Source organism: Homalodisca vitripennis, chromosome 5, assembly GCF_021130785.1.
Source record: "Homalodisca vitripennis isolate AUS2020 chromosome 5, UT_GWSS_2.1, whole genome shotgun sequence".
NCBI classification, from domain to species: domain Eukaryota; kingdom Metazoa; phylum Arthropoda; class Insecta; order Hemiptera; family Cicadellidae; genus Homalodisca; species Homalodisca vitripennis.
In genome coordinates this window covers 66917076-66985647 of record NC_060211.1, presented here as the reverse complement: position 1 = coordinate 66985647, position 68572 = coordinate 66917076, and the positions used below count along the sequence as shown (strand labels likewise).

General features: G+C 32.0%; 1 protein-coding gene across 1 annotated transcript; it reads right to left on the bottom strand.

The window, feature by feature from the left end:
* Positions 1-30273: 30273 nt before the first annotated feature.
* LOC124363862 (parafibromin-like) lies at positions 30274-40554 on the bottom strand. Its single transcript, XM_046819125.1, has 11 exons — positions 40424-40554; positions 36766-36868; positions 36029-36291; positions 35260-35473; positions 34800-34864; positions 34528-34655; positions 34021-34169; positions 33296-33420; positions 31996-32225; positions 31162-31303; positions 30274-30304 (listed from the first exon to the last, which is right to left on the bottom strand). Exons 1-11 carry the CDS (start codon positions 40552-40554, stop codon positions 30274-30276), a joined length of 1581 nt encoding a protein of 526 aa, XP_046675081.1.
* Between the last annotated feature and the right edge of the window lie 28018 nt (positions 40555-68572).

The window sequence follows — 68572 nt, the reverse complement described above, 5'->3', positions numbered from 1 at the left end:
AAAAGCGATATATGGTAAAAGAAGATCTAAATTATTACACAATTTAATAAAAAATCTAACGATACCAAGTTTTAAAAATTGGTTGTGAAATAAGGGAGATAGTTTGTTTTTTAAAACCAATTAGGCCTACTGTTTTTTAAAACCAATTACTGTTTTTTAAAACCAATTACCAAACAATATCCGCCTTTATTATATGACTGAATGTGGGCTGCAACAATCAGCTGTTTTGATTTTAGCTGCTCTAATCAGGTGATTTTAACATAACATTGCTGAACTGTGGTCATAATATTCTTAATTATTTCTAAACAAAGTTTCTTTTGATTGAGACATCAGAAAAAAAACACTCTAATACATGTTGATTACCTAGACCAAAAATTAAAAATGTCTTTGTAGTTATTATATGTCTATTTAATATTTTGTTTTTAAATGGAAGACCTCAGACCTACTATTGGCTTGTAAATTTATACGGAGTTTGTAGATATGCTATTGATTACGGTGTTAAACGTAGATGCTTAAATGTACCAGTAAAGATTGCTATTTGTTGCAGTTGTTAAGTTTGTTCTAACCGAGATTTGAAGATTTTGTTCTACCCGGAAAATAAAACATTAAAAAACATAAAAGTTTACTGTATACAAAATGAAATATTATGTATATTTGTATAGTATTTTTTTATTATTAATGAAGTAATATTTATGCTTCTATACATCTGTTTACTACCTAGTTTACAAATCAGTTATAAAAATTACAACGAATTGAAAATTAGAGTGTAACAAAATTCTCTACACTTTCCGATATAAATAGCCTTAAAATAAAAGTACAGCTAAGCTGAAGTGTAATTTTAAATTTTACCTTTTTATAGACGCTTTATTAAAGACTTCACTGAGATTTCACTCTTATTTTTACAATATTGTAAAAATGTTCATTCTTAAGTTTGACACTTCCAGATACATGGGGTTAGAAGTGCACGTCTGACTAATGTAACACACAATAGTGAAATATTCTTTAACTGCATACAAAAAGACGATGATTTTTAGTTTTTTTCTATACATCATTACCGTGTTCTACTTTATCTTTTCTCTTTACTCGTGTAAAATTATCCGTTACCTAGAGAGTATAATATGCCACACCTTGGGCCTGTACACTCAAACATTGTTTGATTTCTTCTTATATTTTTTAGGAAATTTCATCAAACAAATTCACTATACATAATAAGTTATGTATTAATATAGGAATAACAACTGAGAATAACATCGATATTATTACTCAACCACTCGATACGGCCACATCAGTTTGAAAAGTAGGGTCGGTAGTGCACGGACGGGTTTCGTCAGCTTCGTCAAAATTATGTGTGGACCTACAGTCCTACAATCGATATTTGCAGGTTGATTTCACTCTGTATATTTCATATTTGGTAGACGGCCAATATATAACGAGCAACGATGTTAAGGCAAAAACAACGAGTTTCAAGTTTTTAAATGTTTACTAGCTGATACCCGCCCCTTCGTACGGATTTTTTTTAGAATAACTGGTACGTCATAGACATCTCCTTCATGTCTTTAAAAAAATGGCATACTACTGATGAAATAAATTATGGTCATTGGAAAATATTCCAATTTTAATTTCAATGCGACATTCCATGATTTTTTGAACTGATGTTCTAAAGTAATTAAAAACCACGATCCCTCCTTTCCTAAAGTACTGTAGGTAATAACAGATTTATGATCCACATTTGAAAATAGGGTTACTCATAAAAGGAGCAACAAAACATATATGTGGGAATACTTTACACGTAATAGTTGATATCACTTAATATGAAAGTCCTAATATGAATTCTATTATTCATTCTCGTAATATTACACTAATTATCATCGATACCGTTAGAAAAAGTAATATAATCGAGGGTATAATCCTTTACCAGAGGGATATATCTGCTAGAAGTAAGATGGACAGAAGTCGACCAAACATTTTTTTACATTAACTAGTTAGGAAGAAACCTTTGCGGATTAATATACTTCATCCTTAGCTACCAATGCCTCATCCATAAGTTTTTTATCACAGTGTTAAGTTCATAAACTAATAATGTATCTTCAAGTTGTAGCCTCATGTGAAATGTATTTGATGTTTCTATATATTCCTTTAATCATGAAACATAGTTAGGCATGATTCTATAGAGGATATTTTACACGTAAGCAATAGTAATACTTATGGGCGTAACCTTGAGATATTTTTGTAAGTACCATTCTACGGATTTTTGTGTAGTGTTAAGTCTATGTAGCTGTTCCATTGTGCAGATGATTCAATGTACGCCTAATAGTGCATAAGATAAAAAATTATAATCTAGTTTCTTACTGCAGATGGTTACGAGTAATTATTTAAGGGCAGGTACTGAAAAATTATTTCTGTAATAAATGACAAGTCAAAAACTGTAATTTTCATACTTCATCTGTTTCATTCTATGAAACCTAATTTTGAAATGTAATTAAAATTAAATATGAAACAAAAATGCCGCAGAGAAAAATTCTATACTGTGTGACAGTGAACTATTTTGCCTAAAATACAAGCCTAAATTGTTTACAAAATTATTTGTTGTAATTGTTTTTTAAATTTGAGTTAATTACACTAAAAGAAGAAGATTCCATTTCCGTGAAGCTATTAAATGAAATAAACACTTTAATTATGGATTCATATACAAATAACGTAGTTTTAATTATATGTAGAAACATGTTTCATTGAGTTTTCACGATTGGGTTAAGCTTGAACTGTTAATGATCAGTGAATACCCTTAACTAGACTATGAGTAGACTAGATCTTTCATTGGTATGGACGCCCAGTACTCAATACCTGTACAATAAAAATGACACAGCAAAGATACTAGACTAATTGTGTATAAAAACCATAATTACATTTTACCTTCCGTAATATTCCAAAAATCGACTCAGAATCGACGAGAATTTTATGTTTTTTTAATGATATATTTAGCAGTGCGTTAATTAAATTTACAAACATATTAACTGAAAGAATAAACTGAAATAGAATAAATGAAGGATATGATTTAATTTATTATTTTAATAGGTGATATATAGAACAAATTAAGAAAGCAAAGTCATGAGTGAAAATTATTACACAAATATGACAATGCGTATGAGAGGGAGGAGTGCTAAGGTCTATTAGCCTTGTTAGTCGGAGCATTATTATGTAATATTAAGTCTATGGTAATTTTTAAGAGAAAGTAGCCATATTTGATTATTATATTATTTAATCGTTCATCGGAAATTGCAAAACAATCGTAGATAGTAGCTTATAAGTGGCAGCGTCACAAAAATCCAGATAACAACTATTATATTTATGATTGAATTGAATATGTAAAAGATAAATATCCTTTTTGCTGGTTGAATGCTAGGGGGTGCTAATTCAGTGACTGAGCTATGTCCATGCGCTGAATAAGCACCCCCTTGGAACAGGGGGGTGTTAATTCAGGGCCTCAACCATGTTCATGCGCGCTGATTTAGCACCCCCTTGTAGTTGGGGGGTGCTAATTCCGTGCCTGGTCCGTGTCCGTGCGCTGAATTAGCACCCCCCCTGCCGTGACGTCAGAGCCCGAGGGGGTGCTTATTCCAGGGGGTGCTAAAGCAGCGTCCCCAAATTGGCAAGTAATATAAAATTAAAAGTTTAAACCTGTTCGTGAGATACCCGCAATATATATTACTTATGTACTTTATTAACCGGTTTGATTTTAAAAGTATGATTAACTTATATTACAAATTTGAGTTGACTATTAAACATTTTATTTATAAAATGTCAGGAATATCGTAGGCAATTTCGAGTTTAGGCTATTTTTATAAAGATTCAGGATTAAAAATTGCAATAATACAGATAACTTTAAAATAAAAAAGTAAAAATTAGCAGTTTTGCAAACTAAAGCCTATCATGTGCATCACGTAAACAAACGTAACAGCAGGTAGCCCGGGCTGCGTTGCGTGCGTCGGAGCGCGAGGGTCGCCAAATACTCAGGACTCTTGAGTTTCCGGACAAACTATAAGGGAATGTGTCTTAGAGCACAAAACTAGGAGAGAGGCCAGCATGTAACTTCCTAAAACTAAAAATTGGTTATCCTACTACACAGACACTTTTGAGATTTATTTTTCTATACGTTTTCATTTAGGAGGCATTCATTGTAGAGTTCTAGCTATTACCATCATTTACGTTAGGGATGCCAATAAGTGTTTAAGGATAACTGAACGGAATAAGTTATGGTTCTTAGCCTTAATTAATATAATAATACATTAAGAATCAGTACGTTTTCCTAAAAGATGTTACATTGTATTCCCTAAACATCTTCAAATGGGTTGATGATTACAGGAGAGAATACAAAACAATAGTGCATCCAATTATATAATTTTAAAATATAAATAAACCTATGACAATACTTGTACTAAATTCAAGAAACTAAATATTATAGTATACTATACTATATTCATTGTAGAGTTCTAGCTATTGCCATCATTTACGTTAGGGATGCCAATAAATGTTTAAGGATAACTGAACGGAATAAGTTATGGTTCTTAGCCTTAATGAATATAATAATACATTAAGAATCAGTACGTTTCCCTAAAATATGTTACATTGTTGTCCCTAAACATCTTCAAATGGGTTGCTAATTACAGGAGAGAGTACAAAATAATAGTAAATCCAATTATATAATTTTAAAATATAAATAAACCGATGTCAATACTTGTACTAAATTCAAGGAATTAAATATTATAAACAATTAAAATGGTAGCTAATTATTCAGTTGAATGTTTACCATAGTCAGGAAGCAATTGCCATATGTAGCCTATACAAAATTTATGAAACTACCTATTCCTTAAACTGTTTAAAAATGGTTTAAGCTTTAGGCTCGTTGTTTCTGAAAGGTCCTATGTTTAAATCTTAAAATTTTAAAACGAATTTTATAACTTTAATATTCAAACATATTTCGTAATGTACATAATTTTAAAGGCCTTTGCATTCTTAAGATGTTGGTGAAGAAAACAATACTTACTTCTAAATTACATTAAAATACAAAACCAATATTTAATACATATTATTGTGAGGCCTTTCGATATCCAAGATACCTTCATCAGACACATCACAAAATGATGAAGGTATCTTGGATATCGAAAGGCCTCACAATAATATTGGTTTTGTATTTTAATGTAATTTAACAGTGACCAATATAAGCTCCATCTACAGCATACTTACTTCTATTCGTTTAGAAATCGCGGTAACAAGTGTATAGAAAAAAGCGTTAGTTAGTTTTGTTGCTATGCCTGTGATATTAAATTAAATATAACGAAACAAAATAATTTTCTTTGATACTTCATGTAACAAACTTTCTAATAATACCATGCTACGCTGTAATTTTTAAATTTGTGTTACAAATGTAAAATAAAACCTTTTTTGATAGTATAATAATGACAAAAAACCAAATATTTAACAATAAGGTGAGGCTTTACCACTTTCAAGTAAAGGCCGCACACTACTCAATAACTGTAACATTGATAAATAACTACACAATCGTTATTATTCTTCTATTTTTAACAAAAGATTAACTCGTATACATGATACACTGTACTACAGACCTTTCGGTTGGCATTGTATGTAACCTAAGATTGTACACCCAGTATGTTACTTATTATAACTTCGGGCTATTTGCAGATATAAACTCATACTTTTATTTCAAATAAATGATTTATAAATACCTATACATGTTCAACTAGTATTTTTACAATATTTTATATATAACAAATAATTATTTTTTACATATGAAGTGTATTTTTGAACTACCAAAAACCACAATAAAACATTTAATCAAATAATTGCCCAAAATACCAATCCGTAGGAGAGGTGGGGGTAAATCAAGCCATAATAAGCCGTCATCAGAACCTGAGTAGGGGAATATTTGGCTAGAGACCTTAAAAAGATAAATGCCTGAGGATAGTTTGGCACAAACATGGTCAATGTTCCATGTTAAACCACGATCAAGGTGTATTCCAAGGAATTTCGAGCTGTAGACTTCTACTATAGAATCTGCTATAATGATGGCAGGGCCACACTCAGAGTCTACAGGCTGCAGAGCAAAGTTGATGACATTGGTTTTGGATGTGTTTGTTTTGAGACTGAGGCTGTTGAAGTGTTGTCCACAATTGTTGATTTCAAAGAGATTTTGTATTCACGCTGATACAGAGAATCGTGTCATTAGCATACTGCACGACTTTTCCGTGCAATAATTCCGACCCAATGTCGTTGACATACATCAGAAAAAAATCGGACTGAGAATTGACCCTTAGGGGACCCCATAGCTCAATTGAATTGGTTTTGAAAGATGACCTGAAATTTGGACAACTTGAGTTCTGTCGCTTAGAAAATGATCTAAGCAACAGGTGTCGAAACGTCTCGGATGCCATGAGATTCCAGTTTTCCAAGCATAGTTTTGTGGTAAACACAGTCGAATGCTTTAAACAAGTCGACAAACATACCTAGGGTGGTATTATAATTTTTTAAACCCTCAATTTTAATTTTAGGTTATTATCTTGAAATATTTTATTCTGCATCTTCTTTTGTGAAAATAAAGTCTAAACACGAAATGCCTGCGTCATTTCTGACGTATCTTATAAATAAAGGATTTATGATTCCAAATAAACTTTTAATATAAATTACTCAGACTTTTAAAAGAAAACACGTTAGTAAAGCAAATAAATAATATATATTACAAAATTCCAAAACGATAACGATATTACGAAAATGATACCATATTGTTAATGATAAATAAAAACCGTACCATATTTTAAATTTTATGTTAAAGTTTAGTCGTATAGATTACAAAATGTCTTTGCTAAATTAACCGTACTCTAACCTCGTTTTCAAATTTTACTCAGAAGATATATAAGTTAGCTTATCTTTAAAAAAGATATTCAGCAATGGTCGTATATTCAAGCATTTTCATAACGAACATGATGTGGAAGAGTGCAATGGTCAGTTGTTTGCTCAATAGAACAAATGAAATGCCTCCATAGACTTTAGCAGAAAAGCAAATATTATGTCAATCCCGTTAAAGTTATTTTCTTTTGTAATACATATTACTTTATAGCTTTAGTTAATAGATGTCTATTAAAATAAAGTCTACGTATGTGATACTATACAGAAGTTAATCATTGACCCTGTTATTTATAAAGTACGCCAGGAATGTTAGTCTTCATTATTCGTCATCGGCACAGGCTGGACGTCTGACAGTGTGTGGGGGTTTAAGTGCAAAGGCCGCCTTTCAATCCTCAGTGCCTCTTGAGGTGGTGATCAAAGTGAAGTTATAATTACAGAATGTAATACAGTTGCAATTATTTATTGGTTTTGCAACTGTATTACATTCTGTAATTATAACTTCACTTTGATCACCACCTCAAGAGGCACTGAGGATTGAAAGGCGGCCTTTGCACTTAAACCCCCACACACTGTCAGACGTCCAGCCTGTGCCGATGACGAATAATGAAGACTAACATTCCTGGCGTACTTTATAAATAACAGGGTCAAATACGATTTCAACACATATTTTCATAATGTAATGCTTTTTTTAATAGACATTACAAACGAGATTTTAGTTTCTTATCATAAGTTTCCTACACTTCTATATAAACTTCAACTCTAGTAATCTCCTAGAAATCCGGTGATTTCCACGCCTTACAGTGTGAAGTGCGTTACAGCACTTCCACATTAGTAGTTTCTGATACAACTTAAATAAAATAAAACTTCATTCAGATCCCATTGATAATATTTAAATTACCAACCAAATTATTAAATCATAATAGTAATAACGCAAAGAAAATCATAAAACTTATCAAAATCTTACAAATAATGAATTTTTAATAGTTTCCGTACAACACTTTACGAACTTTTAGAACAAATATTGTCACGTTACATAAAAACAAGTTCAAAAAATAGCAAAGTGTTTGAAATCTCATAGACTGCATCTCATTTAGTATAATTTGTTTGATGTAAGATAAATTCATGTTAACTAATGAAATGATTAACTATGTACGGGTTTTTGTTCTCTTAGTGATACAGGGAGTGAGTACAAATTTGCAAACAGGTTTAATGTCCTATGCATGCTGTTAGCGCAAGTGCTTTCAACATTATATGAAACTCTTACTCTACACACAAGTTTTGAATCTATTTGTTACCTAAAGGGGCGGACAGATGTGTAGCAGGAGAGTAGAAAATTTGTTTTGAGTTGGTCTGGTGAACTTGTTACAAATATGCTTGCCAATTATTGCACCGATGAAATGTACTGACCAAGCTATCCGGTCGATAAGGCGCTGCTGTGTGTATTGAAGAGGTATATAATTATATGAACGGATGAAACTTTACCGTAAATTGGTGTTGAGGCGGGACGCCTTATAAGAGATTAGATGACGGTCGATTTAAGTTTGTATTTCGGCTATTAGGTAATTGGTGTTAATCTTATCAGTGAGAAAGCGCGTATTCTTGCCATTATCATATACTTCCGGTCTTAGGTAGTAGCGTTTTATAAAAACCCTGCATACATTGGTTAAAGGATAATATATAACTCATTACCAACCCATAAATACTACTCTTAAGTTTTATGTAATACCAATAAAAAGTAACAATTCTTGAAATTTAATTAAATAAGTTAAAAAAATAACTTGTTAAACTTTATATGTTATTATATAACCAATTATTTGTTAAAGTTTTTAATAAAAATAAATAGATAAAACGTCAAATTAGACTCTCTTTAGAAAACATTTCTAATGATTAGAACAACATGTATTAGTTTTGCTAGGGCCAACATTGTTAAGATTTCTAAGAATTAATTATAACAACAAGACACTGTTACCTGCTGCAGATGTGTTTATGGTGTTGTCGGCAAGGATTAGGACTTAGGGTTCGGGAAATTTCCAGGCGTCAGTGGTCTGTTTAGGGTCGTGGTCAATCGATCGGTGACCGTTCTCCTAAAACTATGGTGTGATTAAATACTGTATAACACAGGGCAGACTCGATGCTAGTATGAGAAACAAAAAACTATTTAGTTGTGGATTCGACTATTTTGTATTATTTGGTTATTACATGACTATAAAATAACTTTTGTATTTTCTGGTTTTGAAACGTTGTAGCACTGTGAATCCGATAACGTTAAACACTTGGGACGTTTAATCATAGCACATAATTTGAACTGATCTTTTAAAATTTAGAATCCACTGTTAATAATGTTAATAAACCTTAAACATGAAAACTTGAACACGAACGTAAACCTTTACCTTAACATGTAAATAAACTTTGTTAATAAACCTGTTAATAACCTTATACAGTTAAAAAGCTAATAACCAGTTCATTAGATTAGTGCAGCTCCCAGTTAGGTTATTCTTTCGAAGAATAAACTACCTTGAAAGAATAACCTATACAGAAACTGCGCTAACCTAACGAATTGTGTTAGCATTACTCAATCAACTATGTGTTACTAGCTCAGTATTTATCGAGTAGTTTTATTGTAATGCACGGGTTTCCATTGTTTGTTTTTTCAATGGTAAACATGGTGGAATTAATAAATATAATAAATAAATAGATTAAATGTTTAAAAGTATAACAAGTATGTATTTACTCATCGTGTTGATAAAATGTTTTTCTGGTGTCAAAAGTGCTTTAAATGTTCTCAATCTAAATCAAATTTAAGTAAACGACGGAGCTACACGTGTCTTATGTCTATGAGATAGGACCAGGCCTACCGACACAGTGACCTGGCCTCATCGCGCGGGTCGACTACTAATATAAAATAGTCGAATACCCAATATAATTAAAATTTAATGCTATTTTAATTTATCTGTTTTTATATTTAATTTTATTAGGCTATTCTGAAAATTACTTAATGTAATTAACTATTACATATTATTGTTGACGCTATTTTGCAGTGTTATACTGTCTGACAATAAAGAATTTCTGATTTCTGATTCTAAAATTATACATTCCAAAACAATACTCTGATTACAATTTTCTCAGGTAATGAATTTTGAAAGTTGCAGTTTGGTTAGGAATCACTAAATCCCAGTAGCTATTTCGTTATTATCGTTATAAAAATGGAAGTTATTGTTTGTAAATTATTTGGTTCACACTTCTGTGCACAGACTAATAAACTTATTTTAATGTAATGTCTTTGTTGTAGCTCTACTGATTCGTTTGTGGTCTTTTTTCATACTTGGGAATGTATAATATTTGATTCGAGAGTAGTTATTTACTTCTTTACATGTCCATTTAAGATTCAATTTCTACACAGCCCGAAGCAACACCGGGACATACATTTTGTATTTTAAACACTAAGTGAGTGCATATACTGTAGAAGTTTTAGTATTATTCAAACTGTTATGGCTTTATGCAATTTTAGTAAATAAAGTGTTCGCACCTAAAACATGATCCTCATCATTTCGTTATAAATGGTGACATGAACGTAAACATTTAATCATAAAGTTTATCAAAATACATCAGATCTACTTCAATAACTAAAAATATGTAATATTTTAAAGTTTAATGATAATATTTGTAATTAAATTTTACCCAATTCTGAATTAATCGGCTATCCATAAGCGTAGCTACCTACGCATGTCAGAGAGACATTGACTTCTCTAATAAAACAGAGTTGCGTCATTCACCTATTGTACTACATTGATGAATATTCCAATTAGAACCTGTGAGGATTGTCCTGGACCACTGTTAGACATCCTTTAGGGCCTATATCAACTATCTCCTGGCTGAGTTACTTGTCTTGTATTGTTGTACTCGTTTGTGTAGGCTATTCCAAACAATTAATGACTCAAGAGTTTGTCATCGTATTTTGAAAATTATGTTGGAGGTTTTATTATATGATTTCGAAAAAAAGAATATATATATTGACTTAGTGCGATTTAAACTATGCCAGCAAACACAGATGTTGATGGCCTGGGTAAATATTAGGTCAGCGATAACGTTGTTGATATTGAATATTTTAAAGGCTTCTTTCATCAGAAACAAATACATTCTTACTAACTTTTAACGTTTAATCATTGTACTGTGATTCCCAAATACACAGGCCGAGTAATATATCAGCACTTGATTTCTTTACGAATTTCTGAAATTTCCTGTCACACACCAATTTCTTTATATCGTCACTGGTTCTGAGTTATAAAACAAATTTAATAGTATATTGCGTCTAAGTTTTATTTTTTATAAATTTTAATTTTCTCAAATACCTATGATAGTGAGAGTTTGCTGGGAAATCACACACACCAGATGATTAGACCTCTACTTGTCTTAACCATAACAAGGTATTATTCGATTCCAACACTATATAATGTTTTTGGACTCTTTTATAGTTATAGGTTACAAAATGTATAACAATGGTAAATTAATTATTACACTTGAAGAATTGCAGCATATTTTAATATTAAGAATAATAACAGTGCAATTTGATAATATATAGGCCTAAACATTTTTATAAGTAACATAAGTACAAAATTGTATGTAGGCAAAAGTTTAACAAATAAGGTGACATAATCATGTACAAAAAGTTTAATTGATATTTAATTGTCTTACATATATTTTTAATTATTAATATGTTACCTATAAGGTACCAAAGGGCATTTATTTCAAAATATATGAGTTACAACTTCAATCATGGAATAAACTCGACTGATCAAATTTATCTTATCTATAGTAGCCTACTAAGTTATTTATCACGTTGAAAAATAAACTCAGGTTATCAGAAGTTGTGAGGGTAGGACCTGTAACGGTGTGAGGGTGCTTATAGATGTTAAAATTGTATATTTATAATAAACATGCTGAATCTAAGTCTGCCCACCTTCAAAGACTCATAACATAACCAGTACAACAGTATAATACTGCCTCTACAATATTGTTTATGACTGGACGTGACATAGCTATTGACGACCGATCACGTCCTGAGAAACTTTCCACTCAACACTCTTTTGTTTTGTCACTGCTCCTCACTGTATCACAGGTTACTGGCGCCGGTATTTTGGGCTTCCCTGAGACACAGAGTGTGGGTCTGCTAAAGACACCGCATAATGATGACGGGATTCCCGTTGACAGTTTTAATACTTAGGTGTCTGCGCCGAGCGCCGAATGCCCTGAGCGCTGAAGTCATAAATTAACATGTCAAGGGAACCACTGCAGTTGTCGGCTATACACCAGTGTCAAGAACCAAACCTCTTCCTTCTGTTTTTAAGATAATAAAGTAATAATGGTTAATCTAAAAATATGTATTTTTACGTTTATACAGTAGAATATAGTACTGTTTAATGGTTTAGGGAATTTAAAGCAAATGTTTAAAGTTCAAACATTTAACTCATAAATCTTTTTTTCTGTGAAAAACTTTATCACATAATTAAAATAGGTGCAACACGTCTATAGAAGTTCATACCTTCTATGTATATAGATTAATTACTTATTTTATTTCAAAGACAATTATATAAGAAAATGTATTTGGTGTTTAAATCTCTTAATAATTTTGTAAGATAAAAAATACATAGTTTGTGTAAAAATCTGTTATAAATCTAAAACATTTAAATTATCCGTTCTCTAGATCTTACAGATAATCAGACAGGATGGCAATAATTACTCCTTTACAGATTTAGTGATTCTTTACTTTAGTCATGTGAATAACTTTAGTCATGTAAAAGTAAACTTTAGCTAAATATTAACTTTTGTTTAAATCGAAACGTTATACTTGTTTAAACATTAAATATTAAAATATAGGCTTCAAAATATTTTCACGTATAGGCTATTCTTCTTTAACAAATGACAGTATTTCTTTTTATATTTGATTCATTTAACATCGTTGTTATTACAAAATGAAATACAATCATAAAAATTTACAATCACATTAGATATGACGCAAATGTCTGACTTTACCAATTGATAATTGCTCAATAATCTTTGAGTTGAACACATTTACACTCTTTTAAGCGGACATTTAGTTGAATAGTAAAACTAGCAGTTCAGTTGTTCACCTTATGAGCAATAAAAAAACAAGATTAAAAATATTTCTTTTGGTAAATACAAGATTATCTGAGTGATGTATTTGTCTTAAAACAAATATAAAAACCGCAAAGTATGGTACTGTATATTAATGAAAACATTGTAGCATACAACAATGCTTTGTAAATACAAGCGTTATTGAAATTAATATCATCATTATTTGTTTATTTCTGTGATGAAAACTAACTGATACAATAGGTATAATTATTTGATTGTTTAAAAGACTACCAACTTAATTCAGAATTTGTATTTTTGAAACTAATACCAATAACCTAGACATATTAAATAGACAATAACTATTAAAGAAGTTTGTTTCAATTATGAGGAAATATTTATTTGCACTATTATTAGTTAAATGCTGCTCTATTCAGATTTGTTATACTATTTAAAACATACTGATGATCTACAGTAGACTAGTGATATAAGTCTTTATTAAACTCAAGTACAAAGGCAACTAAGAAATATAATGTTTCAGAATGACGTTATAATACAGTGAGAAAGACATTTAGGAAGTTATAAAATAGACGCTGATATTCTCTCAGTTGTAATAGACGAGCTGCTCGATGTTTAATTTACAACATGTACCTTTAAAACTCATCATAACATTTTCCCTAAAGTAACGATGTCCACTTATAAGCAGATATCCTATTTGGATATTATGATTAACTCTAAATGAATAAACCCCACTATCAAATATGAAAACTAATTTAACAAAACAAAAATTTAAAGGAACTGTAATCCGCGGCAGAGGACAAGAATACGAGACATTAAATAGATCTATTATCTATATAGTTTCTAAATCTGGCAAGCATACTAAATACAATAAAATATGTTTTCCTCACTTTGGGATACCGGGTAACCATTTTCTAAACCTTGCGCACTAACATACAAAAAACATTCATTACCCTTTTTTTTAGAAACAAATGTATTCTTCCTTTCGCCTATATGATTCATAATACCAACGTGTAATTCATGTTTCGCTCACTAATCCTAGTATGAAAACTCTAGATAGAATATAATTTCTGTAAATGGTTGGCCGTTCAGTAGTTATTGAAGTGAAAACTTCTTTAGGCGCGTTGAGCGTTTTGGTAGAGGGTAAAATCCTCGGTTCGCGTCACCGACATGCTAATGATACTAACCTGCATGAAAAAGTCAGTCTCGCTGTTTTTTAACCGTAGACTTGGCCGCGGACTACTAACCTGCATGAAAAAGTCAGTCTCGCTGTGTTAAAACTGTCCCGGCGGAGTATGAAAACAGACTGCGAAAATCAGTGACCATTACGGCTTCCTCTCGCGATTTAAAAGTGAAGCCAATGTCGTACAATTCTGTAAGATGCGTCAAATTAAAGCTCTTAATATTGGCAATCTATTGGTTACATTTTTAAATATTAAAAAAATTTCGAAATAATTTTGATTATTGTTTACATTTTACATAGCGTTTACAATGACAAGAAAAAAGTAGTAAGCGAGGATTTTTTTTATTTTTTGGTCAGACACAATTTGTCAGCGAGAAAGTTGTGTGAAAATAGATGAATATTTTTTTTGTAATTTATCATTTTTTTATTGGAAGTTTAGTTTAGCCTGTAGTAGCGTATGAAGTGATGAGTGAACGTTTCTGCCGGAACTGTAGTTGGCGCATTGGCTCACTGATACCGTATTAACTCAATAAATTAGTTTATTGTGCAATAAAAATACCTTTACGAAAGAACCAAGTTAATTTAACTAATTTATTAGTTTTAAAAATATTGTGGGTTTAATTGTTATTGCAATTATATACTTTATCCGTAGCAATAACTGTATTATTTACAACGGTGTTCAACTCACTGTTGTTCACTCGGTGTTTACTTACTTATAAATGAATAATGAAAACAACGAATATATTTTTAAACATTTTTAGAATTTGTACGAATATTTGTATTTAAAATTTAGCATTATTCATTTTAATTATGTTTTTAATATTTAACCTCTTCATCATGAAATGAGTATTATTACGGTATAAGATTTATCTTACTAGCGTGGTAAAATAGATTTCTAGTTATTTGATATTATTTTTTCGTGGATTTTAAAATTGGAAAATTAAAAACGCGTCACATTTACAATTACAGATGTACTGCTACTATAACGTTTTGTTAATTACTCTCAACTTAATAGTTCCGTTTTCACTTCTATCGGCAGTCCCACGACTGCTACTGTTTTTTATTAATGTTTACTATGGTATAGTATACGAAGTCAATAAATGGATTGTTTTATCCCGTGATTTCCGGTAGACAGGTCATTTAACTGATATTTTGCGGTACACTGGAATTGGGAAGGAATAGGAAGTTGATCGTTTTCAACTCCCTTTTCTTCACATATGCTTTGTCGTTACCATGAAGTTTCCAGGAAAAGGAAAATTGAACTCTTCTTTCGCTTATCCCTATTTTTACTAATCTGATCATCAACTACAAACTACTCGTAACTTGTATAGCAAAAATATCAGAAGTTATATTAAATTTAACTTCTTTAATTTTTCGTTTTAACATACGACAAAATTACTTACAAATTACATCCTTAAGTGTTTACGTGAGCTTTTTACTTTCATAAGACATATTCTTTCATTACCCTTGCTAAGACTATGCAAAATTTAAAATAATCGTTTCTAAGGTATTAGCCTACAGTTCGAGGACTTTAGCTGTGCGCGTGACCTTGAGTGTGTGGTGATAGTCGGGAGGGGTGGCGGGGTAGCATTTGCGCTGCGTCCCGAAAACATTTCCTGTGACACGTAGGTAAAACCCTTCTTTCAGGAATCGTATTGGCCCAAATAACTCATCACACTCGCTAAAACCAGTCTGTTTTCTGACAGCGCTGATTGTGGTGGTATTAAAAAAATGAGAATACGAAATAATAGCAATAATAGGACTTATTTTTGTTTTTAAGTTGTTATAGTGTTGTTTAATGTGTTTTTGAAAATAATGTATCTGTCAATACTAATCTGCAAATCGACATCGTGAGTTTAATTAAGGTCGTTAAAGAGATTGTTGCGCCTTCATCTCAGCGGCTAGCAACCTGCCACACAGATAGCGTTTATTTGTTGAATGGGTAGTATTAGGACCATACGAGCACAGCTAAATTCCTCCAACTCTACGTTATGGAAGTCTTGTATTTTTCGGAGTGTGGTATGGGAAAGAATGGCTCGTTGAGTCATATTAGTATTCATTCCTGTACTTTTCCTGATGCTACGGTAAAAATTTTATATCTCAACTTCAAAGAATCAAACCGGTTTCAGGTATCTTGTGTGAAAACATTGACAGTTTTTTCCTGAAAGTGTTTGTGATGATGTTTAAATAGTATCTCCAATGCATCAGTTTTTTTCATATATGTCACTAGTGCGATTTGCAATAAATACTAGACATTAAATTTTTATTTGCTGTCTCCCACACTACTGGTTCTAAAATATAAATGTAAATAAATGTTTAAGTCTTTTGTCGAACTTCAGCTGAAGGTTTCAACAACTATATATCGTTAACTATAGGCCTACTTGGATTATGAAGAATAAATATTACAATTTTTACCAAATCTTGAGCATTCCAGGAAAATGTTTCAGACATTTCTTTTCATATAAACCTTCTTCAGATTTCAACAAATACTTACATTAGCGAAAAATTTGCAGCCGTTTCGAAATTGCCGCTTAGTAACATATTTCACGATTTATAATTATTTATAAGAAGATAATATATTACGCTAATTTCTAAGTTACTCATTAAATGACAGCTAAACTGCCAATGAAATCGTGTTTTGCAATATTTGTTTAGTAACTTAATAAACTGAGTAACTGTAATTTTCGAATGCATATTACTACATTAGCACTTGCTCTCTTCTAGTATTTTCTGAACTTACCCGCCTGCCACCTCAATTTCTGTGTAAAGTTGTTGGTTCTGAGTTATAAAAAAATAAATAATATTTCGCACCTGAACTTATATATAGAAATTTCTACTTCGAACACATATAATGGTAACTCTATGCAATGAAATTGCACAATATAAAATATATATCCTTTTAAGTTTCTTATGCATAACACGGTATTAAAATATTTCTCGGAGAAGAATTGTATGTGATTAAAAATACAGATAATTACAATCAGCAGTTTTTTATGTAAAGCATGCTCAATTTAAGTCTGCCTAGCCTCCAGGACTCATAATATTGCCAGTACAACAGTCTAATACTGCCTCTACAATATTGTTTATGACTCGACGGGACATAGCGATCGACGACCGATCTCGTCCTGAGAAACTTTTCACTCAATGACTTTTTTGGTCACTGCTCCTCTCACTCATATAAGTTTACTGGTGCTAGTATTTCGGGTATCCATGAGACACAAAGAGTCTGGTTCTACCAAAGAGACCGCATGTGACCGCAAGAGATGAGGGTTTTCCTGTTGTCCATGCGCCGCGTGCACTGCTCGCCGAAGTTACTCTGACATGTCAAGGAAAGAGACAGATGTATCCAGCACTGCAAAGCTCTGCCGTACACCAAGATCAAGAACATATACCAAACCTTATCCATCTATTTTTTTAATATAAGGGTGTAAGAATGGTTTATAAAAACTCTTGTGTGAGCAGTAGAGTATGATGTTTTTGATGGGTCATAACATTTCTATAATTATATACATAAAAATTAAATATAGCTTTCTAATTTAAAACAGATTAAAATCAATAAATAATAAGATTGATTAAAATTACAGTAAAATAACATAAACTGAAGCATAAAAAATAGTGATACTGGAAGTATCAAACATTGTTAAAATGTTTGTTATAACCCAAAAGATTTTTACTGTATACTACTGAAAATCTTGTAGCCTATGGCAGTTTGTATGTAGAAAGATACATTATTGTAATTAACGTAAAAATGCTCAAACATGTCCTAGTTTTGCTCTGCGATGCATAATATCTAATATGATAGGTATCATTATACCTATTATATTGTTTTGAGGTTTTGAGGGTTTATAAGGCTGCCATGTTGAATCGGAAAATCTAATACCGAATTAATACAAAAAACAGGAGCAGTCGTGGGACTGCCGATAGAAGTGAAAACGGAACTATTAAGTTGAGAGTAATTAAAACTATATGCAAAAATTATATGAAATTTTTTATGTTTTATTTATTAGTTACGTATGATGGGTTAAACAAATCATGAACAAAATATAAATACAAAGTAGTTGAAAAAATAATTGATATACAATAATCTTAACAATATCTTAATAAAAAAGTACTGTAAGTATTAAAGAATATTATTTTAATGAAAAAAAGTTCAATGCAATCATAATACTTGTTGTAATTGCTCAATATTAATAGTTAGTTAAACATAGAATACAAGTGAGTAAACACCGAGTGAACAGCAGTGAGTTGAACACCGTTGTAAATAATACAGTTATTGCTACGGATAAAGTATATAATTGCAATAACAATTAAACCCACAATATTTTTAAAACTAATAAATTAGTTAAATTAACTTGGTTCTTTCGTAAAGGTATTTTTATTGCACAATAAACTAATTTATTGAGTTAATACGGTATCAGTGAGCCAATGCGCCAACTACAGTTCCGGCAGAAACGTTCACTCATCACTTCATACGCTACTACAGGCTAAACTAAACTTCCAATAAAAAAATGATAAATTACAAAAAAAATATTCATCTATTTTCACACAACTTTCTCGCTGACAAATTTTGTCTGACCAAAAAATAAAAAAAATCCTCGCTTACTACTTTTTTCTTGTCATTGTAAACGCTATGTAAAATGTAAACAATAATCAAAATTATTTCGAAATTTTTTTTAATATTTAAAAATGTAACCAATAGATTGCTAATATTCAGAGCTTTAATTTGACCCATCTTACAGAATTGTACGACATTGGCTTCACTTTTAAATCGCGAGAGGAAGCCGTAAAAGTCACTGATTTTCGCAGTCTGTTTTCATACTCCGCCGGGACAGTTTTAACACAGCGAGACTGACTTTTTCATGCAGGTTAGTAGTCCGCGGCCAAGTCTACGGTTAAAAAACACAGCGAGACTGACTTTTTCATGCAGGTTAGTATCATTAGCATGTCGGTGACGCGAACCGAGGATTTTACCCTCTACCAAAACGCTCAACGCGCCTAAAGAAGTTTTCACTTCAAAAAACCTAGATTTTGTTGAAGTAGAAATAGACAGTAACTTTAAGGAAGTTTGTGCCAGTTATGACGAACAATTTTTTCCAGCGTTATGTGTAGATTGTTGCTTTATTGGGATATGCAATACATAATTGACCATATAAAGAAACCATATTAGGCTAGTAATTTATATTTTTTTAATTTGTGAGCAAAAGCAAACAAGAAATAATTTTTTTTCAGAGTTAAGTTGTAATACAGTAGGAATAAATTGTATTACGGAAGTTTCATTGTGAACTTGTGTTATGTGTGCACTTATATTGTCTAAGTTCTAATGAATTATGTAAAAATACCGGCTACTCAAAATGTAAATTTCTGTATGCAAATTACAACGCTTTACAACTCTTGTTTTTATTTTATAAATAAATCTTGACTATATTTGGCTCATATAATTTTTGTAGAAGCAGCCTGTTTTACTCTAAATTATTTGTACTAGCCTATTTTTTATTTGAAAATATTGCTTTATAAAAAAATCGTCTCTTTTAAAAGCTATTTAAAAAATCATTACCATTATGTTATAATATTAAAGTACTCGTTTTGCCTTCTGCGTCCTTTTGACTAAGAAATGTGATTCAACCGTTGTAACTTTTGGACAACATATTTTAAGCTTACTATATTGATAGTCACTAGACTAAAAGAACAATGTCCTAAAGTATAGACATCTCCACATATAATTAGATGTGCACTTTTAGATTAAAATTTACTTTAAATATAAAACCCCATCGCCAAACATGGTAATCACAGGGTAAAAAAAAACTGTACTCCGCTTCCGTGGTGAAATACAGTGAGTCAGATCTATGACATATACAGATAACTTGTTGTCGGAGAGGATTAGTGGATTTTGGACTTGTTTTCAGTTAATTCTCGACACTGGATGTAGGTTAAGGGCCGTGACAGTTCGGATACCGACCTATTGGAACAAGGTTATCGTAAGTAGTTGAATGATCAAATAATTATGATTAGATAAACCAAATGGTAAATAATAAATAATCCCAGGAAAAAAGGGGCTTGCCGATGTTTTAAGAAACTATATTTCTCTTTTATGTTTATGTTATGAGTTAGCCTTACTAAACCCGAGAACAGCTGGGCCGATTTGGCTAATGTTGGTTCCGACATCTAAGGAAGGTGAGAAACAGAAAAATGTTCTCAGTATATTTTATATTATAAAAACATAATTGAAATATTTACGACCAATAATCCAAAGTTAACTGGCGTTGATACCGATATAAAAGGATCAAGCAACGTCAAGTGTGAACTTGAAAAAACTCCCCTACTATTAAATAATTACTCTAATTGCTTAAGCATGAAATATACAGTTTAAAACCCATTTTTGCTTATTTACCCAAAAAATTAGAAGGAATAGGTTAGGTATATGTTCTTGAACATAGGATCTTGCAGACCATTGCTGCGCTGAGTAGCTTCATCAATGTCCTTGTCATACATATATATATACACACACTATACATATTATTATATATTATAATATATATATATATATATATATATATATATATATATATATATATATATTATTCAGGTACTCGAGGAAGAGATCAAATGTCTACGGGCCGAGAGGGAGGTCCAGGGGTGTACCTGCGGCTACTCTCAGGCAACGGGTGATTGGATTGTCTGTCAAAATAAAAAATATGTTCCTTTTACGACCAGCAATATATTTGAACCTCTCGAAAATACAAACGGAAACCAACCATTCCCTTAACCATCGCAACCACTAATGCAGCTCAACACAAAAATCTCCGTACAAAAACCTGCAACAGTAGTAAACCATCCGGCCAACACCCTCCGCCTAAAACTTCTCCTGGTAGAAGTCAAAAATTTAAAGGCATAATTAAAAGAGAGTTGCTTTCCTTCAGGAATGTTGTAATTGAGGATGACAGTCATGCCCGTTTCCTGGCCGGCATAGTGTAGCGCCGCCTCTCATCGGCTACCAAAGTGACTGGCATATGTAAGCCTGGTGCCAACTCCTGAAAGTAACGTCCAGCGGCCCCTCGCCTCCTACTAGCTGTTTCATCCTGTTCGCCGGAATCAACGACATCGCTTCTGTGGAGCCCCACAACATTTACAATCGCCTGGAGGAAAGTGTCACCGCTCAACTGAGTTCGGCCGTTGTCATCTTGGCAACGATCCCTTATCGTCACGATCTGCCTGTTAGCCATCCTGTGAACCAACGGACCATTCTCGCCAACTACTATATAGAGGAGCTATGCGTGAGACACTCAAATCTCAATCTCCTCGATATCAATGATATCGGAAGAAACTAGTTCATACAGTAAGGCATGCATCTGCGATTGCCGGGTAAAGAGCTGCTGGCCGAAATCATAGTGGAGGGCTAGGTTGCTGCTGACGGACCGCCTGCTGCGTCTAAGTTATCTCCAACACTGCCTGCTGCCTCGCGTGCTGCTTCTGATGCCTGTGAGACACTTGCCAGTCCTGCCCAGAACTGTATCATGCAACATTACACGTACGTCGACGTCATCAAAGCTACTTCGCCAGTAAAACCTGACGAAAACAATATACGCTTTCCTGTTAAAAAACGAAGAGCCTGTGACGAATGAAAAAACAAAATAGGGGTATCAGATCCTGCTTTTTATCGAGAACATCAAAATTCATGAAAATTGTCAAACATGTTTTCAGAAACAACTCTAAATTCAAAATTATTCATCTTAACGCTTAATCCACTACTAATAATTTAGAAGAGTTGGACCTCATGTGCGATGAGCAAAAACCTGATATTATTGTAATTTTAGAACACTGTTTTACCCCCGAAACATTAGCATTGTAAAAAATCCAAAATTATGAATTGGCACATATTTTCCTTCGATCCAATTTTAAGGGAGGCGGTGTGGTAATATTTGTAAAAATACCCATGAAATTTGAAAAAATAAATTCTTTCATACTCTGGAATTTGATTTTGAAGCTGCTGGTATTAAAATCAATTTAAATTTATCCGAAAAAGTTAATACTGTCGGAATATACCGCTCAAACAACAACCGAAGTTGTATTTCGTATTTTTTTTTTAACTAGATAGCCTGCTAATTAATTTTTTTCAAACAATCGACTATTTCTCTTAATTGGCGATTTAAATATAAACACACTGGACCACACCGACGCCCATACCCGGCGGCTGTGGAATATTCTTCAATCTTTTGGCCTAAATTGGTCAGTGAACTCTCCTACACGAGTATGGGCCACGACGAGTAAAACCATCGACAACGTTATCACCAACATCCCGAAAGTTGACATTGTTGTGTTCAATCCTGCCATCTGTGATCACTTCTCTCAGATGGTTGTGATTAACGGATTTGATCCGGAGACTAGGCTTGATAAAATTATGGCCAAAGAGCTCTAAACCTTCAAAATATTAATGAGTTAATTTATCACCAGAGCGTGAAAGTTAAAACTTTTGAAATAACATTCAGTGTACAAATGAAATGTGCAATGCTTTTAATAAACGCTTTCTTTATTACTTAATTATTTCATGTCCTTACGGAAAATTAAAAGTACTCAGTAAGCGGCATGTGAATACTTGTCACGAGATGTGAGAATATTTTTTAATTTTATTTTATTACTCAATTTTTATTAAACAAAGAATGAAAATTTCCATAGATTTTTTAAAAATTATAGAAGAATATATAAGAAAGTTATAAAAGCTACTAAAGCCTACGAATTAAAAAAATATTAAAGAATACCGAGAACTTTTCAAAAACCGCATGGAAAATAATTAATGAATCCGTAAAACGTGATCATCCAATACAAAACTCAAAACAATTTTCACTACTCGTTGAAAACCAAGTTATAGATGGCCCTTAAAAATTGCTGCCGAGTTTAACTGACGCAATATCGCTAGAGAACCGGTATCGTCTATGATCTTGACCCCTGTCGATGAGGCTGAGATGGCTGGTATTGTGCAAAGACTAAATTCAAAGAAATCTTGTGATAACAATGGTATGTCCATATGGCTAGTCAAAAAATGCTCCAAGCATATCTTGAGTCCACTGAAAAAATTGGTAAATTCCTCATTTCAATATGGAGATGATTTGAAAACAGCGAAAATTGCCCCGATTTTTATGAAAGAAGATCCTCATCAAACCAAAAATTACCACCCAATTGCAATCTTTCGAATTTTCAGAAAAATTTTTGAAAAGGCATTTTTGAATCAACAACAACGTTTTCTGGAAAGATTTGACATACTGTGTCCTGAAAAATCCGGCTTCCGTAAAACCAAATCAACAGTTGATGAGGTTTCAAGTCTTTTGGATGTTATTTTCGATGGTGTTGAGAGACGAGATGAGGTGTTAAGCATATTTCTTGATCTCTCTAAGGCTTTTGACTGCCTGCATCATGGGACACTGATGCATCAGTTAAAGACATGTGGTATACGGGGTCTGCCACACAGGTGAATCTCGTCATACTTGAAGGAGAGATCTCAAATGCCATGTCAGGAAAATTGAAAATGGCAAATGGCATCCCTCAGGGATCGATCCTTGGGCCGGGACTTTTTACTATTTACGTTAACAATTTGAACTAATTTATCCAGAATGGTGATTCAATATGCTGACGATACGACTCTCCGCATTACTGCAAATTCTGTGCAGGAACTTGAATTCAATTCTTTAGTCACAGTGAATTCATGCATTCAATTTTTTTCTTAAATCAATCTGAGAACAAACAGCTCAAAATCAAACACAATTGATTTTTGTCGGAGACAACGTGAAGGTAGCGCACGACCTGCTGTCCTGGTGGATGACAAATTCTAAGAGGAATCTGACTCCATCAAATTCCTAGGGATTTACCTAGATCGAGGTCTGACCTGGGACAATCATGTTGAAAGTGTTTATTCCAGAGTAACTTCAGGTTTGTATGCTTTGCGGAATCTGGCAAAACACTGTTCTAACGACATCCTGAGAATGGCTTATTTTGGCCTTGTTTATCCGCACCTTGCATATGGAGTAAGACTCTGAGGCAGCTGTGCAAACAACAAAGTGGAAACAGTGTTTTGCTTCAAAAGAAAGGTGTACGAATCATTTCAAAATTAAAGAGAAGAGAGTCTTGCAGGGATGCCTATAGGGAGCTTGGTTTACTGAAATTGCCCTACTTCTACATCTTCGAGGTGACTGTTCCTTAAATTAAAGGGCACATTGGCTCAGGGAAGGAACATTCACCAGTATGAGATAAGAGGCAGGGACAACTATCGCAGTCAACCCCATCGAGCGGTTGCGTCTCGTAATTTGCCATACTAGGCTGGTGTTAGTTTAATAATAGGCTCCCTGAAGATATTAAAATATTTGCAGATATCAAAAAAATTAAATTTCATCTTAAACGCCTATTGGTGTCAGGTGCTTATTGCACGGTGGGTGAGTTCATGGAAACTCGCCTGGGAAATTTAAAATTAAAATCGAAAGCGCGTTTTAACAAGATATGATATTGGCATTGTATGTTTGTCTGGATGAGGAACTTTTTGTTTGTATGATTGTGTGTGAATGAGTAGATAAGCTAATGACTGTAGCTACACAATGTTGTATGTTGTTCAAAGGCAATAAAGATTGATTGTGTAGCTACAGTCATATATATATATATATATATATATACAGGGTGAGTTTTAAGTCCCTTCCCCCCTATTTTTTTCTTAAACCGTATAAGTTAGGAGGTTTAAACTCCGTACATATTCGTTAGACCTAAATATCTTGTTTTTTCATGGGTTCATTGACTCTCCACCTCCAATGGGGGACGGTCCACGAGGAGTAAGCCGAGATTCTTAAATGTAAGCATAGGTTGATATGCACATCAAATTAAAGGTCTCTGTAAGTAGAATACAATGCCGCAAACCGGACCTCAAAAGGTTCATCCTAATGAAAATTACAGGGTGTTAAAATGTACAGAATAGTAATGTGCTATTATCTGCGTTTTATCGCGCATCTTTTTAAAAGTTCATTTCAAAGCAATTTTTCTATTGCTGTTTATTCTTTGAAAGAAACTTTATTTTGTTGTGTTTAATGATTTTAAGGGATCACTGGAAGTCCGAGATCTAGGAGTTAACTAAAGGATTTAATAAGAAGTCGATCATGTGTTGTGCCGCCTTGTAAGTATTTTATTTAAAGAATTGTTGTCTTACAAAGGTTTTAGACCCATTTATTTTTATTTCAACAGCGATTCCGGTTCTAATATTGTACGATTCCGATACTATTAGGTTGTTTACCTTTTATTGTAGTACTCGTAGATGCTCAAACTAATTGCCTGTTACTTTCTGACAGTAGTATATAGTCTGTTAACAAATTCACTCCTTACACGGGTTAGGATTTCTGGTGTTACCTTCCTGCAGGCCTCAGTAATTCTGTTCCGAAGATCTTCCACACATGCGACTGGTGTACAATAAACCACAGACTTCAAGTGTCCCCACAAAAAAAAAAAACAACTTTCACTTTTCTAACGACACAGGGACTATGTCAAAGATTACATTAAAAAATGCAGACCACAGATTCTGTACAAAATTATTATTAACAAAATTACGAATTATCCTTTTTTAGTTCAGATTGTAGCACCGTTTCCAGCGTTAAAAGGCAATGTTAAACGACACATCACATGACCGACTTCTTATTAAATCCTTTAGTTTACTCCTAGATCTCGGACTTCCAGTGATCCCTTAAAATCATTAAACACAACAAAATAAAGTTTCTTTTAAAGAATAAACAGCAATAGAAAAATTGTTTTGAAATGAACTTTTAAAAAGTTGCGCGATAAAACGCAGATAATAGCACATTACTATTTTGTACATTGTAACACCCTGTAATTTTCATTAGGATGAACCTTTCGAGGTCCGGTTTGCGGCATTGTATTCTACTTACAGAGACCTTTAATTTGATGTGCATATCAACCTATGCTTACATTTAAGAATCTCGGCTTACTCCTCGTGGACCGTCCCCCATTGGAGGTGGAGAGTCAATGAACCCATGAAAAACAAGATATTTAGGTCTAACGAATATGTACGGAGTTTAAACCTCCTAACTTATACGGTTTAAAAAAAAAAATAGGGGGGAAGGGACTTAAAACTCACCCTGTATATATATGCATTCAGTGCTCAGTGTATGTGGTACATTCTGCAGACACCAAAGTAGTAAAAAAGTCAACAGGAAAACCCTAATCATTATGCAGTCTCTTCATTACAGCCAAACCTCTTTGTGTCTCAGGATACACAAAATACCGGCGCCAGTAAACTGTGATGCAGTGACAAGTCAAAATAGTGTTGAGTGTAAAGTTTCTAAAGACCTGATCGGTTGTCAATTTCTATGTCTAGTGATGTCATAAAAAATATTGTAGAGGCGGTATTATACTGTTGTGAATATTACGAATCCTTGAAGGTAGGGAGACTTACAATTAGACTGGTTAACACAAATATACACTTTTAACATCTAATAGAACTTCTACGCTCTCACAGGTCCGTTCCTCACAACTTCTAAAAACCTGAATTTACTTTTCAATAAATTAAATAAACATCTTGAAGTCATCTTGATTCTTGAAGATGTGAAAAATTTGTTTTGTCGAGTTGATTTCATCCTTGAACTTAACATAGGAATACATTTTTGCTCTATTAAATATTTAAAAATAAAAGCTCTTTGCTAGTTAATTGTGAAACTAAGTAATAACAAGTTTCACGCGAGAGATCGCATTTACTTCCTGGACGCGAGAGGCCGCGCGACGGCAAATTGCTCACGCTCGTCTTTTACTCAAATTGCAGCTTTAATTTGGTGAGAAAAGTTAAAAAAAAAAAAAAAAAAAAAAAAAAAAAAAAAAAAAAAAAAGACTGTGTGTTGTCTCTATTACTGTCTTTCAGTATATACTAATAAAAGTAATTGGGCACTTAAGTTCTAACAAAGAGAAATATTATTATGATACACTGTATATTTGGTTCGGAATTGGTGACTTTTTCGTACGAAAAAGGTCGCGTGTGAGCAATTTGCCGCAATAATATAAATTAGGCTTTTAAATGAAACATTTTATTACAATAAAGTATTTTACTATGAGGAAGAAATAAATTTTATAATTTGTATAATTACTTAAAACAAAACAAATTGCCTCAAAAACGTCATAATATAATAATAAATCAATATTTAGGCAAAAGATTACTAATTCAATAAAATATTATGTACATATGAAGAAACCTATTTTATATAAAAAAAAATTATAAATGTTAACGAAAAATTAAAACTTCTTTCTAAATTTCATAAAAAGTTAAAATATAAAAACCCCTAAATTAGTACAAGTTTACTAATTTAGTTTCAGTGGACATTATCGTCTAAGCTAACTGAAGAAGTGTGTATGTATTCGAAAACATTACAAAAAACACAAAAACATTAAAATATTGAAGATTTAGAAATATTTCCAATATTCGCAGATTTAACAGAATACACTACGGGAGAGATCACGCGAAGGCATATTGCCGCGGCAGGTGCAGAACTACAACAAAAATTCCACCACTCGCAAATAAAGCCGGCGACAGACTAACGGTTGTCAAGGTGCAGGGATGTACTGGGAGGGATAAAACGAGACCCTGTTATCCTGGTGCATCAGTGTAAACGAAAATATAAAGAAATAAAAAAAGCGCGGCAAACTGCCGCGGGCGCGATCTCTCGCGTGTTAACTGATTAAGTACCACGATTAAGTTGTCAAAAGTAACCAATTTTAGCATATTATTTTTTAAGCAATGCATTAATATTATGACATGTATCCGTATATTTCGTTCAACTGTACGTACTGATTTATAATAAAGTTATAAGTTAAAGTGTTCTTCTATATTATACAATTCTTTTATATATTTTAAACACATACACATTAAAAAATTTAAAACAACAACAAATTTTAACTTAAAAGTGTATAATACTAATGTTTTTGTGGGTATTTTAATGTCACAGCATAAGTTATTAAGTTGTAAATTAATAAAACCCACGTTGCTCCAAAAACATATAACTCATGTGCATACTGTACCAATTTCATAAGTTTATCTTCAGCAGATTTTATTTCGGCTTAAATTTAATGATGTGAAGGAAAGGTTGCCAAAAAGGGATCTGCAGAAGGAGTTAAACTTTTGTCTTATAAACAAATAGAGGATAGAAAAGCTATGTAAATTCGATTTAACAATTGATGTACCTATTAATAGTTATAACTTTAGTTTCAATTCACTTTCATGACAACTCGATAGCTTAAAGAAATAGTTTGACACAGCTTCAAACCAGAAGTCCATAAAGATTTATACAAAATCTGGATGTAATTGTACATATAAGTACAATATATCCTTATATACTTTGGTACTTATTCCACCATTGGTACTGAAAAATAAGTACAAGCTTATTAACATAAAAAGGGAATGTAATTTTATGTAAACGTTTTTACCTGTTTGTTTGTATTAAAATGCATACTTATTGTTTGGAACATAAAACCCTGTATACAATTACGTTGATTTAATAAAGATCCGCCTATTACAATCCCCTTCATGACAAATTTTCGGAAATATTGTCATTGATTCCGATCATGACCCCTAGAATCCCAAACTAACACAACCCATATTTTCAAACATAAATTAAACCCCACATATTGTTATATTTTATCATTTTTATATATCTATAAAATTGTGAATGAAAAGGTTCTGAACCACATAGTAATATAAAAATACATAAACACAATTCAGATAGATTATAAAATAAAAAAATTATATATTAAAACTTTTTTATAAATCTTTTAATTTTTTAAAAGTATTTACGCTAAATTTATTTCAATACCGTACAATGTATATACGGGGTTTTCTCTTGTGTGTTGTGTTAGCGTGTGTTTTCGCGTGTGTACGTGAGCGCAAGTGTGTGCGTGTGTGTGGTGCGCCCGCATAATAGCTTGGTTAATGTTATACGATAATCACCCAAATACAATCCGTCTAAACTTTTTTAGGAAAACAACTAGAGTTTGCGCAGAGGCTTTTCTGCCCATGTAGACTCATTTCCTAAGCAAATTTAAATTTATGAGTGTTCGGATTTTCAATTAAAAATTTTATTAGTAATAAGATAATGGAAATTTGATGATAAATTAGTATCAAATTAGCTACACAATTTAATTCCATCGTATGTTTAGTAACTAATTTTACAATTACATATTGTAGATTTGTTGTTTTATTTTATTTTAATAATCTCACGAAGTGTTATCATATTTTAATAACTGCAAGCATGTAAATATTTGGAAATAAACTATGATTCAATTCAATATAATTAAAAGTTAAATCCTAACAGCATTTCAGCTAATTTTTTGCATTGAATAGGGTGTAAGTAATATGTATCTCATGTAACATGTTTATGCTGTATACATTAACTCCCTCCCTAGCCAAGTAATCTTCTACAATTATAAAGCCTACGCAGCATTCTATCCGACGTCATTAGAGTTGTAAGCCGTGTGACTAAAGCACCGGACACTCGGATGTGTTGTGCTGCTATTAACACATTCCCAACAGAGAAGACCCCTTCTTACTCAATTCCATATTTCTCCATACCAACCGTAGTATATCATTTATTGTGCGTAAAAAGCAATGTAACATTTATTTCATTACAATTTTGTTTGTGTTCTATACAGCTTAGGAACTTATTGTTGTATTTGATTTGATTATACGTAAAATCAATTAAATGTTGGCATAAATTATTAATTGTAAATTATTGTTTAAGTTTGTATTTACTAATTAACTTGTATTTCCTATCACAATATTAAAGTAGTTCGCAATTAACTATTTTCATGTTTTATAAGATAAACTTATTGTACAAATGGTAAATTCAACATATGGTCTCTGAGAATGTGTGTTATAACAAATTGTAATAAGAAAAACTAATCAAGAGATTCTATGGTGAAAAGGGGCAATTAAAACAATAAAATTACAAGATGTGTTTAACCAAAGTTTATTTACAATAATCTGAATATATATATAAGATAGAAATAAACATGTACATAGAAGGCCCACGACTAGACTTTCAGAATCAAAGGTGAGGGTTGTTTTTCATCAAGTGCCTGAAACAGAATAAAGAAAATAAGTTTTCCATGAACATAATTATTTGCTATTTTCTTTTAAGATATAACTACTTTATTTATTTAAATTAAGTAATTTATAAATATAACTATTTGTATCCATCTTGATAGATATAAATTCATTCATGTCTGACATAAACTAAATAAAAAGTTAGAAGTTTGCAATTAGACCAAACACATACACTTGAATGGTATATAGTATGTTATTACGTGTATGCCTAAGTGAAAACAATACGTATCACAAGAGGAAATGAAGTGTATTACGGCTGTTATCAATAGTGAATTGGTCAATTATTTTATTGACAGTGCTGTAGGTGAATAAGATTTTGTTTTAGGTAGCCACAGTAATAACGCCGAGAAAATATTCTAAAGAAGATTGGAGCAATGAACCCAATGGATATCTATGATTGTCAACAGTCTCATTCTAACCACAGACATTTATGCAAAAGTTAACGCTTTATGGCTAGTTAAGTTTTTAGAGGACAAAGCCTCCCAATACCATTCCGGTGTAAAAGTCTTTTTTTCAAAAGCAGCTATTTTATGAAGTTCTATAAACTGTTTTGTCATTTCTATTGGGATGGTCATCAATGTCTTTATAGGTAATTATTAACAATAAATAAAGTAGTATGCAAATTTTATACAGTACAATTTAAGTCAAAATACAGTTCAACACTTGATACTTTTTCTACTTATGAATGTCGTTTTAAGTATTATTGTATTAATTTCAAACGTTATCATTGGATCAGCAAAATTCTTTCATTCATTGTTATGGTATAAGCAGTTGACGGGTAAATAAGTCTTTCTAGATAAAACTATTACAATTTTGATATATTACTTACTTGTCTAGTTTTTCCCAGAACACCATGAGTGCAGCACGATCCAAATGACGTTTGGTTCGAGACACCTGAATAATAGAGACATCCCAGCCTGCCACGTTCTTCTCCAGACCCATCTCATCATATTTCAGATGAAAACCACACACTATAACAAAATAATATATTGATAGTTAAGGGTCATTACTCTAAACTAATACATAAACATTTAGCTATTTCATAATTTTTCTTTCCAATTATTTTTTATGCAATCTGCAAGAATGTACATAAATTAGGTACAATATTTTTAAATGTGAAATTAACACCAGTAAACTGATGTTTGTTTTCTAATGAGATGTGGTTTATTATTTCAAACAGCATAGACTCATAAATATATTATTATTAAATATTAATGATTTTATGGGCAGTAGCATAATCTAGACCTAATTTAAAAATGTATTAAAATATACAATTTTAAAAACATTAAACCAGTTCTTAAGTCAATAAGTAGAGTAGTTATAAGCTAATTTGTTAAGTACTGGATACAATTATTGACATACAAAACAAATTGTTTTTCATAGCATCAGGTTTTTCTTTGAAGCAGATTTTGAAGGAATAATATGTTGGGACTGAAACATGGACCCTACGATCACAAATGGTTCTAAGTGAAAAAATCAATACAATACAAAACAAATTATGTTTGCAGTTAATAGTTTATTTTAAATGTACTTTAATATGTATTTAAGAAAAATGTACTTAACTTCTATGTCCATACAGTATTTATATCCAATGTTCCTTCCATGCAATATTTGTTTCAGATATAATAAATTTACAATTTTGTTATTGATGTTGGTCAATTACCTTTAGAAAATATTTCCACAGGATTTCCTCTCCAGGGCCATCCTTTGAACTGCCAAGTAGGGCCCATGGCAAACACAGCCACTACTCGGTCCCAGTCACCTGGAGCCAGTTTCTGAGGATTGTCTATGACTCTGTACGGAACTGTCGATGCCCCATTCTTACGCCGTTGGAGCAAAATTTCGTTCTCCCGGGTAGCACCTTGTTTCTTCTTATCCTCTGTAGTAACGAACCTGCAAGAGAAACCCAGTGAATGAAGATTGATTTACAATGTATTTTATTTCATTTTTCATTATTTCATTTTTTATTTAATCAATTTGAAGCTGATCAAATAAGGTCCTCTTTTATTTATACCAAGTTCTTGTAAGCTGTTTTATATAATATAAATTTATAATTATTTATTAAAAGTAAAATATAAACGAAAAATTGTATCGTAAAAGAATATTGAAGTAACAGAAATATATAAAGTATCAATTCTTCAATTAAAATGTTATATTTTTAAAGTTATTTATTTATAGAACCTGGTTTTATTCATAACCCTTTAGCTTCTCTAGGGAAAAACAATAGTATTACATTTTATTACTCAACGGTATTGCTGCTGCTACTATCAATAAAAATCATGGGAGTGCTCTTGTACTTTTTGTATAGATTATGATTACTTTGCTGTGAAAGTAATATCATAATTAATCATAAAACAAAGTCCTTCTAAAAACTTACCTAGTTTTAGATCTTAAACTTTAAAATAAGGTGAAATAACAATTAGTATAATATTACATTTTAATTTGTTTTTAAGTAAAATTTTAAACAGTTAAATACAATCTTTCAATATTATTTTATAATTTTTAGCTATACTCTAATAAATTTTTAGCTGCTGTAATAAATAGTTCGATTTTTATCTTAACCTAAGCTGGTTCCATTAATAAAGTAGCGATTATTTTTAATAATATCTATAATAACCTATAATAACAAGCATGTGTTTATAAATTGGTCTTCACAACATTTATTTGGTAATTTTTATATAAACAATAAGCGAAGAAAAGTTTTGCAAATTAGAGATTTTACAATTTAACCTGGCAGATAACATCTTAATATTTTTATAAATTCTTGTATGAATATCTTTATACTTCTAAAATACCTGGGGGGTAAAGCAAAGAGCACAAGCTTGTTTAATTTACATAATTTTATAGTATTTTTTATAGCAGAAAAAATTTTAAAATGTACTTATAGATGTTGCTTTTAATTTACTCAACGTTGTCAACACTATACCATATGTAGTATTGGTATTCAATAATGAGTTACTTACTTGAAGTCCTGCAAGATGTCCTTTGCATTGTACATGGTGATCAGTGAGGTGTTTGCTCCTGGGATTATGATGATGGGAGTACGAGACGTTCTCTTGATAGGTTGGGAAGACAACTGGAGACCTGGCTGTAATCATAAAATTCATTAACTACTCATTCAATAGATGTAGTATTCATTTTGCCAATATTCCTTATATGTATTTCAATTACCTGGAATAATAATTATTGTTATTAAATTACTTGACTTCAAACACGTGTTTCACACACACTTACATAAATGTAACTTTGTAAATAGCTAATTCAGTCAAGTTGTCTATTATGGACCCGACATCAATAAACAGTTCAGAAACTGAAATTTCCACCTGCTGTGCCTGAATTATATCGTTAAGAAGCAATAGGTTTTATTTTACAACATATTTTTTACATTGCGTGTAATGATGATATATCACAACTCACATTAATCTGAAGTTGATAATGTATTGTATATTGTTGTGGTTTGAGAATATAATTCGAATAATAGTGATAAAGTGAAAGCGTTGAAGATTATCATACTTCTCACTCCTTCTGAAAATTGTTTTTATAATTTAAGTAATAGGTAGGACTGGCATTTAATAGCATCTTGATGTTTCTCATTCAAATCACCTGACTATCAGCTCACTGCTTAAAATTATTGTACATGGTATTCTAAAGTAAACTAAACTAAGTTTGAGCTTAATTTGTATCAAACTGAGAGATATTTTACCAATGGTGATAGAATGTGCTCAGAATGAGGTGTGTGATGAGATGGCATTTTCTTGTGTTGATCGCCTTCAGTTACTGACTTCAAGGACATTCTGTGGTAGGTTGCCATTGTATTGATTTTAAATCCATCCGCCTCTGTAACAGTTTCATTTAAATAGAAAAGGGAACTCTCATATTTTAACCCTATATTATATCATGTATACAAATTAAAAAATAGTTTTCTGAGCGTTGATGATATTTTATTGAGAATAAGCTAATTATTTTTAAATAATGCAATGTTGGTATGAGCCTAGTTAACACGTAGTCCAGAAACAAGCACCTGAGACAATTGAGTATAACATTAGATAACAATCCATACGACTCAATAGTATTCTAGTGCCAACTGCATGTTCCTTAACAAGATCAATGGTCAATACATGTTATATCATTATCTAATAATTTAAAACCCATAACATAATATGAAAACTTATAAATAATAATGGTGTAAACTTACCTTTCTCCTGTTTAATGAACCGCTCCTGATCGTAACGGTTGTACACTTTGGCCAAAGGGATAACTCTAGGTGCGGGGGGCCTGATGGGAGTGGGTTTGTATGTCATGACGGAGGTTGCAGCAGGAGGCCTGATGGGAGTGGGTTTGTATGTCATGACGGAGGTTGCAGCAGGAGGCCTGATGGGAGTGGGTTTGTATGTCATGGTGGAGGTTGAAGCAGGAGGCCTAATAGGAGTGGGTATATATGTCATGACGGAGGCTGAAGCAGGAGACCTTTGTTTGCTCTCCTCTTTTTCCTTTACTGATTGAAGAATGGCAAAGACATCTTGTGCAAACATCTGATAAAATTTGAAATAAAATGTCAAACAAGCTGGTTTAGATTTAGTGCAATAATAGAACAGTGTGGTATTCTTTATCAGATATTTTTAACCGTTCATCAGTAACAAATACATTTTAATCGAATAATAATGACACATTTTAATATTGGCAAAGAACTGTTAAATAATTAACAGTGTTGTGTGTGTGTGTCTTTTGTGTGTGTGTGTTTTTGTGTTGTGTTAAAGTTGTTGATAACTCAATTTTTACTTTTTTTCTATATAAGTGCTTAAAATATATTGCTGGGAATTGTTTTATATAGCTTAAAATTCAATGTACCTACATTATAAGATTATTGAGTGCAATAAATACTCATGGATTTAAATTTCACCATGATTAAACCTGGAAATTAACTTACTTTTCCCGTGCTTTGTAATATTGTATTTCTTGACCTTCCCGGACGTTCACGGGATAGTATGTCTTTTATGTTGTCGTCATCGAGGTCCATCATAACTCTGCGTTTAGAACATATATCAATATCATCATGTCTTTGGATAGTAGTCCTCTTCTTCGCCAAGCGTTTCACTTTGATAGCAGCTATCGTTTCTACTGTCATGGCTTCAGATAGGGATCTGAAAAAAAAAACATTTAGATATTCATAAAATCAATAATTATTGTTAAAAGGATTAGTTTATTATCAGTACTTAGAACGATAGTCACAAATTTAAATATTTCCTCTACTTTTGTAGAATGTATCTTTTACGCATCCTGTCCAGTTTAGGCAAAACTGAGTCAATTTTCAAACCTTTAGGTGCATCACTAACTCTCAGGCAATAAACTAGACAAAGTCTCATGTAGTAGATTTTGCCTTAAACCTAATTAATATTAATAGTGTAGTAATGAATAATTCTGAAATAATTTTATAGATCTTTAGAATAATTCAAGAGTTTTAATTAGGGATTTAATTAAAGTTGTAGGGTAACAGTAAGTATTAAAAATTATATTAAATATTAAGATTTATATGTTGTAAAGATTTTATTCTATACCAAAAAAACTCTTTGAAATAAATAACCTATGTAATATAACAATATGATCTTATTATAGAAATGTATTTCTAACGCGCATATGCATGTTCTAATAATCGTTAATTTAAGCCATTGCTATAAAGAATACCTAAATTCACTCACTTAATGTTGTTAGCAGTTACGGATGCTTGTTTTGGCGTATCCAACCTCGCAGCAAGCCGTTGTTTCATCCTCTGCTCTTGCACATCTTCTAGCTTGCGTCTCTTGGACATGCTCTCTACTGAACCGTCACGTGCACGTTTTACTGGTCTGAGGATATCTACAGCTGCATTTTTATCAATATTTACAGAGGTAGCAGCTTCTCCATTTAAGTAAGCCAGAAGGTCTTTACGGTCAGGTCTGCGCACAACTTGTTTATTTTCAGCCTACAACAAATTCATGAGTTATAAACAAAATTCTAAAGGTATTACCCAAAACAGAGAAATGGAGAAACAATATATTTCTGTCTGTATGTCTGTCCTTACGATATCAGAAAACAATACGACCTATAGGCTTAAAATTATACGAGTACAAACCTAGGATGCTCATTTCTACGTAATTAAGCTTCGTGTAAAATACTGAGTTCGATGATGGTGTACGTCACTCCATGACATTTGGTTGAATGCTAGATAATATGATGCCCCACACAAAATTAACAACATATATCTTGTACATGGTAAAATATATCTTCAGAACACCTGTGATGGAACCGGCTTATAGCTACTGAGGTCAAACAATTAATAATCAACATTTTAAATGCCTTTTTAACACTTTAAATGCAATATTTTTTCATAAATTGTTTTTAAGAAACGATACACAGTTGGTAAAAAGCGTTAAGGTAAAATCTGTAAAATACTTACAGCAGCTTTTCGGACATATGCAGAATGTGTCAGTGTGACATGCTTGAGTAGAAATAGCAAACATTCCAATGTATAGTACTCCTTTGGTGCCCCATTATCGGACCTGTAAAAAGCATTTCTCTGTAGACATAACGGACTTATAGTTAAAAAATATGATCTATGATTTAATATTAGTTGTATTTGTACCATATATTCTTTATTGACAAATATGAACTAATCATTATGTAAGATAATTCATCAAAGTAACATTATTTCTGCACACGACTCTAACCAATTATCTTCAAAACATGTTAAAAGAAAATAATATCGCCTTTCGAATTAGCGCTTTAATTTATATTGGTTTGCAGTAAAACTATATGTTATCTCTTAAACACTTATCGAGTAGGCTGAAAACTGTAAAAGAAATAAGAAAGTAACATTTCGGTGCATATTATTCGTATATTTAACATGATAAATCATTCAAAATTCTAGTAACAAAAATAAGGCAATAAAATTGTTTGAAATTTAACTTTGATCTTAAGGGGGAGAACCCTACGTCGTTTCACTACAGCCAACTCTTACGTTGCTTGCTTTCCTTGTTCTAAATTACTGATTGCTGTATGTAACATATTATCAACGCTGTTTGGTCATAATCCAAAATAATTGTTAATCTCATACTATTTAATTTAGTTTATTTATATATATTATAATAATAATAATAATATAAAACGTTTCTGTTGCTTTTGGTTTAGCACTGGTTCAGCTAAATCATTATCGGTTTTGTGAGTTACCTCATTCGATACCCAGAAGCAACGGTCCACCAAGCTAATGTATATATATATATATATGCAATATGTAGCCTACTGTCTGAGGATGTAATTTTAAAATTATAAGAATTAATACATTATCCAATAACTTTTTTAACTTAACCGAGCGGTAAGAAAGTCTGAGTTGGTCTTGCTATGGAGCTAATTGTTTAATTAATTATTGTTTATGAAATTGTCGTCAATCAACTCTTAAGTCAGAATAGTGACTCAAACAGAAGTACAACAGGTTTACTATTGAAAACATGCTTCCTAATAATCTTACGGAAGTGCATCAAAATTTTATGTTATTTAACCCCTTTTAGACACGATTGACTGTGACATCTGTGCTGATTTTCTGCCAGTTGATATTTAGCAACAAACTGTTAATAATATCATATATTTCTGAACTGATTTAAAGAAGTAAACATACCATATTATGACTCCTTAAGAATGACCATGTGACCATGACCGCTAATGTTGTTTGCAAGGTTATATTAAAATCTGCTTCTAAGAAGGACAGCCAGAACCATTGTACCTGATGACCTGATCGTTTTAACCGAAACATTTACTCAACCGAAAGTTTGCTAACCTTCACCGACAACATAGTAAATACCTCTGTTGTCTATAGAGACATTAATACAAAGACATTAATATACCACGTAGGTATCCGGACAACATTTGTAATGGTCCTAATGACTACTATAACAAACAGTTGTCTAATATGTTTCGGAAAATCCATACTTAATTATTATCATCGTAATGAAAACAGGTGATTGCAGAGACTCTATTAGTAACGCTGAAACGAATGTTTTCAGTTATGCATTATTTATGTATTTCTGGTTACGAGAAATTTAGATTAGACCCCTTTGTTTATTTTTATTTTCTAGACAGTAAAAGGTTTGAAAAAAGGTAAATATAAAACAATGGCTGTTGCTGCATATGATGCATTTGGCAAATCTCGATATTGAAATATTTTATACATTTCACAATACTGCAAAAGGCAGATTATCGTAATTATTTGGTGCCTTAATTGATTTTTTGTGTAAGAAACAAATTCTGCATGTGGCAAAATCCATACTCTGCAATTCCGGTGACGAAGCCGGTTTCTTTTAAAAAAATACTACATGTTGTTGAATGTGAAGCGACATTTTGCACAGTTAAAAGTAAAGTTTAGTATGCCTTTTTCTAATACTGAAGGATTCCTTATTAACTCCTGTTGAACTGGTTTCCAAGTTACTGATGCCATAAATACCTATTTTTTAAAACTTAACACGTCAAGCAAATTGATAGTTGGGTTGATAACCACTATAAGGCTTTTTAGAAAAAAATTATAATATTTATATTTAGGCAAATTAGTATTGATTAGTATTTTATGTATAACTATAGGGCTCAAAATTACACTTATTGCATTAAATGAAATAACATCTACATCAAAATAATAATATGAATAAAGTCTATGTCTAAACCATTGCATAGAGGCATTGTGGCACAGAAAAATTTTTATAGCCTAGGTTATGAAAGGAATACTTGGAAATGTTCACTAATGTAGCCAATAAGTGATGGCATTATTGTAAGTGTCATGTGAAATCTAGACCCTACATCTTTCAATATAAGTTCTATTTTTCAATATAACTTACTTATATAAAAAATAAAAAAATTGCTTAAATTGAATACAATGTCCTATAAGTATAATATATAAGAGTGGATTATAACAACTCAGAATGACACAAACAAATATAAATGGCACAATCAACCTTGTAGTTTCTGACACAGCTCGCAAAGATATGAATAAAAAACTGAAATAGTACTGTATTTTTAATCAATCATAAACATGTATTTTTAGTTTATGAATACTAACTATCATACATTACGTTTGTTACGGAAGGAACAACTTGTGTAATAAAACGATTGAAGGAAATTGTTTACATATGACTCCGATCATTCAACATCCAATACAATTGAATTATTTTTGAAAATATTTGTAATCATAAAAATCAAGATAACGCTCATATTTTTATAGTTTACATTAGGCTAAGTCAAAAATTTGAATTTCCTCTACAGTAAATGTGAGATTAATCTAGGATCAAAATTTTTAGATGTCCAACTAATTATGCTAACCAAAAAGAACTGGTAGAACTAAAATTACGAAATTTAAATTGAAATGTAGGGTGTTTATTATTCAATCACTCAGTTCAAACATTTGTGTCGGCCCGCTCGCAAACTGTAGCCTACATCAAGATGAGGCCGTCATAGGTTAAATATTGTATTAAATTTAACTATTTCTCATTATCTTTTACTATACCGAGATTAGAACTCCAATGGTAGGTTCAAAATAAATTGTAAATCACGATGCAAATTTTAAACTTGACAGTTCGTAACTTGGGAAACATCGGGTAATTATATTATAATAGCTGTAATTTATAATAATTGCCAATAGTTCCACAGGATGTAAGTCAAACTGCTTGTTGTTTTCTACGACCTCAGAGTGAATGGTACATATTCCTGTAACGATCTTTTTGTTTTGTTTTTCGCATTAATTCATTGACAATTGTAATTAATTAAATGACAAACATCGTTAAAAGTGCATTATTAAAAAAATATTGTTCAGAGGAGATTTTTTAATCCAGTTTAGGTTAATACTTGAGTAGAAACATATTAAAACAGACTACATAGATCTATATTTGACAACACAAATGAGTCAAAAATATATATTAAAAAGAAGGTTAGATTAATAACTATATTTCTAGAGCTTTGGTACCAAGATAAAATTAGGTTATAAAAAACAATTAAAATATACTCAAAGTAAATTAAAGTAGTAGAGTATGGTCTTTAAAAATTACTAAAGTAAGATACTCGTATTTATACACACTTACCTCCACATAAGGTAGTTGGTCTTGACGTTTTTTGGCCATGAATGCTCGCCAAAAAATATGCGGTTGTCCCTTTCGATGATCTCTTCATTCTTCACATTGTACAACCGAAGAAGATTTAGAATATCTGCCATGACGTTGGTCGACACAAAAGAAAGTAGCAGAGATACTCGTATACTTAGGATACAGCACTACCACAAACAGTCTACAGCGGTAACAATCATAGACTGGGAAACAAATGATCTTGGGTTGGAAAGGCAACCCCAGAAAGTGGAGGGGGTGCACAGCAGTTGCTCGATGGTGATTGGTCAGGGGATGGGTCGACGAGGATGTGAAGGGGAGAGAGGCGGCCAATGGGACATTGGGACAGCCTCGACAAAGTCCTGTATTCTTTTACGGACTTAAAAAATTATTGTTTCAATAATTTACCTTAAATGTTAGAACGTAAAAAGAAACACCCTAAATTTGATGTAATTCGTGGAATTTTAGCTATACTAGTTAGTTTACAGTTAGCGTTAACACATTGATGGACAATAGCGATTGTTATAAATGGTATTAGGTGACGTGCCTGCTATAGCAGTCATGACTACGTTACTGTATATAGCCGTGACTGCTATAGCAGTCAAATACACAGGTGATGTTTAGGGTCATGACTGCTATAGCAGTCATAATTAAAAAATTAATAGGAACTAAACTAATTCATTTCTCAATTATCACAAAACGTTGAGTGATCAAGTAGGTCTTATTTAATTTATATATTCACTTGGAATTTTGGGCAAACCCCTTCCACAGTTGGTAGCTCTTGTCAACCAGTTGTTTACAAGTAGTGACCTGCTCTTTCATAATGCGAGCTGTCCAATCACTGTCAACCTGTTCTGAGTGATAGTGTGCATTCTACTGCAGTAGAAATGAATAGACTACAAATAGTGAAGATTTAATTAAAATAGTAACAGAAATTTTAGATTTACTGAGTGAAAGTAATGTAGATCCTAAAACTGACCCTGTATAATTAGCAAGTGAAAGTGATATAGATCCTACAACCAACTTTGTACAATTACCAAGTGAATGTGATTTCGAACAAGTAAGTGAGGCTGAAAGCAACACACATACTAGTGCCGTAAGTGATCACAATATTGAGGCTGTTGGTCTAAATATCCTTAGTTCCAATGTTTTATCTGAAGAGTCTGAAAATGAATACTTTACGGAGTCGGGTGTTTCAAATAAAACAACCTCTTTTGTTGATAGCTCTAGTGAGGCTGACGATACGGATGAGGATCCAAACTATATTCCATCCGATGTAGAAAGTAATAATAGTGAGGAAATTGAGCAATCCACAGAGGAGGAGTTAGTTTAAAATTTAAACCAACCATCTACCTCAAAAACCACCCAAGCTCCACCTTTGGTTTGGTCTAATGACACAAAACCTATTCCAGTTTTTGAATTTGACAATAGCTCTACCGGTATAAAATTACAATTACCTGAAAATGCAACTCCTTATTATGTTTTTAACAAACTATGGAGTGATGAGATTATGAACATGATTTGTCAATCAATAAATAACTATGGTATTTTGATGGATTGTCGTTCTCGTCCACACGCAAAAGGTCGAAGAATGAGGAATTTTAAGCCAGTTACTATTGATGAGTTGAAGAAATTTCTTGGACTTAGTTTATTAGGAGGTCAAATTTTCAAATTGGCATTCTCAATAAATGTAGTACTACATTTTGACAGCCACACTATTGTAAGACGTGTGCAATTTTTATACTGTTCTTTATACTTATGTTCAGGGTTATATTGACTTATTTGTATCATATTTCTTAAAACTTTTACAATAAATTTTATTGTTATATTGAAAACGTGATGACTGCTATAGCAGTCCTGACCTATTTAATAAATTTTGATGTGCAGGGTCATGACTGCTATAGCAGTCCTATTTTTCTTCGTTTCCATGCAAACCTCCATGTTACAAGTAGACTAGACATATCGATTTTATATCTGTAGGTCAAGGACTTAACGAGATATTAAAGTGTCTCTCTAGGGATCCTCGTAGGCTATGACTGCTATAGCAGTCACGCACTTTGAGGTAGTCAAGGATTTGAAGTGGCGTTAAAGCAGTCACTCATCATGACTGCTATAGCATTCACGTCCGTCAATGTGTTAAAACTCTGGTATCTTTTTTTGTTCAAGAATAGACACACTTACTGAGGAGGAAATTGTGATATTTCTGATTTAGTCAAAAGTAAATGAATAAAAATTATTAGTTAATTAAAAATATAGTTATATGTTTAAACATACTGTAGTTTCTAATTTTGCCACGTGCATTATTCATTATTGGCTATTGCTTTAAATTATAGTTATTCTATTATTATTCATTTTCTATAGTGAAACGTAAACAGAGTCGTCAACGTAGTCAAATTTAAATTTTACGTTACTAAGAATTAGTAAATAGTAGCAACTGATATGTGTTTTTTTCCTGAAATGCAGTTTTATACATTATTTAGGCCACATAAAGTATAATTTAGTAAATTAATATAATTTTATATAAACTGCCCACTACATCAGTATCGCTCGACCAGGAAGAACTACTCAGTTAAAGATGTTTCCTTTAGAATGTTCTAGTTGTTTGCTTTATGAGAACGAGGTAAAGAACAATTAGGCTAACCAATAACTTTAGAATATTGAACAATATTGCCTATATGCAACGTGAATATTTGAGACAAGTTCACATTTCACATTCTAGATTTCAGGGTTACTACAAGAGTCTCCGCAATTACATCATTTTTATCAAGGCTATAACAATTAGGCAAAGGGTGCTCGTAATATTGGACTCTAGTGATTGTTACGGCAACAATTAAGAACATTGCAAATATTGCTCAAAATCTTATGCAGTATATCAACTTTTCTGTTTTTATAATACATTGTTACACAAGTTGTATCTTCAAAACTTTATTTTACAGTTAAGGACATTAACACATTTTGCTTTTTAATCGTAATTATGGCCAATCAATTATGGTCCAGACGGTAGAATACTAAAACTTATGGAGACTGTGATTTCTACCGTAGGACAATGGTTCAGCGGATATAAAAATTCCAAAGTAACTGATCAATACGAAGCAGTTTGAAATACGTGTTGAGTACCCGCATTCTTCATATTTCTAAGAACTGGAATAAAGAGAAGCCCTAGTCCTACAGACAGCAGAGGTATTTATGATGTTGTCGGCGATGATTCGTGGATTTCGGGTTAAGGAAACGTTCTGGTTCCAGAGGTCAGGTCATTGCAGGTACTGGCTTCTTAGAAGTAGGTTAGAATAAACCCCTTCAAAAACAGTAAGGGTAGTATTTTATGCGATTTACAATTGCTCTTCTGAGGATTTTTAGGTCAGTTGATGTTTGGTCATATTTAGATAAATAATAGAGTATAAGTGATGTAAAGTATGATAATGAATGTGATAAATGGATAACATTGAAATAATTCTAGATAATTAATTTCTATCAACAGATCACAATTCTGTTTTAGCAAGGTATTGCATATTCACAAGGAAAGATTCATGGAAAGAATTTTGAAATCGATCAGAAATAATTATATTAACATTAATTTTTTTCCTCCTAAACATCAAATTACCGAAAATCAATAGAGATGTCACATCCCATAGTGTACCGAAGTTAGGAGTTAAATATTCATAAATAGGGTTGCACTATCACAGTATTACTAGAAGGCATTTTTTCAGAACGACAGGATTGGTATTTATGGTTGAAAGTATTTTCTGACTTTTAAGTTAATTGACAAATTACAAAAGCACATAATTATTTAAATAATGGGGTTGTTTTATTATTGGGCGGATGGACTAACTGCACAGGCTTGTTGGAGGATCTTAACATTCGTGTAACTTCTGGTACTCGATCAAGGGGTATCTTCAGGAGACTTCATTGCACAGGGAACCACGTATTCCACAACTAGCAAACTACAACTCCCAATGTTAATGAGATGGAAATGTTATCTAAACAATCAGACTCTATAAATAAATATTTCTGACCCTCAGCTAAAAACTACATTGCGTAAGTAATATATTGGCTACGTTTATTATTTAGGAATCTACATTAAATAAACATGTAAGGAAAAATAAGGATAAATTCCGTTATTTTGGCAACGTTCATTCAAACTGCAAATTTTGAACTGCCGTTTTGATGTATCAAACTTCACACCTCAGAATCGTGTGATCCAGTTAAGACCAAATTTTAATACAAGATGTGTACAAGTATATTGTTTTGAGTATATAATTTTTTAAAGTATTTCTGCAATTTCTATTATTTATATTTGACTAGGTGGTTCAAGAAATTGGGCATGGATCTCGTTAGGTAACTCTTAATATCAATATCTCGGTAATGTAATTTGTAAACGACAATTTCAAAGTTGTAATTTTAAACACGGTTTCAATTGAGCAGATTACGTTAATTTCGTACAACGCGGCTGATGCCTGCTCGTTTGGACCCACAAACTCCAAGGCAGCCGATGCAATATTGCTCTTGGCATAATCGCTTAATTAGTATTAAACATTCTATACACTCAGTCAGAGATGACTCCGTATAATAAGTATAAGTATAAGTATTATATTTATCATATCGACAAGACTTTGGTCTTCTCTTTTAATGGAAATCCTAAATTCTTTATTAAGTTAGTATTTAATTGAATGTATAGCTAATTATTCGTGCAATTGAGAACAAACACAATTTTAAACACATAATATATTTTACGCAACCAGTACTTGTTATAAGTGGTGTTAGACATTTAGATGTTTGAGTGCAGTTTCGAAACGAAATATTTATATCCCAGCTATAACTTACCTTTGAGCGATGGACAGGTGTTTAGAGCTTTATGACTCTTATCTTACAACAACTTCGTTAAAATTATAATCTCATTACTTTATTTTATTCTTCGTTTGTTATGGAGATATTTTTAACAATTTCAAACACACACACACACACACACACACACACACACACACACACAATATATATATATATTGTGTGTGTGTGTGTGTGTGTGTGTGTGTGTGTGTGTGTGTGTGTGTGTGTGTGTGTGTGTGTGTGTGTGTGTGTGTGTGTGTGTCAATCGCGACGCGTTGTTAAAAACTCGTATTAAACTTAGTCTGGCGTCAAACTCTTTCTACAGTGTTGATGAGTTTCTGGCATTCAACTGGGGGACTACGCGATGGGGAAACTGATATAAATGTGGCCTTTATGTGGGATAAATAAAAAAATTAGAAATTAGGTATGGAAATTGACGTTTGCTATGCAATATATATTGTTAACTACAGTGAAACGATTTGATTTGATTGAAACATAGCGAAACACATTAGTATCCGTGAATCGAAACAACACGCCTGAATAACTATACGAAATGAAGACGTATTCTTAACATGTATGAAAGTTTTATTCCTGGGTTCGCAGGCACATCCAGATTGCGAATCTGATCCATATGTCTGAAATAGAATGATAGGGTTTGAATATGTACAATTTTTGAATATAATAAATTGACTTTAGGTATGCAATTGTAAAATATTGCCATCGTAATAAACATGATTTGATTTGAGTTGTAAATTTCAACACCACTCCGTCGACAAACTTGTGCTCTGCGTTATTACTCACGCACTCGGTTAGAGAGTGTGTTTATTGTTGTCCAGCAGTCAATTTTGCCTTTAACCCCTCATATATTGAAATATGTCTTTTCTTTTAATATTGTTTGATATTTAGAACTTAAAAATACTTAACATAAAGTAATAAATAAACTAATGAACCTTAGTACTTTGTGTTTTAAGCAAGTTTTTCTAGAAGGCCTTATACTCAAAAAAATAATTAAATCTCTTAGAAGATCAGCTAAAGATATTGCGGATATATTAAAATATAGTACATATCAGAAACTATAAAACTAAAAATAATGTAAGGTTTATTTTGAAATTCAATATAACTAATCTCAACATTGACAGCAAACTAAGAGGTGAGGGCTAATTTACATTACATAACAGTTTACAAATAGTTAAAGGATGATTTTCCTGATTAGCTTGTTGTTACAGGACACGATTTTAACAACAGTAATATAGATTGTTAAAAATTCAAAAATAACAATTGGCGAATGTCTTCACAGTATCTCTGCGAAATCCAATATATTACTTTAGATAAGCATTTAACTTAAGTAATATAGACTTATTTTCACTGAGAGGTAATGAAAGCGATTTAGAGTAGACTAATAAAAGGATGAGTGTCTGTTGATGGAGAACAAAAAGGTTGGTGAAGAGGTTTGTGGTGACCGCGGCTATACCTCAGCTTTCCTTGTGACAAGACGAACGCAGACTTTTGGGGATATAAATGTGCGGCGATGCACCTTTTCCTGTCTACTTGAAAATTACGCCGATGATCACTCTTCAGAGACAATCAGTGTGCGCCGGTGTCCACTTTTAAACCCAACCTAGGCTATATGTTACCAAGAACCAGGTCTCCGTCTCAACAGTCTAGTCAGATGATCTTACTATCCATGAACAATCAGGTTACCAGTAAACGGAATGCTAGACCTATATTCACTGAGAATGTTAGGTGTTTCATATTGTCATAAATGTTTATAAATATTGTATCTTCACACATTTATTTTACAGGTTGAGGAACACATTTAGCATTAATAGTTGTTGCTATGGTCAATGAATTATGGCCCAGTCGATAGAATACTACAACTTATGGAAACAGAGGTTTTCAAAAGTTAGACAATGCATCAGAGGATATAAAAGTTCTAAGATAACGGATAAATATGCAGCAGTTTCATAGACATGTTGAGTGCAGGCATTGCTAACATTTGTCAGAACTGCAATAATTAGGAGCTGCCTCTCTAGCGACAGCAAATATACTTATGATGTTGTCGGCGGATATTAGTGGATTTTTGGTTGAGGAAACCTAGGTTCAAACGTTCAGGCCATGGCAGATATTCGCTGCACTTAGAAGCAGATTAAAAAAACCAACACCAGTTGTTGTAATAAAGGCATTGTAATTACCATAGCGTTTTATGCGATTTAAAAATGCTTTTCAGATGTTTTTAGGTCAGTGGATATTAAACATGTTTATATAAGTAGTAGAGTTATCAGTTGTGTAAGCGATAATGATAATTGTAATAAACATATTATGATGAAATACCCCTAAATAATTAATCTGTTACCACAGATCATAATGCTGTTTTAACAAGATATTGTATATTCATAAGTGGACTCATGAGAAGGAATGTTTAGGGGTTTTAAAACAAAATATACTAAAATACTAACCTAACATAAAATTATAGAATATTTCAGTTTTTAAAACTAAGACGCGTGAAACGGGGTGTGGGCGTTCGGGTGCAAGGGTCGCCTTATAATCCTCTAGGGTTTTTGAGTTGGACAAACTGTAATTTATTACTTTTCAGGCGGCCTAGTCATCCCAGAACTAACTGCAAAAGGATTAACTTTGCTCGCCTGGCCGAGTACAGAGAACTCTGACTAATTGTATAGAATGTCTAACACTAATTTATTACCTCTCAAAGGGTCTAGTCTTCCATGAACTGATTATGAGGGGCTAAACTTTACTGGCCTGGCCAGTATACAAACTTTCTCTTGTAGTCGTCTGTGTCGTGGATGAATAAGTGCCCATTCCTAAGTTAAAGTAGGCCTACATCAAGTATTCTGTGTACATTCACAGCACTAAACGTGTTATAATAGTACAGATTATAACAAATTTAGCTCCAGTCAATATTTACTGAAAACAATTGTTATTAAAGTCATTACTTGTAAAGTTATCTAGCTAAACCTAGCTTATTTATCAGTTTTTAAAGGGTTGTTTGATAAAAAACAATATTATATTTTTTCATAAAAATTAAATATAGGTACTATTTGAAATTACAATTATAATTGAGAAATTAAGAAACAAATCATACTCTTAATTAATAAATCATTTGCGTTTAAAACGTAATCAAATACAATACAAACATATGAACATATGATGATGTAGACTTTTTCAATGACTCTGTTGTGTCTTTTAAAAGTAAGGTAGCTTTCGTTATTTGATATGTAATTTAGCTAGCCAGCTAGCCTATAGGTACCAATGTCAGTCTTGTTATTTATTTTCCTAGTTTAATTCAATATTGTTTTGTTACCATTCGTTAAGTAGTGTATCTATTTGTTTCATATTTTGTTATTGTAAATAAATAAATACACAGGAGCAGAAGGTAGTATAACATAAAGTTATTAAATATTTAAATTATTATTTTAATTTTGAGTTTAATTTTAGTAATGTACATTATCTTAGGTGAAAACGTAAATAAACCTTTAAAATTGCCAGAATTAATACACTAGGTGTTTACTCATAAATTTGTATATTTGACTTATCAGAAAAGCATTCGCCATAATAACTTGACATTGGCTGAGCTACAGCAAAGCCTGTCTCTCATGAGGCTTGAAAGATTTCATGACTGTCAACGCGATACTTCTAAAACGAACTTATACAAAGGCTTGAAATTTTGTATGAAACTATTTCTACATAGGCAATAATAGTTTATATGATGGTGCATTTCCAGCCATACAATTTCGTCAAGCACCATTGAAGCCCATCACTCATTGAATACCTTACTGTGGCTGGTGTACTTCTATCTTGTTATTGCAGTAAATTAGGGTACCTCCTGCTTTAGAACTACCAATTGAATGGAAGCTAATATTTTAATAAAAATTCGTTCCAATCACTTTCAAAGAAGTTTTTGTCAGTTATGGTGAATCATTTATTTACAGCATTATGAGCAGCATTCAAGCTCGATTCAGATGTGTAATACTTTCTTGAACATATGAAGAAACTACAAAAGACTAATAATTTATATTTTTATCAAATTTGAGAACAAAAGCAACCTAAAAATAATTACTTTCAGAGTTACGTTATAATACAGTGTGAAAGAAATGCGCGGTCAATGTCGATACGCATAGTGATAATATCGTCTTCACTGCTTGATCAAGATCAGACTGCTTTTGTGTCATGGGTTCTCTGCTATGAAGTGTTTTAACATACTGCTTGTGATTATATATGATTTTACTCTTATCCAACAGGACTGATACGTTCTGAATATCACAAAAGTATATTATAAGTGTATTTTTTATGTAATTTGTTATTATATGAACAAATTTAATTATAGTTCAACTAAAAAGAAATCCATCCCACGCTATTTTTAATCATTTTCTAATTACTAACGGAAAAAATCCAATGGTTTCATATGCACTTTTGTGCATCATTTTAAGATGTTAAACTAGATTAAAGTATAAGAATTTTTCACGCCTTTTACATTATAAATATTAACAATATACAATGTACCCAGGCAATTCGTCTTTTATTTATCTAAGGAGAAGTATATGGAGCTGGAACCACCAACTAAATTTTAAATGTATTAAATACATACTGAATATGTGTTAAAATTAGTAAAGACTGTTTCAATTTATAGCGTATTCCTGGAATAGGGTTGAATCTAAAAAAATCAAATAATAATACATGTCTATTTATAATAATTATAAAACTTCATTAAACCAAACTTAATCATAATCTTTAGTTTACGTTTGTATCATTGTCGATCTTTTAACAACACCTAAAAATATATTAATTAGATATTTTGTATTTGTACCACCCCTTAAAATAGGGAACCCCTTATCATTCGGTTCAGTTTACCTTATTATTCTAGATAAAAATTACCTTTAAAACGTTATCCTAGATGTCAATATTACTTAAAATTTTGGTTAAATAAATATCTTATTCCAAATTTTGCAATTGAATCAGAAATGATATATTGTTATTCTTAGGAAAACACTACTCACATAGGCCAGCTTGCCACAGTGGTATCGTTTTTTAAACATTTTAATGTTGATGAATTTACAAAAATACCTTCTTTATATTTCTTTTTATTTAATTTAGAATTGATGTTAAGGATTTTTGTCATGTCATATAAATCATGCGGAGATGAGCACGCTAAGCATACACACAGGCACACCTACACAGACAAAATTTGGAGGATTGTATAAAATAAATTACTACTCTGTTTTGTTTCTTATTCAATGTCTCATCAATAATATATACGGTTGTAGAATTCTGTTAAATAGAGTTTTTAATCTTATATCACTAATAGTTCACTTTCCGAATGTAGTGCAGTTTTTCTACAGTCCAATACTGCATATTTTGTGGATATAAATCACCTTACTTTCCAAATAAAGCCTTATAACACAGATTAAAAATTTAAACCGTAACTGACTGCAGATGGCCGGGTTGAGAACTTAAATAGCAATATGATACAACATTACCGATTAAAAATTTAAAGATAGTACTGTAAAGTATTTTTGTGGATAAGATAAAGTCAAATTTCATCTGCGAGGTTCCGGGATTGCTACAAGAGTCTCCGCAATCAAACATATACATCTCGGTATAAATTACTATAATATCCGTAATATATTAGGACTCTACTGATTGTTATGGCAGTCATTAGGAACATTAGAAATATTGCCTTAATGCATATATGGTATATTCATTTAATTGATAGAAACTGAGGATTTCTAAATTTGGGCAAGAGTTCAGATGTATAAGATTTCCAAGGATCAATATGAAGCAGTTTCACAGACATGTTGAGTACCGGCATTGTTAACATTTCTAAGAACCGTAATAATGAACAGACGTCGTCCGTCGTCTCTAGTGACGGACGCCGTATATTTAGGACGTTGTCGGCGAAGATTACCGGACTTTGGGTTGAGGAAACATCACAGTTCGAGCGGTCAATTCATCAGGTCAGGCAGTACTTCTTAGAAGTAGGTTATAGTAAAACCATTCAAACAACTCCAGGCATATTACAATTAATTTTTAAACATCGATTATGAATAAGACAATACTGTTTTCATAAAATAAACATACCATTTTTAATTTACCTGAACAAAATCAGACAGAGTGATATATGTAGATATCCGGATTATAATAACTATCTTATAGCATATTAAATATATCATAATATACAAAAGGTTGTATCGTATATTATATGTTTTATAGTGTTGAAGGCAATCCTTCTCTCGGATTAAAATGTTTAGATATAAGAGTTTTAAGGTTAACCATAAACCAACTAGTATAACGACGTTGTTGTCTTGTTCACTCAGCAGATTGCGCGCTCCAACGTGCAAGTACAGGCATCAGCAAATTGACAAAACCTGCTCAATTAAAATCTATGTTAAGACAACACAGACGAGACAAGGAAGGATTCCAGAAAATGACCAAAGCCGAATTTTCAGGAACACCCGGTTCAGAATAAATGTCTAGATGCTAGTTAATGATTAAATATTACTATATTATAAAGTTGTACTGTGTCGTAACAGAATTCGATAACTTATCAGGTAAATTTTCAAAGTTATAGCTGATTTAATCTTTTTGAAGTCCTGCAGATAGACGGACAGAAATGATTTTTTTCAGTTTCACGAGCGTTTAAAATCGTTTAACAATTATGAACTTTTAAAACTAAACATTCTAAAACAAAACTCTTGTTATAACTTTATAAGTTAATGGATTTTTAAAGTTGCAGTTGTTTGAAGGTACTAAAATCAGAAACATCTTTGTGGTATATAAAAAGTTGAAGTTATATCTTGTAAGTAATTTGTTTTACATTTCTTCCAATAGCTGAAAGTAAATCGCTTAAATTTAATGCAATGCCTGTATTGTAGCTCTACTGATTAGCTTTTGGTTGATATTTAAACTTTGGTATGTAAGACATTTGATCTTGGATTATTTATTTACTCCTTTGCATGGCCATCTAGGATTCAATTACTTTTACAGCCCAATTCAGAACTTAGATATATATTTTGTATTTTAAACTCAAAGCAAGAGCCAAGCCTATACGAGTTTCTATAGCTTATGTTAGAGGTAGGATATAATATTTTTATATCGTATGAAATTATTAAATGCGGCAATAAAATTAAATAATTCATTCCTATTTCAAAAAATAACAATCAATAAACAATAACATTATTGTTAAATCAAATAAAAACTATATAAGTCACGTTTTGTAATAGACTAACTCTGTGTACTAGTTAGAATGACTTGGTGCTGATTTTTCTAAATAGTGTGCAGCATATAAACTATTGTTGCTGGAAGGACTAAACATGGTATACAAATTGTAATTGCAACAAACACAAATGTTACTTTATATTATTGAAAACATTTTAGCCTAAGGTAGTAAGTATATAGGAAGATACATTATTGTAATTCGCCTGAGAATACTCAACACATGCCCTTGTTTTGATCTACGATACGTAGTAACTGATATAAAAAGTGTAATTCATTTTAGAGTTTTAAAGGCTGCCATCCTGTATCGGAAAATGAAAACCAGAATTATTCTACCTTTATAATCACTAAAATAAAACACGTCATATAAGAACAGATGATACGGTATAATTACAACCCCAACGTCTAACATTTAAACTATGAAATGTTAACATGTCTGTATGAATACAATTAGGGTTGGATAAACCACATGGAAAACTGTGATTAATTTCAAGAACTAATATGTGTAATAAATTATTGCGTTTTGAAATAACATGAGGAGATCGTCTGAAAAATAACCTCTGAAACGAAGGCTGTAATTTAAATTACTTACTACAAATATAGACTAAATAAAACAGAGTCTAGTAATTTTTAAATCGTCGTCTCTAATGAACTTAACTTCTTGCAGTCCAATACAGTTGTATTAGTTACCAAAACTCAACTTTTCATAACTTTCTTCAATCTAATAATCAATCATACACTTCATTCATATCTTCATTAAAAGTATTACTTCCTTAATTAAATAAAAATTCTGTCTCAGTCAAAATTAGTAGGTATACTTCATGAAAAGATAAATATTATTAATTTAGGATTAAACCATTAGAAATAAAAAACATATCAGTATAATGTATGATATTTAACATAATTTTGAAACACAGTCAATATAAAATCCGGTTTTGGCTAACTATTTAGAAGAAACGCCAAATTTATCACGTTATTATAAAATCTTGTGTTAATCATATTTTCACACTTCTAATTGGACGGTTTCCGACCTGCCGTGGCCCTGAACTGACCTCTGGCGTCAAGAACTCTCTAAAATCATGTCCAAATACCACTAATCTTGCCTCACAACACCCTAAATCTATGTCACTGATCTGGCACCCTGTCATATTTGTTAAGTGAATCATAATCCCTACAGTTCACATATAATTGTATGTGGAGATAACTTTACTTAAAGAAAAGTGTTCTTATAACATGTGGTATATCAAGGTAGTAAGGCCAAACAAATCTTGTCCCAAAGTTACAATGGTGGACTTACTGTATATATCTTTTTTACAAATAAGACATAGAGGGCAGGGCGAGCGCATTCGTACTGTACTATACTAGTACAGGTTTTTACTTATTTTTTAAAGATAATAACTTCAAGACTCGTATATAGAAAGCTAACACATTTATTTTAGAGGCAGACACGCAGAATATACAGTAATATTCAAAACCAAATAACTACATAATAATATATTAAATAACGTAATTAAACTTCAAGTCATGTTGGAAATTTGGAGTATCCGTGGAAATTTGGCCAAATTATTACGTCTGGAATATCTTTTATCACTTTATTAAAACGTATTTCTTACAGAAGTTTAAATGTAGGTTGCTCTTGTACTCGAATTTATTAAAGATAAAAATTACCAGCTCTTAGCGGTTTCTTTGCAAATACGTTTTAGATAATATTAAATATCTAAATAAAGCAGCAATCAACTCATAACACTGCAAATAAATGTTACCTCATAATTGGCTTATAATTCCTCGGAAATTATTGTCTATTTTTATTGCAAGTAGATAAAATTATTGAATTACATTTTTGTTTTTCAAGGCCGTTATACCTAGCATTTCAGTTATTATACATAGCAGAGTAAAACACACATTTTTTAGAATTCTCATGTTGTTTACAATAATGTTTATTTTTATAAACAAATTGCCTTGAACTACAAGGTTTTCAGTAACATATATTAACATTATTTGTGTTGTACACAAAACTGTTTAAAACACGTTAGATTAACTTTTGTTTATATGTTTACTCTATTCATAAGCTTCAGTGTCCAGATATTCAAATAGTAAAAATCTATTTAATAAAAAACAAATACTATACTAACAAATAATATAAGACAATTTGTAACTGAAAGTCATTTAAATTATCTTATTACCTTAATCAATACTGATTTAACTGTTTATTGATTTTAATGAATTTACATATTTTAACCAAATATTTTATTTTATTTCTATAAATGCCAATAATAAAGTTTTAAAAGTTAAGAGTTCAATCATGGATTATTTACTTTCCTAAGACACGGAAAACGACATGCATTAAAAATACACATTAAAATGAAAATGAAACAAATAATATGTTATGATATAGTTACTATAGTTTATCCAAAGCACATTTACGTGTTTTAGTTACAAATTAAAATATTAACTTTACATCTTCACAACAGTTCAAGTGCGGTAAAGGACGATTATGAGTAGGTCTACTTGAATACGTAAAATAATATATAAATTAATTCTAATGCTATTACAGCTGCATAATTTTGTTTCATTAATTTAATAAACTACTTAAATGATAGGGTGAATTTAAAGAAAAACATTACTGCGGTCTACTCAGAACATAATTTTTATGGTAATCTTTAAAGAAGGAAAAAATATAGCAATATTTACTGTGTGTCCACAATATAGAATAATTTTAAATTACTATTTAATGATTATTGATTGAAAGTGGCTGAGTGCCAGCGAAGACTGATTCCATAGTAGACTAGATATAAAATATATTATTCCATAGTATACCATTTCCCATTGTTTTGTGGATAATACGAAAAGAATAAAACAGCTTGTAACACTGTCTTTCATATTATCCCAACCTTATGACAAGTGTGATACATCCAAAATGAAATATTTTCAAAAAGTTCACTTATTAATTAGCAAAAGCGATATTTTTCTTGAATTTTATTGTCTCAAGGTTACAAATTATAACATTTTGGTTTGGTATAACCGGTTCAAACCATATGTGGATATCAATGCTTATCCAGATCCTTCTTGTATTTTTATTGAAAATCCGAAATGTGTTGGCTAAAAAATTAAAAATAAATGATCATTCGGCTTAGATGTCCACCGTTACAACAACTATTTAAATGGCTTTACACAATGAAGCTTTATTTCTTCAGATTCACTCATAATCTACCGCTTCCACAGGATAAATAGAGAGTTCTAGATAAACCACTATTAACTACTCCTTGCCTTAAAAGATTTAATGAATAGTTTAGGTATATGTTCTTGAACCTGTTGTCCAGCCGACCATCGCAGCCCTGGATACCCTCGTCATTTTCCTAGACAAGTGACATTGATTACTACGGCGCTCAGAGCACGCGGCGCTTGGTGCAGACACATAAGTAGTAACACTGTCAACAGGACACTCCTCATCATTATGCGGTCTCTTCAGTAAACCCACAGGCTTTGTGTCTCAGGAAAACCTAAAATACCGGCTCCAGTAAACTTTCCCCAATGGCGACCTGCTAGGTACTCACACTAGCCTCTGTCACCTGGAAGAGCCACATTGCTAGGTCCACTAAACCTTGCCGACAACACTATAAATACGTCGGCAGTTTACAGTAGAGGTGACAGGTTTTCATTATTATAATTCTTAGAAATTTTAAATACGCAGCACCCAAGAAATTTCATAAACGTCACTTCATTGTTTTGCTCTCTGGAAATTTCCACGTCGCGTCGTCCAGTCAGCATTGTGATCAGCTTTAGAGACGTTTTTAAAAAAATTGTAAGGCCTATTATTAATGATTAAGTATTAGTAGCTAGATTTATTGTATTAAAATCCTAAACATTTGCTATGGTGGAATATGTTACTCTTATTAAAAGTTAACTGGGTGGTACCACACTCCAATCCGCTGTGAGAAGTTCCAGTGAAATTAAGTGCTTTTACTCAATAACTGATATCTATTTAATTTACAACATACTTGATACTTTGTAATGATCTTCACCTTTTAAGTGTATTTTATCCTCCATAAATAGTTAGGAAATAAATATTGTACATCTAGTTTTATTTTATAAATTTTTTATTGATTTATCTTTATGACTTTTATTTCATTTTGAAATATCAGTTCATAAACAACTGTTGTGGCCGTTTAACACGAACTTATGAACTATTTTATAACATAAATCAAAATTGACCTTTTTCTTTAAAATTGTCAAAATATTTCAAGCAACATTTATTCTTAATTATTTTCAAATAAGTATTAAGGTACTATCAATGTCGTGACTGTAAAAGAAATGTACCGTTATAAGTAAATATGTTTACAAACATAGTTTTTTATTAATTGTAACTAAATCAATACCACGTTTTCACAAATAAATTTACGAATATGTGTCTAGATAAATTTTTGCCTCGTACGGTTTCAAGATTATTCAGTTTCAAAATGTTCGAAAGAGTTATGATTATATTAGAATTCAGATATTGAAATTTATTCCCCCATTAGTATTGTTCGATTAAAACCTCAAAACTAATATTGAAATTTATCTTTTAGAGAAGACGGCCACAATCAAAGCTACCTTGTACCTTTGACTGAGACGGAAGGGGTATTTTAGCTACTCTTTTATCCAATATAAGTTAATAGCAACAGTGAAATATTTTTTTAGTTTTTCTCTTTTCGAATCGAGACTCGTCCAGAGACAACTCTCAAGTCTTGTCTATAGTAACAAAAATTCAACACAGAATCGGGTTTAGATATTAACGAAAATGCTAGACTTTATAAAGTTAATAAGTATAGTTATAATTAAATATGTGACGCTTTACGACATTATTATTCTACGTCTTGCAATTTGTGGGATGTAATCGAAATATCCACGAGAGCATGATTTGCACGCTTGAAACTATACCTCAGAAATACAATTTTGTGCAGCAAGGAATGATGGAGGATAAATGTTTTATTTCGAAATAGTTATGTGTTATCTATGCATGAAATGATTTTCTTGCCAAAACAAACTAATGTACACTTTTTATAGATACCCTTTGCACGAGTCCTATATATTTACCCCTTTCTACTCCTACAACTGTCGCTCCGCCCACTCACAGCCCTTAGAAACGTCTACCTCCACCAATCCTGCTACCTGTGTAACCCCAGCGGAGTTTTGGGTTTGATGGTCAGTCTCACTTTAGGTGCGCCTGAATTAGCACCCCCTGGACATAGCACCCCCTCGCTAGTGACGTCATTTTGACGTCACGGAGGGGGGTACTAAATCAGCGCAGTGGCCGTGTCCATGCCCTGAATACGCACCCCCTTCGAGTAGAGGGGTACTAATTCAGCGCCTTGACCGTGTCCATGTGCTGATTTAGCACCCCCCTTGAATCAGCGCTTATACCTTGTTGGTGTGAAGAATAAGCACCTCCAACTGAATAAAACTCTAATCATATTGCGATTTCTTAATTGCTATTATTTATACCTTAATATTAAAAAAATAAATAATTAATTACCTATTGTAAAACATACTATGCATCCAATATGTTTACGTTAAAAAATTAGGATCTAGACATTCAAATACAACTTTATTTTATAGTAAATTTAATTTGAATCCATGGTTGTACCACGCAGAGGGCATGATATTGCTTACATCCGGTATGTGTAATAAATAAACACTCTTATCAACTTCCTAACCTTTTTAAAAACAATTATCTATTTGTTTTGAATTTGAAGACCAATCAAACTCGGGAAAACTTTGTACTGTGAAAGTGTAATTTTGAAAAGGCTAAGGATCAATGATTTTTAGGGACAGACCAATTTAAATAGTATGGTTCAAACACACTGGACAAAAAATTACAATATTTTGTAACGTTTACAAGAATCAATATCTGCTATCTACATCGTGTTTTTTGTTTGTACAGGAGTTTGTGCAAGGCGATAATGTTCGTGAAGTTGATTGGATTCAGTTATACCCACATCAGTTTAAAACTATAATCATCAAAAAATAAAATCGCTGTAACAAACGCGTAGCAATAAATATATTACCATATTTTCAAAAGCATTATTGCTCAAGGTGACGTGAGTATTTGTCAAATATTTAAGGCGGAAAGGCTAGCTGCAAAAATATATTATGATAATATCTTTAATACTTTCAACATTATAGCTTTTACATTTTTTTTATTTTTACATTCCTAAAATCTGCAATATTACTATGGTATTGCAAGAACTACATTTTAAGTGGATTCTACCACAATTGTAATGACCAAATTTATGTAAAATAACATACACACAGATTTACTATGACAAAACACGGTCGACATTGAATTTCTCAGCGAGTAGCTCACAATAACAAAATCTAATAAATGGCAGCTCCACGCCTTTATGAACAATTACAGACAAAAATAAAATTCTTAGTTAACAATAATAAACTGCTTTATTTACCATAAGGCTTAAAATATTCACAATATATGTTACAAAACTAAATATAAGACTTAGATTAACTGTTGTATATTAGGAATAATAAACAACAGGCACAATCGTACAGTAATTTTCAGACAATAATTCTTTTATAGATGACAACGTCATAGATAAGTTGTTTTATTGGAAATACACCTGATTGTTGTTTGACTAAATTTTAATAAGTAAATATGCCCTAAAACAATAAATATTAAAACAAATTCATTAAACATCAAATATATGACTCTATGCTATCCATAGGGGTATGCCTGAAACATAAATTACAATATTGTTTTGCATTTTAGGAGCAGATGTACTGAAAAAATATTTATGTTTTTAATAAATTACAATTGTCATATTCATGCTTAATTTGTTTAATTCCATAAAAACTCTGAAATGTAATTATAAAATTAAATAAGAGATATTAAACATGATTATATATAACATTAAAATATAACATTATTATTTTATATTAAGTCGTATGGTAATTTTGAAGAGAAAGTAGGCAAATTTGGGAAACATATTATTTCATCGTTTATCCAAAATTTCAGTCGCACATAAATTACAATCGTAGATAGTAGATTATAAGCTTCAGGGTCACAAAAATCCAGATAAAAACTATTATACTTAAATTTTATAAAATTTTAATTTTAATTTTTATTTCATTTTTTTAAATTTAAATTATAAAAAAATTTCACTTAATCGCGTTTTGCGGCCAAACCGATGGAGATATAGCAAAAAGTCACTGGACCTTTTTTGTAGAGCACTTCATTACCCACTAACGATTTTTCGTCAGATCGAAGCTACCTCTAACGGTTCACTCGCTATCAGGCATCAAATAAAAGCCTGCAAGGGCAAAAAGGGGTCAGTTCGCGAATTTTTTTGAGGGGTTCAAAATTAAAAAATTCCGGTTTTCAGACTTTTCCCGGTGGTTTAAAGATTCCAGTTACGTGTGTGTGAAATTTGGTGTTTCCAGCACTTCTAGAAGTGGGTTAGAATTTGTATCGCCTATCAGTGAGTGAGTCAGTCAGTTACATATGCGGCTATATATATATATATATATATATATATATATATACTCGCCTTCGGCTCGCTGGGGGCTACGCCCCCAGGTCCCCTTTTGGGTGTTTCCCAAATTCGGGGATATGCGGTAGGCTATTCGGTGACAGGTTAAATCAGAGAAATAAATTCTAGCCATGCCAGGAAATTCCCTGGGGGGGTTAATGTTACCGGGGGTTAATGTTACCGGGGGTTAAGACATCAGGGTTTTGATTTACTCCAGAGATTGTTTGGTGATACTAGGAAATTCCAGGTGGGGTTAAGATATCAGTGGTGTAATTTACTCAGGAGATTGTCTGGTCATCCAGGAAATTCCCTGAGGGAAGGTTTAATGTTAACGGGAGTTAAGACATCAGGGGGTTTCATTTATTCTGGAGATTGTCTGGTCATTCCAGGAAATTCCCTGGGGGGGGGTTTAATGTTGCCGGGCCCCCTTTAGGGTGTTTGCCAAATTAGGGGATAAGAGTGGTTTATTGAGGTAAAATTCGGTCATGAGGTCATACAAGGAATTCAAAGGGGGGGGGGTTAACGTTACCAAGGGTTAAGACATCGGGGGGTTATATGGTCATACCGGGAATTTCCCAAAGGGGGGCTAAGCGATTTGGTGATTGGTAAAATTCGGACATGAGGTCATGCCAGGAAATTCCCAGGGGGGTTTAATATTACCGGGGGGGTTCACACTTCAGGGGGTTTAATGTACTCAGGAGGTTATCCGGTCATACCAGGAAATCCCGGGGGGTGGGTAATGTTACCTGGGGTTAATGACACACCCCAGGCCCCCTTTTGAGGTGTTGTCCAAATTCGGGGATAAGCGGAATTCGGAATAGTATTAGACCTATTTTTTTGAATTTTCCAGTTTTTATCAAAGTTTTGACTCTAGGGCCATTTTGTGGCTTAACCGTTAGAGATACGACAAAAAGTGACTGAAACTTTCTTGTCGGAAATTTAATTTTAAGATTGTGCCCTCAGATTTGATCTACGATCTATGGTTTAGTCGGTACAACGCTTGGCATAAAAGTCTGCACTGGTCAGCTATGGTGTAAACAGATTTTGTGTAAATAAATTAATAACTATCTTTATCAGATTATTAAGTTGATCAGGGGTTTAAATTTAATCAGGAGTTCATCAACCAGGAAATTCCCGGGAGGGGGGGTTAATGTTATCGGGGGTTATAAGAACGCGTGGTACTTTTCTGGGAAATGTGCGCCTGTGGTACGAGAACATGTGTACAGTAATTTTTATCAAAATAAAACGTTGATCAGGGGGTTTAAATTATATACCCTAGTACCGAGCGCCAACGCCACCCGCTAACCAGTCCAGGACCCAGCAACAGCGACCCAGTAACTCCTCAGGCCTCAGTTTTAAGAGTTCCAAAGAGTTAGTTTTAAATCTTTTGTAATTTATCTAACAATGTTCTTTTTCTATTAAATATACAGTATTTGAAACTAAAATGAGTTGTTTTTATTATTTGTACCTGACCAAGTTTCCTAAGTCGTATTGAGACTTTTAATAAATGTTGTCAATGTGTCAAATATAAAACACGTTATACAACATAAAATATACGGACGAAAAGTACCTGTTTTGAAAATATTTAAATTGTGAACAGTTAAAATAATGTAGTGTTGTAATTAAGTATTTAATAATTATGTAATAGTTAATAATAAGAGTTTTGGTTACAATGATAGGAAGCGGCCTACGGAGCAGTGGCCAGGTTCGGAGTGCAATCCTGACGCGACTAGTGCCGCGGCCGTGTTGAATTACGCTTATCTTCAACCTGCCTTCCTGTCCAGAGTATAGTTCGTAAAAATTTTTTATGACAAAATAAGCTAAATTCAAGTGTTTATATACAACTTTGTCGCTTACAAAACTTCTCTACCCAAAAAATAAAAAAAATCCTCGCAGACCAACTTTTTCATGTCAAGTTTTAAAAACCATACAAAAGTTTTAACTTTAACTTGTAATATTAATTAGTAATAAAATTATTTTATAATTTTACATTGCACCGTTTCTGTCCAGCACTAATGTTTTGTCTGCATGCGAAGTTTCGAAATTTTAACTTCATTGTAAGTCAGTCAAACGACAATGTATTTGAAAAGCGCCCATTAAAATTTTCTCCGTGTAAAGACTGCATTTGACGCTTCTATACTCGACCAAGATGGCGGCGTTGGCTTCAACTGCTTTAATGCTTGTTAGAGTCCACGGCCTATCTATGTTTTATACTATATAATCATTGCCCTAACCTACAATAAACTCTTTCTAGTGGAATGACAACTACTATCTACGAAAATAATCTAACACATCTACTTGTTAGAAAACAACAATAACTAACTAAATTAACCATCTCTGGTAAAATAAACGTTTTCTCATGTAAAAAAAGGGGGGTTTAAAATTGAACCCTTACAGTGTTTGCCGAAACTGATAGTAATGAGACAATGGGATCTCCAAAATGGTCGTTCAAATGTATGTCCTACAGTTCTATATAAACTTCAACTCTGGTAATCTCCTACAAATCCGGTGATTTCCACGGCTTAAAGTGTGAAGAGCATTACAGCACTTCCACATAAGCAGTTCCAAATAAAATAAAATAAATCGTCATTCATATCACATTAATAATATTTAAATCACCAACCAAATTATTAAATCATAATAGTAATAATGCAAATTAAATTATAAAACTTATCAACATCTTAAAAAATAATGAATGTTTTACAATTTCCGAACACTTTATGAACGTTTAGAACAAACATTGTCACGTTACATAAAACAGACCAGGTCCCTTCACACTTTCTGCCATCGTGTCTACTCAACAAATTATGTACATCACAGCACTATCCCGAGACTTCACAGACTTGGAAACCTCGTCTCCTCCCAGCATGACTTTTTCAGTGATAGTGTTATGCACCTGAAAAAACATTTTCTTTTGTTGTAGACATTGACACCTGGCTCATAGTAATATGTGTATATATTTATTTCTTTCTATTTTTTCCTCTACTTTTTGCTACATGCATACAATTGATTTTTTCCCCCTTTTATTGTAATAAATTATTCCTATGTAGTATATGTGTAAGTGCAGATGGATGTATAATTGATTGTATAATTACTGTTACTATTTATTATTGTTGCTATGCTATTATTGTTATTTTCTATATAGTCTATTTTATATGTTATTGTTATGTTGTAGCAATTTATTTTGGCATTGTTAATAATTTATAATATGGATCATTTTCATTAGCTTATTGTTGGATATAAGAATATCTTATTGTTTTTTCCATGTACTAATGGTGTTACAGTAAATAAATAAATAAACAAGTTTATAAAATAGCAAACTGTTTAAAATCTCGTAGACTGCATCTCATCTAGTATAATTTGTTTGATGTAAGATAAATTTACGTTAATTAATGAAATGATTAACTATATACGGTTTTTTGTTCTCTTAGTGATACAGGTAGTGAGTACAAATCTGCAAACAAGTTTAATGACCTATGCATGCTGTTAGCGCAAGTGCTTTCAACATTATATGAAACTCTTACTCTACACACAAGTTTTGATTCTATTTGCTACCTAAAGGAGCGCACAGATATGTAGCAGGAGAGTAGAACATTCGTTTTGAGTTGGTCTGGTGTGCTTGTTACAAATATGCTTGCCAATTATTGCACCGATGAAATGTACTGACCAGGCCGTCCGGTCGATAAGGCGCTGCTGTGTGTATTGAAGAGGTATATAATTTGAACGGATGAAACTTTACCGTAAATTGGAGTTGAGGCGGGACGCCTTATACGAGATGTTAGATGACGGTCGATTTAAGTTTGTATTTCGGCTATTAGGTAATTGGTGTAAATCTTATCGGTGAGAAAGCGCGTACTTCTTGCCATTGTCATATACTTCCGGTTTTAGGTAATAGCGTTTAGTAAAATTTGTCATAATTATTTAAAGGATAATAAAACATTTCATATGCAGCATGTATAACTAATTACCAAGACATATATAGTATTCTAAAGTATTACTTAATAGTAATAAAAGGTAACAATTCTTGAAATTTATTTAAATAAGTTAAAATTAGAACTAGTTAAGTTTGTTATGTTATTATATAACAAATCATTTGTTAAAATTTGAAATAAAAAAAATATATAAACGTTTCTCTAAGCAGGGTCTTCAAATTAGACTCTGTTCAGAAAACATTTTTAAGGATTAGAACAACTTTATTAGTTTTGCTAGGGCCAATATTGTTAAGATTTCTAAGAATTAATTATAATAAAAAGACACTGTTACCTGCTGCAGATGTGTTTATGGTGTTGTCGGCAAGGATTAGGACTTAGGGTTCTGGAAATTTCCAGGTGTCAGGTCAGTTAGGGCCGTGGTCGATCGGTGACCGTTCTCCTAAAACTATATTGTGATTGAATACTGTATAACACAGGCCAGACTCGATGCTACTATGAGAAATAAAAAAAAACTTCTTAGTTGCGGATTCGAATATTTTGTGGTATTTGAATAATACATCACTATAAAATACAAATACACAAGGCAAAGGGCGGAGATTGTGATGTTTATACATGAATATAAAATAACTTTTGGATTGTCTGCTATTGAAACTTTGTAGCATTTTGAATCCGATAACGTTAAACACTTGGGATGTTTAGTCATAGGACATAATTTGAACTGATCTTTTAAAATTTAGAATCCAATGTTAATCATGAGTTACCTTATACAATTAAAAAGCTAATAACCAGTTCATTAGATTAGTGCAGCTCCCAGTTAGGTTATACTTTTGAGAAATAAACTACCTTGAAAGAATAACCTATACTGAAGCTGCGCTAACCTAACGAATTGTGTTAGCATTACTCAAACAACTATGTGTTACTAGCTTAGTATTTATTGAGTAGTTTTATTGAAATGCACGGGTTTCCAGTATTTGTTTTTTCAATGGTAAACATGGTGGGATTAATAAATATACAAAATAAATAGATGAAGTGTTTAAAAGAATAAAATGTTTACTAATCGTGTTTATAAAATGTTTTTCTAGGGTCAAAAGTCCTTTAAATGTTCTCAATCTAAATAAAATTTAATTGAACGACGGAGCTACACGAGTCGTATGTGTACGAGATAGGACCAAGCCTATCAACCCAGTGATCAGCCCTCATCGCGCGGGTTGGCTACTAATATAAAATAGACGAATCCACGATTAAGAAGTTTTTAATCTCAAACTATCACCGCATCTGCCCTGTGTTATAGAGTATTCAATCACACTAAAGTTTTAGAAGAACGGTCACCGATCGATTGACCACGACCCTGAACAGACCCCTTACGCCTAGAAATTTCCCGAACCCTAAGTTCACTAATCCTCGCCGACAACACCATAAATATATCAGTAGCAGGTAGCAGTGTCTTTATTACAATTCTAAAGAGTCGACATTTTACCACATGCTAATTTTCCAAGAAGTCACAGAAGTATTTAAACTGTCAATAAGCATCTAGCCTACATCCCCATCATTTGGCGGTCTCCGCGGTAGACCCACACCCTTTGTGTCGACTGCTACCAAAATACCTGTCAAATAAAGCGGCACAAGACAAAGGGCGGAGAATGGTACGTTTTCTTGGAACAGGAATTTTTTACATTACATTTGAAGTAACACGCAGTGTGTATTGAATCTAGCTGACTGCAAAAGAACGAAATAACTGGTGTTACATTAAAAATTAGCTTGTTTATTTACATGTATAGGCATATTATTAAAAAATAAACCTGTCTGTAACAACGGATAAAGTTTCAGAATTTTAGAGCGTTTTAAGTAAACTGTTAAACTTAAGATCCAAATAATAACAACTTTCATGGAAGATATGATTTTACATTTGAGAAAAATGTAGAATTTATAAGAAAAACTGAGAAGCATTTTTGTGAGTATTATTCAGAACATTTACATGCGACAACCTCTATTATTGTATGCATTGAATAAGGCCATAGAACTGTTGAATATTTTTATATGGGGTAAACATTTTTCTTCGTGTTAATATTGTACCAACATTATGGTTGGTTTTACATTTATATTGCATTAGTTCAAAATTCTGTAGTGGAAATTAACGCATTTTGAGATTAATGGTGCGCATAAAACACTATATTAATGCGGTAACATTCCTTTAAAATAATAAGAATTGTACAGTTTAGGCCTACATATTTTTACATAATACAATGTTGGAAATTGTATACAGTATTGTATATAAGCAATAACATTTATTATGTAATTTAATATCATATAATTTAATAGAGATTAGCAAAAAGTACCTACTTCACTAGTTCGACCTCACATATTTTACTTGATAATCGGAATGCTGGCAGAGCAAGTACTTTGCTCGTTAGTTACAAAATATGTACTAGACTTCTTCACAGTAAAATATTTTAGTATTTATCTAATAATACATCTGCTTAAATTAACTTCTCATCGACTATTATATATTTATCAGAGAATCAAATATTGTATTGGGACCTTGGTTATAAATTAATAAACATGTGCAGTATTTGTCCTATATAACAAAAATAAGGTAATGCTTTCTTTTCAACACTGAAACATTGATAGTGATTTATTATTAACTGAAAATAATTGTACATAAAAATTCTTTAAGCGTATATTGGAATGCAAAATGACATAAGTATAAATATTAAGTATATCATTTTATATTTAGATTACTTTTAATGCCCTCCTTTTTAAAATCCTTTTTAGCCCAGTAAATGTACGATTTTTAAAAATCAGAATAATTAAAGTTATTGTTACAATGTTCCACATTTCCCCAAAATAACAAATTACACAATTACGAATAGCTTTCTGCAAGATTTTAGTTCTAAATTATTGTTATTAACAGTAGTATAAGTATATAATATCATAAAATAAAATTTATTGTTGATATTGTCATATTACCACTTATATTTCGACATCCACACCCCTACTATAGACATCCCCACTCCGCATATAAGCACCGCCCTCACCTCGCCTAACCCCCTCCACTATCAGCGGGAGCTAGGGGTTGACACTGGACAAAGAGACTGCTATTAAGTATGGAGTTGAGATTTATTATGACAGAAATGTATATACATTACTCTTTAAAACCTTTTTCTTGACCGAGTAATTAAAAGTTTGTTATTAAAAATTAGAGAATGAAGTGAAGTAGTTTAACTAATGTGAAACAACTCACAACATAGCTGTTATAAATGCGTGTTTAATAAGACTAACAAGATTAGTTTTTCTATATTATCCTGAAAAAATCTTAAACGTATTTGTATGTAATATATTAAATTTTAGAAAAATGTAGACTTGATAAGACAAACTGAAAAGCGTTTAGAAGATTACTATTCAGACGATTATCATCTCCATTATTTGTGTGCAACAGGACATAGCATTATTTAACATTTTTTTTTTGAGGTAAACATTGTACCAACATATATTGATAGTTTTAAAAAGATATTCCATAATTATAAATTTCATAAGTAGAAATTACCAAATTTTTAGATTAATGCTCTACAAAAAAGACGATATTAAAGCGGTTTTAAATAAATAAGTGTTTACACAATTTACATATTTTAACATTTTATATTAGTACGTATAAGCAATAATCTTTATTATTATAATTAGGTAATTTAATAGAGATTTGCAAAAAATATTTACTTCGCTAGTTCGGTCTTGCACATTTTACTTGATAAGTGGTATGTATGGTGGCAGATTAAGTCATTTACAACGTATGTATTAGACTTGTTCACAACATAATGCTATAGTATTTATCTAACAAAATAACAGCTTAAATTAATTTTTCAACAACTCTTTATTTATTTATCAGAAGATCAAATATTGTATAGGTTATACATAAATAAACACATGCAGTGTTTGTGTTGTATAACCAAGTTAAGATAATGTTTTTTTCAATACTGAAACATTGATAGTGATTTGGTATTAACTGAAAATAATCGTACATAACAATTGTTTAAGCTTACTTTGACATTTAAAATAGCAAATCACATAAGTAATAATAACAAGAATAACATTTTATAGATAGATTAATTTTATCATATTAAATTTGTATTTCCTCGCAAGCGTTGTAAATATATGATATCAGGAAATCAGAGCTATTGAAGTCATTGCCACATTGTCGTATATTTCCTCCACATAACAAACTAAACAATTACGAATAGCTTTTTGCAAGATTTTAGTTTTAAAAATCCTTGGTATTAATAGTAGTATAAGTATATGCTATCGGAATATAAAATGTATTGTTAATATTGTCATGTTTTCGCTTATTTATCTCTTTGTCCACATCCACAATCACACCCCTACCACAGCCACAGCCACCCCCACTCCTCATAGAAGCACCGCCCTCAACTCGCCTACCCCCTCCACCATAAGTGGGACCTAGGGGTTGACACAGGACTCGCGCACTCGGTCAGTCTCTCTTTTGGAGTGATATAGTTCGTGTCATGATATTCAAGACTATGAGATCCGTCACTGCGATCAACAGGCAACGCCGCAATGTTAGGAACTGGAGGAGGTTAGTAAACAAACACATACTGACATACTGTTTGTAGACTACC

Bases quoted from the DNA above. Each gene is read 5' to 3' on its own strand.
- LOC124363862 (XM_046819125.1), bottom strand. From the start codon at position 40,554: ATGGCAGATATTCTAAATCTTCTTCGGTTGTACAATGTGAAGAATGAA. The intron at 34,865-35,259 runs GTAAGTTAATTT...AAATTTTATCAG, and splicing joins TATTACAAAGCACGGGAAAA to ATGTTTGCACAAGATGTCTT. The intron at 34,656-34,799 runs GTCTCCTGCTTC...CACTCCCATCAG, and splicing joins AAAGAGGAGAGCAAACAAAG to GCCTCCTGCTGCAACCTCCG.